Source organism: Vipera ursinii (assembly GCF_947247035.1).
Source record: "Vipera ursinii genome assembly, chromosome: 4".
Lineage (NCBI taxonomy): Eukaryota > Metazoa > Chordata > Lepidosauria > Squamata > Viperidae > Vipera > Vipera ursinii.
The window spans coordinates 4,344,591-4,415,142 of record NC_139514.1 but is presented as its reverse complement, the minus strand read 5'-3'; the positions used below and the strand labels follow the sequence as shown (position 1 = coordinate 4,415,142).

The window sequence follows — 70,552 nt, the reverse complement described above, 5'->3', positions numbered from 1 at the left end:
GTCCATTCTGGGCCTGGGCAACAAAAAATTAGCTACCACTGATGCCATTCCATTCCATATTTTCTATTCTATTCTATTCTATTCTATTCTATTCTATTCTATTCTATTCTATTCTATTCTATTCTATTCTATTCTGTTCTGTTCTGTTCTGTTCTGTTCTGTTCTGTTCTGTTCTGTTCTGTGCTGTTCCGTTCTATTGTATTCTATATTCTATTCTGTTCTGTTCTGTTCTGCTGTATTCTATATTCTATTCTATTCTATTCTTCTTGCTTAGCGGTGGAAACTTTAAGCTCAACTGTGGCATATCACGCTTATATATTATATATATTGACTCTCCAAAACTGCTGTGGGAACCATATACCCAGTTAATATAAGCACAAGCGTTGCGTAAACCTGATCAGGTCATTGTGTGCTTCAGTCTCTTTTAAAGAGAAGAGGGGGAATTTAAGTGTGGGGAAGAGGTGACGCGGTTAGCCAAATTGTGGTGTGGTTTTTTTTTACTTTTGCAATCAAATATACAACGTGGCACCTTCCTGTCAACATAACCCAGGTTGTTCCCACTTGACCGGGTTCAAAAGCCTCTTTGTGGCTGTGGCAAGAGGGCTAAAGAGGGCTTTTTTTAAAAAGAGAGATTGTTGAGGGGTCGTTTTCTCATGCAATTATCTTTCTTTGACGTGGTTCTTTGGCCTACAGCCAAACAGGTGTTGCAGGCTTTTGAAATACAACAAAGAGCTTTGTTTTAGGCCTGGGGTTTAAGGAGGAAGGTTGTACACACCAGGAAAAAAAAGCCCTATTTTTCTTTTTCATACTATCTGGAGAAAAGCAAAGTTTTACATTTAGTCAGGAAAAACCAAAGGCCCAAATACAGATTAGGCGAGATCTGGCTCAAAAACAGTAATGGTGAGAGGGACCTTGGAGTCCTAGTGGACGTGAGCCAGCCGTGAGCCAGCCGTGTGCAGCAGCAGCCAAAAAAGCTAATGCAATCCTGGGTTGTATAAACAGAGGCATAGAATCAAGATCAAGGGAAGTATTAGTACCACTTTATAAAACCCTAATAAGACCACACCTGGAATACTGCAGCCAGTTTTGGTCACCATATCACAAAAAAGATGTTGAGAGTTTGGAAAAAGTTCAGAGAAGAGCAACTAAGATGATCAAAGGCCCGGAGACTAAAACATATGAAGAACGGCTGCGGGATTTGAGTCTGGCTAGTCTAAAGAAAAGAAGACACAGGGGAGACATGATAGCAGTATTCTGGTATCTGAGGGGCTGCCACAAAGAAGAGGGGGTCAGGTTGTTCACCAGAGCACCCGAGGGAAGGACGAGAAACAACGGATGGAAACTAATCAAGGAGAGAAGCAATCTGGAATTAAGGAGAAACTTCCTGACAGTGAGGACAATCAACCAGTGGAACAGCTTGCCACCAGAAATCATGGTGCTCCATCACTGGAGGTTTTTAAAAAGAGGCTAGACAGTCTCTTGTCTGAGATGATATAGGTTCTCCTGCTTGAGCAGGGGGCTGGACTAGAAGACCTCCAAGGTCCCTTCCAGGTCTATTCTATTCTATTCTATTCTATTCTATTCTATTCTATTTTATTCTATTCTATTCTATTCTATTCTATTCTATTCTATTCTATTCTATTCTATTCTATTCTATTCTATTCTTAACAGCCGCAACAACAAAAGATGTAACATTGGTGACCACTGTACAACTTTACGACTTACGACTGCAACAGGCCAACTCCATTACAGTCATAAGCTGAGGATTTTTATTATAGGTCAGGTTTTGATGTCATAAATATCACAGCACTAGGACTAAGATAGATAGATAGATAGATAGATAGATAGATAGATAGATAGATAGATAGATAGATAGATACAGTGTTGGGATTCAAATATATGAACAACTGGTTCTCTGTGTGGATGCCGCTTCTGAAAGTCCATTCTGGGCAACAAAAAATTAGCTACCAGTTCTGCTGAAGTGGTGCGAACTGGCTGAATCCCACCATAGATAGATAAATAGATAGACAGACAGACAGACAGATAGACAGACATTCTCAAACTCATCCAATTTGCAGGTGACACCAAGCTGGTAGGAATAGCCAACACTCCAAAAGACAGGCTTAAGATACAGGAGGATCTGGACAGACTTGAACACTGGGCGCTATCTAACAAAATGAAATTCAATGGTGAAAAAAGTGAGGTTCTACATTTAGGCAAAAAAATCCAAATGTACAGGTATAGTATAGGGGGTACCTTGCTCAACAGTAGCAACTGTGAGAGGGATCTCGGAGTCCTAATGGACAGTCACTAATCAAAGAGAGAAGCAACCTAGAATTAAGGAGAAATGTCCTGACGGAACAATTAATCAATAGAACAATTTGCTTCCAGAAGTGGTGAATGCTCCAACACTGGAAATTTTTAAGAAGAGGCTGGACAGCCATTTGTCTGAAATGGCATAGGGTTTCCTGCCTGAGCAGGGGGTTGGACTAGATGACCTCCAAGGTCCATTCCAGCTTTTTTATTATATAAAACTTTTATTCATAAAACATGAAACTCAAGTCAACTGAACACTCAAATTGACTGGCACTAATGGTTGACACGGGCTGCTGCCAGCATCCTAGGTATCAACCAGGTATCTCCTTAAAATGTAAGATGTTCCAAGTAGCACAGTTTTTTGTAGCTTTGCTGGAGTTATTGCAGGAAGCTGCAATTTCTTGATGTATTTTGTAAAGTTTTGGGACATAGTTCCCAGTGCCCCGATGACAATGGGTATCTCTCTTACACGTTTCATCTATAATCACGCAGTTTCGATGGCCAGGTTGCGATATTTCATAATTTTTTCCAGTGCTTTTTCTTTGACTCTGGCATCTCCTGGTACAGCAATATCAATCACTATGCGCTTCGGTTCTCTACAACTGCGATATCTTCACCCTCTCATTCTCGACTTTTTCCACCCTATGTTCCCACGGCTTTTCGGACACAGGCAAGTCGTATTTTTTACACAATGCCCAGTGGATTAGTTTAGCAACTTGGTCATGTCTAGCTTTGTAATGGATTTGCGCAATTTTGCTGCACTCACATATTAAATGTGAAACAGTTTCAACTTTGTCATTGCAAAGTCGGCAATTTGGATTGTCAGTAGATTTCTGTATCTTCGCTTTCATGGCATTAGTTTGTAGTGCTTGTTCTTGAGAAGCCAGTATTAAGCCTTCCGTTTCTTTTCTCAGTGGTTCCCATCTTAAGCCATGCCCATGTCAAGTTGTTATCACATTTTCCTTCAATGTTTTTCAAATGTTGTCCATGCAAAGCTTTGGTTTTCCATCTATTTAATCTGTCATCCAGCCGTTTTTCCTATCATCATTATCATCATCATCATCATCATCATCATCATCATCATCATCATCATCCAATCCTTTCTTTTGCCACAGTTGTTCTATTATTATTATTGCCAATAATAGTTGATAAGAAAGAGTCCACGAGTCAAGCCAAGATTGCCTACCCTGCAATAGGCTTAGGAAAGCCAATAGAGGGAGCTTCTTTTTTTTTTTCCAAAAAAAAGATGCTGGAAGGCTGTTCTGAGCGTTCTATGAGAAAAAAAGCCCTGATTATTGCCAATAATAGTTGATAAGAAAGACAAAAAAGTCTGAACAGTGGACATGGCAGTACATGAAGAGAGCAGAATAGTAGAGAAAGAACTGGAGATCATATAACATCGGACCTGCAAAGAGAAGTAGAAACAACCAGTGCTTTTTTTGTAAAAGAAAAAGGTGCCGGAACTCACATATGTCATACAACCTGCCTTGCCTACCCTACAAGGTTCCATCCAAAAAAGGTGCCGGAACTCCGTTCTGAGCGTTCTATGAGAAAAAAAGCCCTGGAAACAACTGTGGCAAAAGCAAGCAAAGGTAGCACAAATAGTTATAGGAGCTTTGGGTGCAAGCCCAAAACATCTGGATCACCACTGGAACACCATCGGCATTGACAATATCCCCATCGGTCAATTGCAAAAGGCAGCTTGGTCTGGAACCGCTGACATCCTTCAACCAGACCTTTAACACCATTAAAGATCAACCTCTGCCTCTCTCAGGTCCTTGAGAAGGACCCAATAGGTAGATAAAATGCCAACTCTTGGCCGTGTGACCAATAATATAAATATCCTTTTTTGCTTCCTTCTAGTTTTTTGGGCACACAGCTTTCAAAAGCTTGTAATGTTCCCTTGTATTGTTATTCTTTTTATTAAAATGTCAAAATACGATGGGAAATTTTATGCAAGGCAATCCACCATGCTTTGCCAGAAGAGGATTTTCTGTGTGGGAATGAAATTAAGATGAGCGATTGGGCAATTTTGCTGATACGCCTACTGTCAAATTTTAAGCTCCATAAATCTTTTCCTTTCTCAAGTCTCCCACTGCCTGTCATCGAACTACCTCCTCAAAATGAAAATCTATACCATGATAAATCCTTTGGCTCTCAAGCTTGTAAGAAGTTGATGGTGCTAAGTGGTTCTTGTTCTACCTATCAGAGCAGAATTTGGGAAGAAGTCCAGAATCAATCATTTATTCTTTTAGGAAGGCAGATTCTCCTGGTCTAATTGTATCTAATCAATAATAAAAAAGGCATTAAATTAATTTAAAATACCCTGGATAACTTCTTTAACTGGGGTAAATTGTGCCAAAGAGGAATGCTGCTATGTGAACAAAATGAGATAGATAAATAGATAGGTAGATGATCGATAATAGATAGATAGATGAATTATAGACAGACACAGAGATAGATAGATAGATACAGTAGAGAAAGATGGAGAGATAGAGATAGATAGATGATAAGAGATATATGATAGAGAAATAGAGATAGATGATAGATATATAATAGAGAAATATAGATAGACAGACAGACAGACAGATAGAGAGAGAGAGAGATGGATGGAGAGAGATAGAGATAGATGGATAGATAAATAGATAGATAGATAGATAGATAGATAGAATATATGATAGAAAAATAGAGATAGAAAGATAAAGAGATAAACAGATAAACAGGTGAGAGAGAGACATAGATGGAAGAAAGAGAGAATGAGAGAGAGAGAGAGAGAGAGAGAGAGAGAGAGAATCGCATTTCTAAAGAATTAACTTTGTAAGGATAAATGGGGGAACATGATGTACCCAGCCGGGCCAGTTCATAGCCGTCAGCACCATAACAGCCTCATTCATCAGAAGGAACTGTGAAAGAAGCCCATTGCGAGTGGCTAGTAAACAGCTGGGATCTGCCTGATGCGCCTGGTGATCAATTAAATGCAGTGAGCAGAAGAAGCCTGGAAGTTTGGGGGGGGGGGAAAATATGGTACATTAGGTTATTTTATAGTGGGCTCAGATCAATGAGTGTGGCAGGGGAAAAAAAGGCAGCTGTGCTTTGAGAAACAAGGCGAAGGGTCATCTTAGCCTCATAGAATGAAAGAGTCAGAAGGGACCTTAGAGGTCATACAATCCAACCCAGTGTAACCCATCCTTTCAACCTCTTTCTTACAAAACAGAGCTGAGACAGCATAAGAGCCAGTTTGGTCTAGACCAGGGGTCAGCAACCTGAAACAGTGAAAGAGCCACTCGGAACCAGTTCCCTCACAAAAGGAAAAACTGGGAGCCGCAAAAAATGCGTTCGCATGCGCGTAGATGCGCGCATGTGCAGAACAGGGTTTGACTGAAGAGTGGAGACAAGGCGAGATATGCACCTACCCTGCATATTTGAATTGGTTGGTTGAACTTTTTTAGTCCCACTTTTTTTTTTTTTGGACTGCACATGGCAGAGGACTGGGAGCCGCAGGAGACGGCTGAAAGAGCCGCATGTGGCTCCGGAGCCGCGGGTTGCAGACCTGTGGTCTAGACTCTAGTGGTTAAGGCATCAGGCTAAAAAGCAGGAGATCAGGAGTTCTAGTCCCGCCTTAGGCACGAAAGCCGGCTGGGTACTTTAGGCCAATCACCAGGAGATGCTGAGTTCTAGTCCCGCCTTGGGCACGAAAGCTGGCTAGGTACTTTGAGCCAATCACCAGGAGACACTGAGTTCTAGTCCTGCCTTAGGCACGAAAGCCAGCTGGGTACTTTGGGCCAATCACCAGGAGACGCTGAGTTCTAGTCCTGCTTTGGCATGATAGCTGGCTGGGTATTTTGGGCCAATCAGCAGGAGACGCTGAGTTCTAGTCCCACCTTGGGCACGAAAGCCGGCTGGGTACTTTGAGCCAATCATCAGGAGACGCTGAGTTCTAGTCCAGCCTTAGGCATTGTTGAAAGAAAAATCTTCATCAGGGTCCAGTCCAAGTCAGGAATAAATAAAATGGAGGCTGCCTCTGACAGAAGGTTCTTGTTTATTGAATGTGGCTCAGGGGCAGCTGACCACATGTTGCTGGGAGTGGTGGGTTTTTATACCTTCTTGGGCTTTTCTGTTTGGACTCGTTCTTGTTCCTGTGGCATGAACTTTGACCTGAGGCCCAGTGTGCCCTTTTGGTATCCTGATGGTGGAGGGTTAATCCTATTAGGTCCTAAAGGTCATATCCTGCTTCCCTGGGGTTGTGGCTGACGGCTATGTCCTGTGTTGGATTTTGGGGTGAGGGGTTGCTGGTTCTAGGGGTCTTTTTCTAATCCCATCAGCTCCAAGCTTCCTGGCTCCAGTCTTTCTGAAAGGATTATCAAACCTGCATTTCTACAGAGCTGGTTTCTGCTTGGGGCAGAGAGACTTGTGGGGGAGTTGTTTCTGCCTAAGATTTTCTCCATTATTCCTTTGGGGAAATATAATATTCTGCCTTTTTAATATTCCCCAAAATATTTCTTTCTCTGGGGAGAAAGCTGGCTGGGTGACTTTGGTCCTCTCTCTTTTTTTCATCTTTCTCTCTCTTTCTCTCCCTCTTTCACTCTCTCTTTTTTCTCTTTCTCGCTCTTTCTCTCTCTTTCTCTCTCCCTTTCTTCTTTCTCTTTCTTTCCCTCTCTCTTTCTTTCTCTGTCTCCTTTCTCTCCCTCATTCTCTCTCTCTCTCTCTCTCTCTCTCTCTCTCTCTCTCTCTCTCTCTCTCAGCCCAACCTACCTTACAGGGTTGTTGTTGTGGGGAAAATAGGAGGAAAGTGGGTTGGATATGAGGATATTTTTTGCCAAAAATAATGGAATTGGATTGGATCGGATTGAACTGAATCATTTATTCAGCCAAATCTGTTTAGACACACAAGGAATTTGTCTCCGGTGAGGAAACACTTGTTGTGTCGGTAGTTAGTTGGGTGTGGTTTTCCATCGGCGGGAAAACCTGGAGCTAGGATTGGATGCTGTACTCTCGGCGGGAGATTCCTAGCTGGGGATTGGTTAAGTTAATCAGCCATTGGGCATATATATAGTGAGCTCAAGGACAAGTTAGTTAGTTGACCGTTGTAATTAATAAACGTTACTATTGATTAAACCTCACTGTGTATGCTCGTCAATCCGAACATAACAAGTGGCGACGAAGGTGGGATTACGACGGAACAGTGAAGGAAGCGGCGGGAAGCTAGCATCGCGCGAAGCGGGAAATTTGAATCGCAGTCAACCAAAAGCAGCCAATCACCGTAACAACAAAACAGAATGGCACAAGTTGGATCCCTGAAGGAATTCGACCCGAACTACCCCGAAGATTGGGAGGAGTACGTCGGCCAGGTCGAAGGGTTCATGCTGGTAAACGGCATAACCGACAATCGGAAAAAAGCGGCTGCACTCCTCACCATCAGCGGCACACCGGTTTACCGGGTTGCCGTCGGTCTGTGCCAACCGTTGCCAGTCTCCAGTGTTTCCTATGCCGACCTGCTGGCCAAGCTAAAGGTCCATTTCACACCGAAGAGGTCAGAATTATATTGGAGGCGAATATTTGAAAAACAGAGCCAAAAACCCGGCGAGTCAATAACGCAGTTCGTGGCGGCAGTCAGAGAAGTGGCCCTGCGTTGCAAGTACGACAACCTTGAAATTAGAATCCGCGACAGAGTGGTCTTGGGGCTGCGAGACAAACAGTTAGAAAACAGGATAATCGCAAAGCCCACAGGAAATCTACAGGAAGTCTTAGACGAACTGCTCACTTACGAGTCAACCGGTAGACGAGACCCCCCCCACAACAGCATGGGCACCTCAGCAGAAATTAACCTAGAGAGCCATGTGGATGGTGGGGAGGTGGATTACCAGTGGGAAGCCGATGTTGATGAAATCGCCCGACGGGCGAGACCCCCGCGCACAGACGGCTCTGACCTCGTAAAAAGACAACAACCTCCACCGCAACAAAGATCCCAGAGGGACAACCAGACCAGACCGCGAGACCTAGAAGCAAGATGCGGTAGTTGTGGTGGCAACCACCCCCAAGCAACCTGCCGATTCCGCAATGCTAAATGCAGGAATTGCAAGCCACTAACGAAAGGGATGTTCAAACACACAACAACATGAACAGACAAGACCAGAGTATCGCAGCACCAGGTGGGGAGGGGGTAGGAACACAAACAAGAGTGGAGGAGCCATCCCCTCAGAGGAACAATACATCAATGTCTGCGGCACTCATAGTAACACAACAACCCACAGGTGCTTCAACAATAGATACACCTATACAAATAGCAAGGCCAGAAGGGGAAACGAACAATGGAGTGGGTAGTACATCTGGCAGATACCCAGCCAGGGTTCATAAGCCACCTGATTACTTAAAGGACTATGTCAAATAATAACATTTATCTGGGGGGGAAGGGGTGTTGTGTCGGTAGTTAGTTGGGTGTGGTTTTCCATCGGCGGGAAAACCTGGAGCTAGGATTGGATGCTGTACTCTCGGCGGGAGATTCCTAGCCGGGGATTGGTTAAGTTAATCAGCCATTGGGCATATATATAGTGAGCTCAAGGACAAGTTAGTTAGTTGACCATTGTAATTAATAAACGTTACTATTGATTAAACCTCACTGTGTATGCTCGTCAATCCGAACATAACAACACTCAGAGTACATGCAAAGCAACAGAATCCTTATCATCATCATCATCATCCCACCGATAAAAGGGGGAGGGGAAGTAATTAAGGCTGGATATAAAAAAAATAAAAAAAATAAAAAAAATAAGAAATGGAAGAAGTATCCTAAATGTCTTTGGTCTTCCAGCTGGTGAAGACGGCAGATTTGGATCCATCCAAGAACTACATCTTTGGCCTTCACCCTCACGGCGTCTTGACGATTGGCATCTTTAATTTCTGCACCGAAGCCACCGGTTTTTCCAAGCAGTTCCCAGGCCTGAAGCCTCACCCGATGACATTGAATATATTATTCCGAGCCCCCTTTTTCCGGGATTACGTGATGAGTACAGGTAAGCCAACTTGGAAGGGGTTTCTGATTCATCAGGAAACTTTTGGAAGAGCAAAATCAATCAATCAATCAATCAATCAATCAATCAATCAATCAGAATAGAGCTGGAAGGGACCTTGGAGGTCTTCTAGTCCAACCCCCTGCTCAAACAGGAGACCCTATACCATTTCAGACAAATGGCTGTCCAGTCTCTTCTTAAAAACCTCCAGTGATGAAGCACCCACAATTTCTGGAGGCAAGTAGTTCCACTGGCTAATTGTCCTCACTGTCAGGAAGTTTCTCCTTAGTTCCAGGTTGCTTCTCTCCTTTAGTTTCCATCTGTTGCTTTTTGTCTTGTCTTCTGGTGCTTTGGAAAATAAATTGACCCCCTCCTCTTCTTTGTGGCAGCCCCTCAGATACTCCATCTCTGCTATCATATCTCTCTTATTTCTTCTTTTCCTTAGACTAGCCAAACCCAAATTCTGCCACTGTTCTTCATATGCTTTAACCTCCAGGCCTTCAGTCATTTTAGTTGCTCTTCTCTGCACTTTTTCCAAAGTCTCAACATCTTGAGACTGAAATAGTAGGGTCTCCCGCTTGAGCAGGGGGTTGGACTAGAAGACCTCCAAGGTCCCTTCCAGCTCTGTTATTCTCTGTTAAGGCTATTTAGTGTGTGTGTGTGTGTGTGTGTGTGTGTGTGTGTGTGTTGTAAAGGGCTTTAATGTTCTTCTTTTTCCTGCTTTGCTTCACCCAGCTTGTATTGCCTCGGACAGGGAATCTGCTTCCTACGTCTTGAGGAAGAAGGAAGGTGGGAATGTCGTAATCATAGCCGTGGGAGGGGCCCAAGAAGCCCTAGATGCCCGTCCTGGAGCTTACACCCTCTTGTTAGAGAACCGCAAGGGCTTCGTTCGGCTGGCTATAGAGAATGGGTGAGTAGGAGAAGCTTCTGGGGGGTCCTGAACTTCTTGTACAATGTACATCACATGCAGTGGTGGGATTCAGCCGGTTTGCACCACTTCGGCAGAACCGATAGCTAATATTTTGTTGCCCAGGCCCAGAATGGACTTCCGGAAGCGGCATCCGCAGAGAGAACCAACCGGTGGTTCACAGATTTGAATCCCACCACTAGATAGATAGATAGATAGATAGATAGATAGATAGATAGATAGATAGACAGACAGACAGATAGATAGATAGATAGATAGATATGGTAGATAAGATAGGTAGATAGAAAGATAAATGTGATAGACAGACACACAGATAGATAGACAGACAGACAATAGACAGATAGAGTGGTGGGATTCAGCCGGTTCGCACCACTTCGGCAGAACCAGTAGCTAATTCTTTGTTGCCCAGGCCCAGAATGGATGTCTGGAAGCGGCATCCATGCAGAGAACCGGTTGGTCACAGATTTGAATCCCACCAAAGATCACACGAAGTATTAGCCTGTTTCCCTTAAACGTGCAAAAGTTGAGAAAGAGGGCTGGGATCCATTATTTGCAGCCACCCAGCCTTCCTCAGTTATCTCAACCGGTTTGGTTCCGTCTCTCCTTCTGCTTCCTCTCCGTTCCCAGCACCCCGCTTGTCCCTGTCTTCTCTTTTGGAGAGAACGAGCTGTATGATCAGGTGGAAAACCCCAAAGGATCCTGGCTGAGGTGGACACAAGAACGTTTGCAAAAGATCATGGGAATCTCGCTGCCTCTCTTCCATGCCAGAGGGATCTTCCAGTACACCTTTGGGTTGATTCCATACCGGAAGCCGATCTTCACTGTGGGTAAGTCCGTGTTTCTCCCATGGCATCCAGAAATGAGAGGCAAGTAAAACGAGGAGGGATCTGCTGGATGCGTTCTTCCTTCTTTGAGGATTGTTCGAGGTTTCCTCTTATTAGCCTTCCCAGGTAGGCGAGAGAGGAAACACAACCGGATCTGCTAAGGCGACATTACACAAAGTCCTTGACTTATAAACATTAAAGGTTAAATTGGAATATTGATGAGAAATTAAAAATTGAGTAAAAATTAATAACAGGATAGGGATTGTTTATGACGATTGAATGTAATTAAGATAAGGTAAAAATGTTGATAAATGTACTAATGATGTTTTCAATTGAGTTGATATAATTAGTAATGTGCTAACTCGAATACGAGACAGTAAATGTTAAGGGGAAAAAGAGAGGAAATATCTGATGTTGTAACCTGAGATTTGCACTAAGATTTTGCTATTGAACTATTTATTAGCCCAGTCACCACGTTGCTTTTTAAATATTCAAACGTAAAATTGGAAAATTAGTAAAATATTTAAAGAAAAAGAAAAAAAGAAGAAAAGAAAGTCCTCAATTTATGACAGTTGTGCCCGACTTTTCTGTGGCTGGGACATTTGTGAAATGAGCGATGTCCCATTTTATAACATTTCTTATCACGCTCTTTAAGTGGATCGCTGCAATTGCTAAGTTAAATCAAACGGTTGTTAAGTGGATCTGGCTTCCCTCTTGACTTTGCGTGTCACAAGGTCGCAAAAGGGGATTACATGTGACCCCAGGACGCTGCAACCGTCGTAGGTACACGCCAGTTGCCAATCCTCTGAAGTTTGACCACTTGACCCTGGGGAGGCTGCAACGGTCGTAAGTGTGAAAAGTGGTCATAAGTCACTTTTTTCAGTGCCGTTGTAACTTTGAACAGTCACTAAACGAACTGTTGTAAGTCAAGGACTATCTGTAGTGCATTTTAAACAATGTCTGTACATTGCCTATAGTTGCTTTTGGTGAAATGGGTGGCACACAAGTTTAAATAAAATAAAATAATAAAATGAAGTAATAAAATAAAATAAAAAAGTCATCAAATAAAATAAAGAATAGAGTAGAATAGAATAGAATAATAAAATAAAATCAAGTAAAATAAAGAATAGAATAGAAATAATAGAACAGAACAGAACAGAACAAAACAGAACAGAATAGAATAAATTACATTACATTAAATCCTGTTTGGTCCCTCCAGTGGGAAAACCCATTCAGGTGGGGAAGAAGCACAATCCCAGCCAAGACGAAGTTGATGAGCTGCATAAGAGATACTTGGAGGAGCTTTGCAAGCTCTTTGAGGAGCATAAATTGAAGTACAACGTGCCAGAAGACAAGCATCTCTCTTTCATATGAGGCACCAAAACCCACAAACTTTGGCACCGGCGACAACAATCTGAAAACATCGAAGCTGCAAGAGACAAGCGAATCTTCCATGGAAACCCAGAGATATATTCCTTTTGGGTCAACGGACAAATCGCTGGGGAAAAAATAACACCTCACGCAGATTTGTTTTTATTTAGGATAACAGTCGTGAGACTTTTGTGGGCATAACAGTGAAAACATTTCACACGACCCACAATGGAAGAAAGGATGGTGGAGTCAATGGAACCGGCAGAGATGGCAAAAATTGGCAGCTTTGGTTTTATTCAGGGTGATCAATGTGGCCTCTTTGCGACCTGTGGACTTCAACTCCCAGAATTCCCGAGCCAGCCAAGGAAATTCTGGCTCAGGCATTCTGGGAGTTGAAGTCCACCATTGGTAAAGGGGCTATATAGATGAGCCACCCCTGGATTAGAGAAAAGATTCATTTTAATGCCGATTGGAATCCCCTTTGGGATTTTCTGCGTGAAACAGGGAAAAAAATGAAATTACGAAATATGCATTCGATGATTAGATAGGATAGAAAACAAAAATGAAACCTATGTTGTCAATTTAAATTAAGAGGTTCCTGGAAGCTGATATTTACGTCTTGTGGGGAAAAAGTTGGAATTTTTTTGGTATATTTCTGCCTAATTCTGCATTTTTGGCTTTGTAATCTCTTTCACTCTTTGCTTCCCCCCTCCTTTTCTATCTTAATTATTGGTTCCTGATAATTTTTATCTCTCTCGTTTAAAACAGGGGTCTTCAAACTTGGCCCTTTTATGACTTGTGGACTTCAACTCCCAGAATTCCTCAGCCAGTGTCTGGCTGAGTTAAAGTCCATAAGTCATAAGACCTGAAAACCTGGCTTTTCGATCTATCTGGCCTGGACTGAGGGGGTTTTTAGTTTTAAGTTTTAACATCGTTTTATTGTTGGGCTATTATTAATTTAATTCTTTTTAATTCTATTTGTATCTTAATTTATATTGTCTTTTAAATATTGCCCTGTAAACTGCCCTGAGTCCTTCGGGAATAGGGCGGTATAGAAAACTAATTAAATAAAATAAATAAAATAAAATAAAAGGGCCAAGTTTGAAGACCCCTGGTTTAAAAGTTCTAACCAAGTTATTTAAGAAAAAGAATCTGCAAGCGACAGATCAAACAGGAAACAATTCTTCTTATCCCAGTGGCTGTCAGACTGTTTCTTTCTTCACCCCTGTTCTGCATTGGTCCTTTTTTTTTTATAGGGGTGGGGATTAAAAATAGGTTTTTGAGTTCACAAAAGGATTTATAGCCTGAACTGGACAAGAATTGGAAGAAAATGAGGAATGTATATCTTATTGTATTTCACATTATATCATATTAGCTGATCTCTTATCTTATACCTTTATCCGATATCTTCCTCTTATATCTATCTCTTATATAACTTATACTGTGTATCTTGTATATATCATATTAAATCCTATGAGATCCTTTATGTGTTATCATATTATTATTATTATTATTATTATTATTATTATTATTATTATTATCATTATTATTATTATTATTATTATTATCATTATCATTATCATTATCATTATCATTATCATCATTATCAATTATGATGCTCAGGATCTCCATAAAGAGGAAAGTCGGGGGAAATAATAGCCTGATCCTAGGAATCTGGGGGGGTTTCAGAGGTCCGGATCTCCCCTTCCCCCCTTCCACCCCGCGGGGAAGGAGCCCCGAAGAGAGGCTCCCCCCCGCCCTACCTCGCAGGACCCCCGCGTAGGCGGCGAGCAGCGTCTTCATGGCTTCAACGCCCATCCGTGCCGCGGCGGGCATCGGAGGAGGAGGCGAGGCAGGCCGAGGGGGAATCTCCGCCGCCCGGCTCGGCTCCGCCAGCCCAGCGTAGTGCCCGCCGCGCCGCCCTTTAGAGCAGCTGCCCGGGGCGGAGCTGGGCGGGCGGGAGGAGCCGGGGCCGTTGCGTGCCGCCCGGGCATTGTGAGGCTCCGCGACCCCCGCCCGTCCAATGAGGAGGGAGCTCGCAGGGAGGGGAGGCGGCGCCCCGACCAGGAATGCCCCGGGGGAGGGGAGCGCAGAAGGGGGGGACCCAGGGACAGGCAGAAAGAGGGGGATACACAGGGGAGGGGGTGGGTCACTTAAAAGAGGGGGGGACCCAGGACCAGAGAAAGACAGAATGAGGGGGTACACAGGGGAGGGGTCACCCAGAAAAGTGGTGAGACCCAGGTACAAGGATGTTATGTATTGGGCTCTGGTCCTGCAATTGGTCAGCCCCAAGCGGCAAGGGTTCAATCTTATTGGCTGCCACCATAGGGCTAGGGCACGGGTCAGCAACCCATGGCTCCAGAGCCGCATGCGGCTCTTTGAGCCATCTCCTGCGGCTCCCAGCCGCCCGGTGCATGCGCACCTCTTCGAACGGGCAGTGGTGCACGCACACCTCTCCAAATGGAGAGTGGCACCGCCTGTTCCGAGAGGTGCACACGCACCTCTCCGAACGAGCGGAGGTGCGCGCGCACCTCTCAGAACGGGCAGCGGCGCCGCTTGATGGGAAAGCTGCCACGGCCCGTTTGCAGAGCTGCCGCCTTCCTCTGAAGGCGGTAGCTTTGCAAACGGGCCGTCGCCGTCGCACAACCGGTTCCTTCATACATTAAAAAATGGCAACTGCGCGTGTCCACGCATGTGCAAGAAAAAACGTTTTGCACATGCGCAAAACGTTTTCTGCGCATGCGCGTGCATGGACGCACGCACGCGGCTCCCACTTTTTTTATGTGTGATGGAACCGGTTCCCAGTGGCTCTTTTCCTTTTTCAGGTTGCCGACCCCTGGGCTAGGGCCTAGGGCCTAGGCTATATATTGTGGCTGGGTGCGGCCCAAGCTCAAGTACAGTTCCAGCAAGAATAAAAGAATTGAGTTTCTCTGTACTCAGTCAGCCTTGTGTCTTCATTCCTGCTCACCAGAGCCCATGACTTAACAAACGACATGCAGAAAAAGGGGGACACACAGAAGAGGGTCATCCAGGTCAGCTGTGGGACCAAGGCTGCATTCGGATGGCTTGTTCCCACAGGCTGCTAAAACCGGGCAATCAGGTTGAATTCACCTGGCGCAGGTGATCCAGGAGGGCTCCTAGGGCAAACGTGGCTCTTTTATGACTGGTGGACTTCAACTCCCAGAATTCCTGAGCCAGCCAGGGTGAGGGGAAAGGGAGAGGTTTCCAAGCTGAGCCATGCTGGCTCAGGAATTCTGGGAGTTGAAGTCCACGAGTCATGAATGGCCCATAGTTCCCCCATGCTGGCTCAGGAATTCTGGGAGTTGAAGTCCACAAGTCATGAAGGAGCCATAGTTTCCCCCATGCTGGCTCAGGAATTCTGGGATTTGAAGTCCACGAGTCATAAAAGAGCCAAGGTTGCCTACATCTGCCTTATACCATTTCTATACCATTTGATTTACACCATTTGGTGATAAAAATGGAACACACGTTCTAATTCAAAAAAGATGTTGAGATCATGGGGGGGGGGGAAAGTGCAAAGAAGAGCAACTAAGATGATTAAAGGCCTGGAGGCTAAAACATATGAAGAACGGTTGCAGGAATTGGTTAGGTCATTTAATAAAAAAACCGACTATGTTTTATATTCTATGTTTTACAGCTAAGGAGGAATTTCCTGAGAATAATTAATCAGCGAAGCTCCAGATTTTCTGCAAACCTGGGACCTTTGACATGTTATTCTTCAAGCTACTTTACAAAAGCTACACAGGAGAGACCTTGTTTGTTCTGGGGTCCCTGGTGCTCTCTGAGCTTGGTTGTCTTCTGACAGATGTTTCATGATCCAACTAGGTCACATCATCAGTGGTAATATGTAGTGGGGCTGGAGGAGGAGGAGGAAGAAGAAGAATGAGGAGGAGGAGGAGGAGTAGTGATAGAGAAGATCTGTGGGGTCCCTGGTGCTCTCTGAGCTTGGGTGTCTTCTGGCAGACGTTTCATGACCCAAGTAGGTCACATCATCAGTGCACTGTTGAGTGTTGGGACATGAAACATCTACCAGAAAACAACCAAGCTCAAGAGAGCACCAAGGACCCCACAGTTCAACCTGGAGCCACAATTATTCTCTTCTCTTGAGACCTTGTTCTCCAAAAGAGGCACCCGAGAATCTGTTCAGTTCCGGGGGTGGGCAAAGCAGAGAGCTGGCAGAAGGACAACGCTCCAGAAAGTGTCGCCTCTAACCAGGAATCCACACCTAGATTTGCTCCCCTGCCCTACCCCAAATTCATTCGTCTTGCATTTGCGACGTGATTTTTGTGGCTTCCTCTTGACGGCCTGCGTTATGCCAGCTTGCTCTGTTTTTACACATGGCTCCATATGTGGCTTTGGCAATGGGTGCATTTGTGTGTTTGGCTGACAAACGCCTCTTTCTTCGCTTCGCTGCAGTTACCTGGTGGGAGACGAGCTGTGGGTGGTCATGGAGTATTTGGCTGGTGGTTCGTTGACAGACATAACAGAGACCTGCATGGATGAAGGACAGATAGCGGCCGTGTGCCGTGAGATAAGACTTAATGAAGACTGGACAGCCTGTGTCCCTTTGCGTCAGGGGTCAGAGACATTTCCTTCCCAGATTGCCCGATGGCCCCAACAGCGCCAGAGCTTCGAATGTACTGGAAAAGTTGGTTAAAAATTCAGTAAAAGTAGCCCAGTTGAACTGTATAGACTCTTCCTTCCTTCCTTCCCACTGTCTGTTACTCCTTTCTTCCTTCCACCCACCCATCCATCCATTCTACCCTTCCTTCCTTCCTTCCTACTCTACTTTACTTCCTTCCTCCTTTCCTCCTTCCTTCCATCTATCCATCCATCCATTCTGCCCTTCATTCCTCTCTCCCTTCCTTCCTTCCTTGTCTTTTACTCCTTCCTTCCTTCCATCCATCCATTCTGCCCTTCCTTCCTTCCTTCCTTCCTTCCTTCCTTCCTTCCTTCCTTCCTTCCTTCCTTCCTGTCCTGGCTGTTCTCCTGATGGCGGACTCTTTGCTCTGTCCCCCAAGGTCATTCTCACATACCATTACCCCACCTCTGCCTTTCTGACACCAGCATCGTTAGGTGTGTCGGTACTGGGAAATGCGCAGACGCCCCACAGACGCCCACAGGCCTCCATCTCTGTTTCCCCACAGTGCCTTCAAGCGCTGGAATTCCTGCACTGCAACCAAGTCATCCATCGGGACATCAAAAGTGACAACATCCTGCTTGGAATGGACGGGTCTGTCAAGCTAAGTATGTGGTTGGATGGTCGGCGACAACTGTGGGTCTGGGGGATGCTTTGCCGGTGGGGAGATCCCCCTCCTAATGAAGGAATAATAGAAGCCTTTGATCCCAATGCTGGGATCTAATATTAATTTTCAATGGGCAAAAGGTGAAAAATTGTTCATTCTGTTCCTAGAGAGGCACCACATTAATTCTACGTTTTGGGAATCTATTTGCCTGCTCTTTGGACAGTAAATTCCTGTACTGCCTGTACTGTTTTGTTTCCCTTTTTGCACAACTGTAATATTTAACCCTGACCAGGTTTTTGCTTTCTAAGACAGACCGTCAAGCAGAAACATCCTAGAGATGGCGACATGTCAGTCACAGCCACACTGGAAGGAAAACTTGCTGTTACTTCATCCCTCCGGTGTCTTTTTCCCAAGGTGTGCGAGGGACAGGCCGGGCGACCCCACCCCCACCCCATTCTTCTCTTGCTTGGCAGTACATGCAGTCCACGACATAAGACCACAATTGAGCTCAAAATTCCTCTTGCTAAACGAGTCAAGTTGTTGAGTGAATTTTGCCCCATTTTATCACCTTTCTTGCCAGAACTGTTGTGAACCTTTGCAGTTGTTTACGTTAGTAACACGGTTCTTCATTGGTTTCCCCCTTGACTTTGCTTGTCAGAAGGTCACAAAATGGGGATCATGTGAACCCCGGCAACACTGCAACCATCATAAATATGAGTCGGTGGCCAAGTGTCCGAATTTGGATCACGTGACCACGTGGGATGCTGAAACTATTGTCATGTGTGGAAAACGGTCATCAGTCACTTGGGTGCCGTTTTAACTTTGGACGGTCAGTAAATGAACGGTTGTAAGTACAGGACATTAATTTTTCTAATCTTCTGGATCTCTGTCGGGCAGAAGAACGTTCTTTTGCAAGGTAAAGAAGGAAATAAACGTGGCAAAGGTTTCATGTGGGTTGTGGGTTTTTTTGCCCTGTGGCTCCAGGGCAAGTCGTGGGATTACCTATTCCCACGACGTTAGGGAATGGCAGCAGGTGTAGGAACAGAGGGCCGTATCAATCTCAGGGAAGGCCTCTCCGCTGCTTGCAAGCGGTGAGGCACTCCGACCCTCTTGTTCCGCCCCGGGGCTCTGGGAGTGAGGATGTGCAGCCTCCTGAGCTCCGGCTGGTGTATCTGAATGCCAGGTCTGTTGCTAACAAAGCTCCTCTCGTCCGTGATTTGGTCGAGTGTGAGCAGGCGGACCTGGCTTGCATCACGGAGACTTGGTTGGGCCCAGAGGGCGGTATTCCTCTGGTTGATCTTTGCCCACCAGGTTTCCGGGTGCTACACCGGCCTCGGGCTCAGGGTAGGGGTGGGGGAGTGTCTGTTGTTATGAGGGAGACCTTGTGCCCACGGGAGGCCACCGTTCCTCAGATAGTCGGGTGTGAGTCTCTCTTTTTGAGATGCGGCCTTGGTGCACAGTTGGGCTTGCTGCTGGTGTACCTTTCGCCTAGTCACGCAGCAGCAGCCCTGCCCGAGCTTCTCGATGTCCTCTCTGGGTTGGTGATTGAGTTCCCGAAACTTATAGTTTTGGGGGACTTCAATCTACCATCTCTGGGAGGATCATCTGAGGCCACACCCTTGACCTAGTTTTCTTATCTGGACGGTGGTTAGATGATCTTGGTGGGGGCTCTCCAATTTTTATGCCCCTGTCATGGACCGATCATCATCTCCTGCGGCTGGTCTTCCGTTTTGCCACCCCCCGCCGTGGGTGTATGGAACCAATTAAATGGTACCGCCCCAGACGCTTAATGGATCCCCAGAGGTTCCAGGCGGCGCTGGGGTCCCCACCTGCCTCCCTTGCTCACAGCTCGGCAGATGCCTTAGTGGAAGCCTGGGAAAGGACGGCCACTGAGGCTCTTGACCGAGTTGTACCCCTGCGGCCCCTGACCCGGTGCAGATCCCGTCAAGCTCCATGGTTCTCTGCGGAGCTCCGGAAGATGAAGCGTCGGAGACGGGGCCTAGAGAGCGGTTGGAGATCCAGCCGATCCGAATCCGACCGATTGCAACTAAGAGCCCACATTAGGCCTTATCTCACTGCGATAAGGGAGGCGAGGTCTAACCACTTCACCACCCTTATCGCGTCCGCAGATAATCGCCCGGCCGCCCTGTTTAGGGTGACTCGCTCCCTCCTAAATCAGGAGTTGAGGGAGGATCCCTTGCAGGGTCGTGCCGAGGAGTTTAACCAGCATCTGTCGGACAAAATCGCTCGGATTCGGACCGGTCTGGACTCTGACTGGGCAGAGTCTGGCGATCAAGACACGGGCAGTCTTGTCGATACCACCTGGGATGAGTTTGATTCTGTGACTCCGGAGGCAGTGGACAGGATCATGGGGAGGCTGAGCACCACCACATGTTTATTGGACCCGTACCCTTCCTGGCTGGTTTATGCAGCCCGGGAGAGGACACGCAGCTGGTTCCAGGCAGTTATATCGGCTTCTTTGAACGAGGGTAGCTTCCCCGCCGTCTTGAAAGAGGCGGTGGTGAGGCCCCTCCTCAAGAAGCCTGCCTTGGACCCAGCTGTATTGAATAACTTCTGTCCTGTCTCCAACCTTCGCTTTCTTGCGAAGGTTGTTGAGAGTGTGGTGGGACATCAGCTCCCTCTGGTCCTGGATGAAGCGGATTATCTAGACCCGTACCAATCGGGTTTCAGGCCCGGGCACAGCACGGAGACGGCATTGGTCGCGCTGGTGAATGATCTCTGGAGGGCTCGGGACAGGGGGCATTCCTCTGTTCTGGTCCTGTTAGACCTCTCAGCGGCTTTCGATACCATCGACCATGGTATCTTGCTGCGGCGTCTCAGGGGATTGGGAGTGGGAGGCATGGTCTTACAGTGGTTCTCCTCCTATCTCCAGGGACGTTCGCAGTCGGTGTTGGCAGGAGGGCAGAGGTCGACCGCGAGGTCTCTCGTTTGTGGAGTTCCTCAGGGGTCGGTCCTCTCGCCTCTCCTGTTCAACATCTACATGAAACCGCTGGGTGAGATCATTCGTGGTTTTGGAGTTGGGTATCTTCAGTATGCTGATGATACCAAACTTTTCCTTTCGACCCCAAACCACCCCAGTGATGCCCTCAACATGATGTCCCGTTGCCTGGAGGCGGTCCGGGTCTGGATGGGGAGGAACAGACTTCAATTCAACCCCGACAAGACTGAGTGGCTTTGCATACCTTCATCCCGGGTTTATTCGGACATTCCACCTCTTGCTATGGGGGGTGAACTATTACCCCCCGTAGATAGGGCTCGCAACTTGGGAGTCCTCCTAGATTCACGGCTCACCCTGGAAGACCACATAGGAGCTGTGACTAGGGGGGCTTTTGCCCAGGTTCGCCTGGTGTGCCAGTTGCGGCCCTATCTAAGCCGGGATGATTTATGCACGGTCACTCATGCGCTCATGGCCTCTCGTCTGGACTACTGCAACACTCTCTACATGGGGCTGCCCTTGAGGACCACCCGGAAGCTCCAACTGGTACAGAATGCAGCCGCGAGAGTTGTGTTGGGAGTCTCCCGATACTCCCACGTTACACCTTTGCTCCGTGAGCTGCATTGGTTGCCAGTTGCCTTCCGGGTGAGATTCAAGGTACTAGTAATGGTGTTCAAAGCTCTCTATGGCATGGGGCCGGAGTACCTCAGGGAACATCTGCTGCCGGCATCAAGCTCCCTGCGCCCTGTGCGTTCCCACAGAGAGGGCCTCCTCAGGGTGCCACCGATCAGAGAATGTTGATTGGTGGCCCCCAGGGGGAGATCCTTCTCTGTGGGCGCTCCGGAGCTGTGGAATCAGTTACCGGTAGAGCTCCGGATGGCGCCCGATCTTCGCTCCTTTCGTCGCGATCTCAAGACGTTTTTGTTTGTACAAGCCGGCCTAGCCTGATGGGGATTGGTGGGGTTTTTTATTTTTTGTATTCTTAATTTTATCTTGGGGTTTTATAATTGAATAGTAATTGTTTTAAACTTGGGCAATTATTTAATCTCTTTTTAAAGTTTGTATTTTGTATTCTACTTTTGCCCTGTGAACCGCCCTGAGTCCTCAGGGAGAAGGGCGGTATAGAAATATTATTAAATTAAATTAAATTAAAAAAATTTAGTTAGGACTAAGTGGTGTCTGGGTGTGTAAATGTCCCGCCTCTCCTTGCACAATTCTCTCTATATTCCTCTGCAGAGTGCAAGACATGGCATTTCACCCACCACCGCTGGACGTCTTCGGATTGGGACACCAGGCAACCTGGAACATTCCCTTGGGACAGAAGGACATGCTGGATGGAAAAAAAATCAGCTTCAACATTTCTGCTGTCTCCATAACAAGGCAGGCTCTAAAACCTGCATTCCAATATTTTAAATATTTGAGGATTCTGACCGTGGGAAGAAGCATTGGAAAAACGGGAGAGCTGGTTCAGCAGAAGACTCCAACCCAGGAGCGGCTCCTTAAAGGTGCTTTAGGCATAGGAGTCTGGTCTAGTGGTTAAGGTGCTGGCCTAGAAACTGGGAGATGGTGAGTTCTAGTCCTGCCTTAGGAGATATGAAAGCCAATTGGGAGACTTTGAGCTAGTCCCTCTGTCTCCCAGCCTATCCCACCTCACAGGGTTGTTGTTCTGGGGTTGGCAGGGAAGAAGGAATATTATGCATGTTTGCCCTTTTGTATTACTTATAAACTAATAAAGCCGGGTTAAAAAGAATCTAATAAATCCATGAAGAGGGGTGCAGCGTGCTTTCCAATGCGCCGTTGGCGTCTTTGCAAAAAGGAGAAGGTGCACCAGAATGAAGATGGGTCCCTTCCAAAAGTTCTCGTGAACTTTTCTGCTGCTTTTGGGTGAGGTGGTTGAGACACAACAGAGAAGCAAGAATTTATGACCCAGCCCTACACACCTAACCGGTCCAGTGTGCCAAAAAATGGGCCGGGTTTCTTCCAGATTTCCACATTAATTACTGTAATTGCACCCAGCACCCTGTTCCTCCTGGACGGACAGAGGCCACAGACTTTGTCCCTTCCTCCCGTGACCAGCGCCACAACACTGGGTCAGCGTCTTTAGTCCGAAGACAGTGGAACGGGTTCGGCTGCTAGGATGAAGATTGAATTCGCTTCTCGCCACATCCCGTGGGAGAGACGGCTTCAGACGGCTGCCGTGTTTCAATGGCTCTTCTGTGCTTTGTGCATGGGTAAAAAAAGAGATGGTTACTCCTAATTAAGGGGACCTTTTTAAGGATATGGAGGTTACCAAGGGGGGGGCAGGAGGAAAGGGGGGGGCTGTCTTAAGGCAGAGGACCCCAACCTTTTGGGCACCAGGGACTGGTTACGTGGGGAGAGGTTTTTCCGCGGACCGGAGGGTGTGTGGTTTTGTGTGCTGCCAGCATCCCACGGATGGGGCTTGGCTTGTTTGTGCGGACCGGTTGCTGGCATGCCACAGCCATATACCGGTCCACAGACCAGGAGTTGGGGGTTGCCAGAAAAATCTCCACCGGTGGCTGCATTGCGCATCAAAACCGAGGGGTAGATTTTGCAGAAATAAGGCTCTTGAGATGGACAGGGATCCGTTTTGCAAGCTCCCTCAGGCAGGCATCTGGTTTTCTTTCCTGTTGGCCTCAACTTACAATTCATTTAGTGACCGATATCGCAACGGCACTGGAAAAAGTGTCTTATGACAGTATTTTTCAGGCTGAAAACCGTCGCAGCAGCCCCTCAGTCAGGTGATCAAAATTGCAAACACTTGGCAGCCGATTCATATTTATGACGGTCGCAGTGTCCCCGGGGGGGGGCGTCAGGTGATCCCCTTTTGTGACCTTCTGACAAAGTCAACGGGGAAACCCAGATCCACTTAACAACTGTGTGTCTAACTTAACTGCATTGTTTCATTTGTGGCAAGAAAGGGGTAAAACAGGGCAAAATTCACTTCACAGCTCTCTCGCTTCATTTTGAGTTCAATAAGGGTCGTAAGTCGAGGACTACCTTTATAACATATCCTGGATGAAGCGAATGAAGGAGAGACGCAATCTGGAACGAAGGAGAAATTTCCTGACAGTGAGAACAGTGAATCAGCAGAGTGACTTTTCTCCGGAAATTGTGAGGGGTCCTTCCGTGGAAGTTTTTAAGGAGAGATTGGACAGTGTTTAACTGGAATGGTATAAGATCTCCTGCTTGAGTAGGGGGTTGGACTAGAAGACCTACAAGGTCCCTTCCACCTCTCTGTTATTCTGTATTCTAAATTGCATCATGGGAGGCAGGGGGGAAAAATCTGCATTTCTACTCACCACCAGCACTTATTTGATTTACCAAGAGAAATTCCGTGCAAAAAAGGTTTTCAGGGGGTAGGACAGAGGTAGGCAACCTTGGCCCCTTCATGATTTGCGGATCTCAACTCCCAGAATTCCTCAGCCAGCATGGGGGAACTATGGCCCCTTCATGACTTGTGGACTTCAATTTACCATGAAGTGTTTATTTTGAAATAGAGCACTGAAATGTTTTTCCATCGGAAAAATGAACAGGGGTCAGTTTGGAAGCGTAGATCAAGGGGGCACTTCTTGTCCCCAAATATTTGGCATCTGTTGCCGCATCTCCATCCTCAAAGGTCATAACTGTCCCAAAGGTGATTTTTCAAGAGGCAACTACAAGACTTTCTTGTTTTTCCTTTGAAGATGTTTCACTTCTCATCCGAGAAGCTTCCTCAGGTTCTGACTGGATGTTGGGGAATGGAAGGATTTATACCCCTTGCAGTAAACACTGGTCACTTGCCTGCTTTTAGCAAGTTGTTGAGGCCACTTGGAGGTTTATCTGTGTCCTCAGGGTCACCTGAGTGGTGCAAATGGGGGTGGAGCCTTCTTGGAACTGCTGAAAGGACTGTGTTGTAGACTGGAGATACAATCCCACCCCTGGTTCTCCTGCTTGAGCAGGGGGCTGGACTAGAAGACCTCCAAGGTCCCTTCCAGCTCTATTCTATTCTATCCAGAAGGTGTGCACACTGATCTGTTCTTCAGATTGTATTTATTTGGTGCCTGGTTGTGTGTTGCTTTTAGTTGCTAATTAGAGTGTTTGTGGCCAGCTATTAAGTTGTTAATTGCCACGCCCTTGGCTCCTAAGTACCTGGTAGGCAGTAATAAATCAGCACGCCTATTGGCTGACAAAGTTCCCGTTTCTCAGGCTTCAATAATTTCTCTGGCTGTTTTTCCCCCTGCTTGGCCGACAATCTTAATAGATGTGAAATTGAATGCATGTCCTTTTTCACCGCAGTGTGAGATTTCCAATGAGTCTGGGTCTCTTCATTTAACCCACGGGTAGGCAACCTTGGCTCTTTTATGACTTGGGGATTTCAACACCCAGATTTCCCGAGCAACTACATTCAAAGTTTCACCCACCTCCAAATAATCTTTGTAGTTCACTAACATTTGATCTAGGTTTGGGAGAGACCAACACAGAATTGCATAACTGTCCAATATCTTAAAAAACCACCTTTCCACACTTCAGTTACAGACTAGGTGAATCTTGGCTTAACAGCAGTAACTGCAAAACGGATCTCAGAGTCTTAGTGGACCATCCCTTAAATATGAGCCAGCCATGTGTTGCAGCTGCCAAAAAGGCCAACACCTTCCTACAGTACATTAACACAGGGATAGAATCAAAATTACGTGAAGTGTTAATACCATTTTTAATGCCTTGGTAAGGCCACTCTTGGAATATGGCATCCAGTTTTGGTCACCACGATGTAAAAAAGATGTTGAGACTCTAGAAAGAGGGCAGAGAAGAGCAACAAAGATGATCGGGGGACTGGAGGCTAAAACATATAGGGAGCGGTTGCTGGAATTGGGGATGTCCAGTTTAATGAAGAGAAGGGCGAGGGGAGACAGGATAGCCAATGTTCCAATAGCTCAGGGGCTGCCCCAAAGAAGAGGGAGTCAAGCTGTTCTCCAAAGCACCAGAAGGCAGGACAAGAAGCAACGGATGGAAATTGCACAAAGAGAGAAGCAACCTCGAACTAAGGAGAAATTTCCTGATAGTGAGAACAATTAACCAGTGGAACAGCTTCCCTCCAGAAGTTGCAGGACATCCATCACTGGAGGCTTTTAAGAAGAGACTGGACAGTTACTTGTCTGACATGGAGTAGGGTTTCCTGCTGGAGCAGGGGGCTGGACTAGAAGACCTTCAAGGTCCCTTCCAGCTCTGTTATTCTGTTATTCCCGATTAGGGAACCAAACGTGTTAATGTGAAAGACCCCTAACAGTTCTCCCTTCTTTTCCTCCAGGTCCGTGCTCCGTTGCCGTCTTCATCCTCCTCCTCTTCACCCGCTTCTGGCTGATCTGCGCCCTCTATGCTGCCTGGTGGGCGTTCGACTGGGACACCCCAAGAAAAGGGGGGCGGCGCGCCCACTGGATGCGGAACAGCGTCGTCTGGCGATACATGAAAGACTATTTCCCGATCACGGTACGTGTCCCCCTAGTGAGAAGGAGTATAATGGCACGGGAGAAAGACCTTGGGAGACTGACGGACAAAGAGATGCTGCGTAGGGGACAAGCGGAGAAGAGGCAGCACAGCCTCCAGCTGCATAATGGGGTGGAGAAAGAGGCTGTCAAGATGACGGGAGATTGATACAAGGAGTCCTTGACTTACAACCGTTCATTTAGTGACCGCTTGAGGTTACAACGGCCCTGAAAAAAGTGAGCACTTTACACAGTGCTCATTGTGCTGTGGCTACTAAACAGCTGGGATCTGCTTGATGCACCTGATGATCAATTAAATGCAGTGAGCAGAAGGAGCCTGGAAGTTCAGGAGGGGAAAAAAACTTTAGGTTATTTATAAAATAAATAATGTGCTCAGATCAATGAGTGTGGCAGGGGGGAAAAAGGCAGCTGTGCTTTGAGAAACAAGGTGAAGGGTCATCTTAGCCTCATAGAATGAAAGAGTCAGAAGGGACCTTAGAGGCCATACAATCCAACCCAGTATAACCCATCCTTTCAACCTCTTTCTTACAAAGCAGAGCCGAGACAGCATAAAAGAGCCAGTTTGGTCTGGACTCTAGTGGTTAAGGCATCAGGCTAGAAAGCAGGAGATCAGGAGTTCTAGTCCCGCCTTGGGCATGAAAGCTGGCTGGGTACTTTGGGCCAATCACCAAGAGATGCTGAGTTCTAGTCCTGCCTTAGGCATTGTTGAAAGAAAAATCTTCATCAGGGTCCAGTCCAAGCCAGGAAAAAATAAAATGGAGGCTGACAGAAGGTTCTTGTTTATTGAATGTGGCTCTGGAGCAGCTGACCACATGTTGCTGGGAGTGGTGGGTTTTTATACCTTCTTGGGCTTTTGTGTTTGGACTCGTTCTTGTTCCTGTGGCATGAACTTTGACCTGAGGTCCAGTGTGCCCTTTTGGTATCCTGATGGTGGAGGGTTAATCTTATTATGTCCTAAAGGTCATATCCTGCTTCCCTGGGGTTGTGGCTGACAGCTATCTCCTGTGTTGGAGTTTGGGGTGAGGGGTTGCTGGTTCTAGGGGTCTTTTTCTAATCCCATCAGCTCCAAGCTTCCTGGCTCCAGTCTTTCTGAAAGGATTATCAAACCTGCATTTCTACAGAGCTGGTTTCTGCTTGGGGCAGAGAGACCTGTGGGGGAGTTGTTTCTGCCTAAGATTTTCTCCATTATTCCTTTGGGGAAATATAATATTCTGCCTTTTTAATAGTCCCCAAAATATTTCTTTCTCTGGGGAGAAAGCTGGCTGGGTGACTTTGGTCCTCTCTCTCTCTCTTTCTCTCTGTCTCTTTCTCTCTCTCTCTCTTTGTCTCTCTCCTTTCTCTTTCTCTCCCTCTTTCTTTCTCTTTCTCGCTTTCTTTTTCTCTCTTTTTCTTTCTCTCCCTCTTTCACCCCCTCTCTCTCTCTCTCCCTCTTTCTCTCTCTCTCTCTCTCTCTCAGCCCAACCTACCTTACAGGGTTGTTGTTGTGGGGAAAATAGAAGGAGGAAAGTGGGCTGGATATGTGGATATTTTTTTGCCCAAAATAATGGAATTGGATTGGATCGGATTGAACTAAATTCTTTATTCGGCCAAGTGTGATTAGACACACAAGGAATTTGTCTCCGGTGAGGAAACACATGCAAAGCAACAGAATCCTTATCATCATCATCATCCCACTAATAAAAGGAGGAGGGGAAGTAATTGAGGCTGGATATAAATAAAATAAATAAATAAGAAATGGAACAAGTATCCTAAATGTCTTTCTTTTCCAGCTGATGAAGACGGCAGATTTGGATCCATCCAAGAACTACATCTTCGGCCTTCACCCTCACGGTATCGTGGGGATTGCCGTCTTTAATTTCTGCACCGAAGCCACCGGTTTTTCCAAGCAGTTCCTAGGGCTGAAGCCTCACCAGATGGCGTTGAATACTTTTTTCCGCGTCCCCGTTTTCCGGGATTACTTGATGAGTATAGGTAAACCGACTTTAAAGGGGTTTCTGATTCATTGGGACACTTTTGGAAGAGCAAAATCAATCAATCAACCAGAACAGAGCTGGAAGGGACCTTGGAGGTCTTCTAGTCCAACCCCCTGCTCAAGCAGGAGACCCTATGCCATTTCAGACAAATGGCTGCCCAGTCCATTCTTAAAAACCTCCAGTGATGGAGCACCCACAATTTCTGGAGGCAGGTTGTTCCACTGGTTGATTGATCTCACTGTTAGGAAGTTTCTCCTTAATTCCAGGTTGCTTCTCTCCTTGATTAGTTTGTCCTGCCTTTAGGCGCTTTGGAGAATAGCTTTACTCCCTCTTCTTCTTTGTGGCAGCCCCTCTGATGCTGGAGCTCTGCTATCATGTCTCCCTTATTTCTAACCTAAATTCTGCAACCGTTCTTCATGTTGTGTATGGTTTTGGGGGACAACATAGCAACAGTGCTACTTATACCACCAGGTGGCGCTGTACCGGGACTGATGCGGATTGGGCTATTTCTCGGTGGGAATACCAGGTTCAAATGGATTGACCAGGTGGATACCTGGCCAGGTATATATAAGGACTCAGGTAACCCCAAATCCTCAGTATAGTTCTACCCAGTGCTTTTTTTGTAAAAGAAAAAGGTGCCAGAACTCACACGTCATACAACCCGCCTTGCCTACCCTACAAGGTTCCATCCAAAAAAGGTGCCGGAACTCCATTCTGAGCGTTCTATGAGAAAAAAAGCCCTGGTTCTACCATCAATAAAGAGCTGCTATGCTGTACTCATCGGTCTGGTGTCATTCCATGCGGTCTAAAACCCACTACACAATACTTGAGCAGGGGGCTGGACTAGAAGACCTCTAAGGTCCCTTCCAGCTCTGTTATTCTCTGTTAAGGCTATTTAGTGTGTTTGTGTGTGTGTGTGTGTGTGTGTTGTAAAGGGCTTTAATGTTCTTCTTTTTCCTGCTTTGCTTCACCCAGCTTGTATTGCCTCGGACAGGGAATCTGTTTCCTACGTCTTGAGGAAGAAGGAAGGTGGGAATGTTGTAATCATAGCTGTGGGAGGGGCCCAAGAAGCCCTAGACGCCCGTCCTGGAGCTTACACCCTCTTGTTAGAGAACCGCAAGGGCTTCGTTCGGCTGGCTATAGAGAATGGGTGAGTAGGAGCAGCTTCTGGGGGGTCCGCACCACTTCAGCAGCACCGGTAGCTAATTCATTGTTGCCCAGGCCCAGAATGGACGTCTGGAAGTGGCATCTACGCAGAGAACTGGTTGGTCACAGATTTGAATCCCACCACCGATCTCACAAAGTATTACCGTGTTTCCCTTAAACGTGCAAAGGTTGAGAAAGAGGGCTGGGATCCATTATTTGCAGCCACCCAGCCTTCCTCAGTTATCTCAACCGGTTTGGTTCCGTCTCTCCTTCTGCTTCCTCTCCGTTCCCAGCACTCCGCTTGTCCCCGTCTTCTCTTTCGGAGAGAACGAGCTGTATGATCAGGTCGAAAACCCCAAAGGATCCTGGCTGAGGTGGACACAAGAACGTTTGCAGAAGATCATGGGAATCTCGCTGCCTCTCTTCTATGCCAGAGGGATCTTCCAGTACACCTTTGGGTTGATTCCATACCGAAAGCCGATCTTCACTGTGGGTAAGTCCGTGTTTCTCCCATGGCATCCAGAAATGAGAGGCAAGTAAAACGAGGAGGGATCTGCTGGACGCGTTCTTCCTTCTTTGAGGATTGTTCGAGGTTTCCTCTTATTAGCCTTCCCAGGTAGGCGAGAGAGGAAACACAACCGGATCTGCTAAGGCGACATTACACAAAGTCCTTGACTTATAAACATTAAAGGTTAAATTGGAATATCAATGAGAAATTAAACATTGAGTAAACATTAATAACAGGATAGGGATTGTTTATGACGATTGAATGTAATTAAGATAAGGTAAAAATGTTGATAAATGTACTAATGATGTTTTTAATTGAGTTGATATAATTAGAAATGTGCTAACATGAATACAAGACAGTAAATGTTAAGGGGAAAAAGAGGAGAAATATCTGATGTTGTAACCTAGACTAAGATTTTTCTATTGAACTATTTATTAACCGTCACTGCATTGCTTTTTAAATATTCAGATGTAAAATTGGAAAATTAATAAAATATTTAAAGAAAAAGAAAAAGAAAAAAAGAAAGTCGTCAACTTATGACAGTTGTGCCCGACTTTTCTGTGGCTGGGACATTTGTGAAGTGAGCGATGTTCCATTTTACAACATTTCTTATTACGCTCTTTAAGTGGATCACTGCAATTGCTAAGTTAAATCAAACGGTCGTTAAGTGGATCTGGCTTCCCTCTTGACTTTGCGTGTCACAAGGTTGCAAAAGGGGATCACCCGTGACCCCAGGACTCTGCAACCGTCGTAAGTACACGCCAGTTGCCAAGCCTCTGATGTTTGACCATGTGACCATGGGGAGGCTGCAACGGTCGTAAGAGTGAAAAGTGGTCATAAGTCACTTTTTTCAGTGCCGTTGTAACTTTGAACAGTCACTAAACGAACTGTTGTAAGTCAAGGACTATCTGTAGTGCATTTTAAACAATGTCTGTACATTGCCTATAGTCCCTTTTGGTGAAAAGGGTGGCACACAAGTTTAAATAAAATAAAATAACAAAATGAAGTAATAAAATAAAATAAAAAGGTCGTCAAATAAAATAAAGAATGGAGTAGAATAGAATAATAAAATAAAATCAAGTCAAATAAAGAATAGAATAGAAATAATAGAACAGAACAGAACAGCTCAAAACAGAACAGAACAGAATAGAATAAATTAAATTAAATTACATTAAATTAAATCCTGTTTGGTCCCCCCAGTGGGAAAACCCATCCAGATGGGGAAGAAGCACAATCCCAGCCAAGACGAAGTTGATGAGCTGCATAAGAGATACTTGGAGGAGCTTTGCAAGCTCTTTGAGGAACATAAATTGAAGTACAACGTGCCGGAAGACACACATCTCTCTTTCATATGAGAAACCAAAACCCACAAACTTTGGCACCGGCGACAAGGATCTGAAAACATCGAAGCCGCAAGAGAAAAGCGAATCTTCCATGGAAACCCAGAGATATATTCCTTTTGGGTCAACGGACAAATCGCTGGGAAAAAATAAAACCTCACGCAGATTTGCTTTTATTTAGGATAACAGTTGTGAGACATTTGTGGGCATAACAGTGAAAAGATTTCACACGGCCCACAATGGAAGAAAGGATGGTGGAGTCAATGTAACCGGCAGAGATGGCAAAAATTGGCAGCTTTGGTTTTATTCAGTGTGATCAATTGAAGTCCCCTTTAGACCTGTGGACTTCAACTCCCAGAATTCCCGAGCCAGCCAAGGAAATTCTGGCTCAGGCATTCTGGGAGTTGAAGTCCACCGTTGGTAAAGGGGCTATATAGATGAGCCACCCGTGGATTAGAGAAAAGATTCATTTTAATGCCGATTGGAATCCACTTTGGGACTTTCTGCGTGAAACTGGAAAAAAATGAAATTACGAAATATGCATTCGATGATTAGATAGGATAGAAAACAAAAATGAAACCTATGTTGTCAATTTAGATTAAGAGGTTCCTGGAAGCTGATATTTACGTCTTGTGGGGAAAAAGTTGGAATTTTTTTTGGTATATTTCTGCTTAATTCTGCACTTTTGACTTTGTAACCTCTTTCACTCTTTGCTTCCCCTCTCCCCCTTTTCTATCTTAATTATTGGTTCCTGATAATTTTTATCTTGCTCGTTTCCAAGCTGTTTAAGAAAAAGAATCTGCAAGTGACAGATCAAACAGGAAACAATTCTTCCTATCCCAGTGGCTGCCAGACTGTTTCCTTTTATTATAGGGGTGGGGATTAAAAATAGGTTTTTGAGTTTACAAGAGCATTTAGAGCCTGAACTGGACAAGAATTGGAAGAAAATGAAGAATGTATATCTTATATTGTATTTCACATTATATCATATTAACTGATCTCTTATCTTATACCTTTATCTGATATCTTCCTCTTATATCTATTTCTTATATAACTTATACTGTGCATCTTGTATATATCATATTAAATCCTATGAGATCCTATATCTGTTGTCATCATGATCATCCTTATATTATTATTATTATTATTATTATTATTATTATTATTATTATTATTATTATTATTATTATTATTATCATCATCATTATTATTCCTCTTTCGAGGTGTCCCAACGAGCAGCCCCCTCCCATCCAGGGCTCTTTAACGCTCAAGATCTTCATAAAGAGGAAAGTCGGGCGAAATAATAGCCTGATCCTAGGAATCTGGGGGGCAGGGGGCGGTTTCAGAGGTCCAGATCCTTCGCCCCCCGATCTCCCCTTCCCACCTTACACCGGCGCCGGTCCCGCCACGGGAAGCCACGTGGGGAAGGAGCCCCCAAAGAGATGTGCTGCATCCTCCGCGCCCCCCCAGCCCCCCACCCTACCACGCAGGACCCCCGCGTAGGCGGCGAGGAGCGTCTTCCTGGCTTCAGCGCCCATCCATGCCGCAGCCGGCAGCGGAGGAGGAAAGGCAGGCCGAGGGGGAAGCACGGCGCTCCGATCTCCGCCGCCCGGCTCGGCTCGGCCAGCCCACCGCAGCGCCCACCGTGCCGCCCGTTAGAGCAGCTGCCCGGGGCGGAGCTGGGTGGGCGGGAGGAGCCGGAGCCGGGCATCGTGAGTGTTAGATGTTTTTGTGCCAGCCATGGCAGTTCCCCAAAAAGGTCATCAGATGGGAGCAAAGAGGCATCTTTGCTCCCACTGGTGGGTCAGGGGTCCCCGGCCCCTGCAGCCCCATTGGCGAGAGTTAATTGGTAAGGGAGGGGCTGAGGACCCCCATAAAAACCTCTGTTCAGGGGCTGCTCTCTGTCTAACACACTCTCACACTGTCACGCTATGCTTGCTGAGCTCAATCCAGGCATGGATGCCTCCATGCCAGGGAACTCTTTCTCTCTACTCTATCAGTAAATAAAGCTATATCTGATTGCATCCCTGCGTGCTGCCTTTTTTACTTGGAAGCACCTTAACGAACCATCGGTCTCGTGAGGCCATCTCACAATTTGGTAGCAGAGGATGGTTTCAATGAAACACATGGCTGCTCTGAAAAGGGTTATATGGCCTCAAGCAGTCGGGGAAACTATGGTACGACTGCCTTAGAAAAAGTTTAGAACGAGTTGGTTTCAGTGTATCCCATGCAGATGAATGTGTTTTCACACGCAACTCCAAGGGTACCACAGAACGGGTGTTAGTTTATGTGGACGACCTCCTATATGTAGGGCCTGACAAGGAAGGGTGTGATAAATTTGCCAAGGCCCTGGGGGAAAAGTTTACCCTGAAGTCTTTGGGGCGGGTTGACAGGTACTTGGGTGTGCACATCTTGGCCACTAAGGAGGGGTTTGCCCTATCTCAGAAAGAAAAGATTGAGGAGTTATTGGCCAAATGCAAAATGGCAGAATCTAACCCAACGCGTAGCCCGATACAAAGTGACTATTACAATCACACTCACAAGGACGGTCCTGAGTTCACAAAGGTGTAATTGGCGTAGTGCACCGCCTCTGCCCAGTATGATTCTGCGACCCCAGCGAGGACACACCGACCATGACATCACCTGAGACGACCACATACCCTGCCACCGACGAAAGTGAGGAACAAGACGAAGATGTCATCCTACCTGGTTCAGATAGGGAGGATGAGCCATCCAGTCCCAGCACCTGGGACCGAGGGTCCACACGTCCTAATGATGAAATGCCAGTGGACGTGGAACCCGCAGAAGAAAAGGGCGGTGAGTGGCAGAAGGTCAGGAGATCAAAGCGGTCCAACAAAGGGATCCCGCCAAAGAGAATCGACATTGGGCACATCGCGTCCGTCAACAGTGTTGTGGTCACCCCAAAATCCTTCTCTGACATCCAGGAGCTGCCCATCGAAGAACAGGAGAAATGGCAGCTCGCGATGGAGCAGGAGATGGCGAGCCTGAAAAAGCTCAAGGTCTTCACCCCCCAGCAACCACCAAAGGAGAGGAAAGTCATTGGCACAAGGTGGGTTTTCAAGGCCAAACCACTTGCCAATGGCCTCTACCTGTATAAGGCCCGTTTGGTAGCTCAGGGGTTCTCCCAGTGCTACATGGAGGACTACGGGGAGACCTACTCTCCAACCGTCCGGGCAGAGAGCGTCAAGGCCGCCCTCGTAACTGCAGCCGCTCTGGGGGAGGAAGTCTTCCAATTTGACATCCAGACGGCTTACCTCCACGCCAAATTGGACCGGCAGATCTACGTGAGGGCCCCTCCTGGCTACCAGCAGGAAGGGGGAAACACATGGCTGCTCCGAAAAGGGTTATATAGCCTCAAGCAGTCGGGGAAACTATGGTACGACTGCCTTAGAAAAAGTTTAGAACGAGTTGGTTTCAGTGCATCCCATCCAGATGAATGTGTTTTCACACGCAACTCCAAGGGTACCACAGAACGGGTGTTAGTTTATGTGGACGACCTCCTATATGTAGGGCCTGACAAGGAAGGGTGTGATAAATTTGCCAAGGCCCTGGGGGAAAAGTTTACCCTGAAGTCTTTGGGGCGGGTTGACAGGTACTTGGGTGTGCACATCTTGGCCACTAAGGAGGGGTTCGCCCTATCTCAGAAAGAAAAGATTGAGGAGTTATTGGCCAAATGCAAAATGGCAGAATATTACAATCACACTCACAAGGACGGTCCTGAGTTCACAGATAATACGCTTTACAGATCTGTGATTGGCTCCTTGCTATATATCAGCAATTGGAGCAGGCCTGCCATAGCTTTAGCTGTGAATCTACTGTCCAGGCATGTGGAACACCCAAAGGAATTCCACTGGACTGCTGTTAAGAGGGTACTTAGGTACCTCAAGGGCACGACCGATGCTCTCCTTGTGCTGGAAGCAGAGAAGGGGAAGACGGCCCAGCTCTCCGCTTACTCGGACGCAGACTGGGCTGGTGACACCAAGAGTAGACGGAGCTCCTCTGGTTTCCTCATATTGCTAAATGGCTGTCCTATCCATTGGCATGTTAGGCAGCAAAAATTTGTTTCTTGCTCCACGGCCGAGGCTGAATATGCCAGCCTGTCGGACACGGCCAATGATTTGATTTGGTTCGATACTCTGATAACGAGCATCTGGGCAACTCCTCCTCTGCCCATCCAAATTCAAGAGGATAATAAGGCTGCAATTGCAATCTCGGGGGCATATGCAGTGGGCTCTAGGTCCCACCACATAGACGTACGCTATAAAAATGTCAGGCAGCTTGCCAAAATGGGGTTTATACATGTTGAGCATTGTAATACAACTGACCAGATAGCTGACCTGTTCACCAAACCTGTTCCCATTGACTGGCACAACCTTCTGTGTAAGCGTTTGTGTTTGGTCTTCTGAACGTGTATATGCATGTCTATGACACCTGCTCGCCCCCTCACATACATTCACTGGTCTCTGTCATTGGCTGGCAAGAAGGGGAATTGTTAGATGTTTAGTGCCAGCCATGGCAGTTCCCCAAAAAGGTCATCAGATGGGAGCAAAGAGGCATCTTTTCTCCCACTGATGGGTCAGTGGTCCCCGGCCCCTGCAGCCCCATTGGCGAGAGTTAATTGGTAAGGGCGGGGCTGAGGACCCCCATAAAAACTTCTGTTCAGGGGCTGCTCTCTCTCTAACACACTCTCACACTCTCACGCTATGCTTGCTGAGCTTAATCCAGGCATGGATGCCTCCATGCCAGGGAACTCTTTCTCTCTACTCTATCGTTAAATAAAGCTATATCTGATTGCATCCCTGCGTGCTGCCTTTTTTACTTGGAAGCACCTTAACGAACCATCGGTCTCGTGAGGCCATCTCACAGTGAGGCTGCACGACCCCCCCGCCCGTCTGGTGGGGAGGGGGCACGGAGGGAGGGGAGGGGGCGCCAGAGGCCATGAATGCCCCAGGGGGAACCCAGAAGAGGGGGGGACGCAGGACCAGGGGCAGGCATTAAGAGGGGCATTCACAGGACAAGGGTCACTTAAAAGAGGGGGGGAACCCAGGACCAGAGAAAGACAGAATGAGGGGTACACAGGACCAGGGACAGGCAGAAAGAGGGGGATACACATGGGAGGGGATCACTTAAAAGAGGGGGAGAGCCCAGACCAGATACAGGGAGAATGAGGGGGTACATAGGGGAGGAGTCACCTAGAAGAGGGGGGGACACAGGACCAGACAAAGACAGAATGAGGGGGTACATAGGACGAGGGACACCCAGGAAGAGGGGGACCACCAGAAGAGGCTCATCCAGGTCAGCTCCAGGACCAAGGCTGCATTCGGATGGCTTTGTTCCCACAGGCTGCTAAAACCGGACAATCAGGATGAATCCACCTGGCGCAGGTGATCCAGGAGGGCTCCTAGGGCAGGTTTTGGGCAACCGTGGCTCTTTTATGACTGGTGGACTTCAACTCCCAGAATTCCTGAGACAGCCATGCTGAGGAGAAAGGGAGAGTTTCCAAGCTGAGCCACGCTGGCTCAGGAATTCTGGGAGTTGAAGTCCACCAGTCATGAAAACAGCCAAGGTTGCCTACCTCTGCCTTATACCATTTGGTATAAGGCATGGGTCCAGATTACTTACGGGAGCACCTGCTGCCGGCATCAACTTCCCTTCGTCCAGTGCGCTACCACAGAGAGGGCCTCCTTAGTGTGCCGTCGGTCAAAGAGTGTCGACTGGTGGCCCCCAGGCGTTCTCTGTGGGCGCGCCAGACCTTTGGAACCGGATGGCCCCCAACCTTCACTCCTTCCGCCGTGACCTAAAAACATACTTATTTGAACAAGCCGGCATGGTCTGATGGGTCTGGGGTATTTTAATATTAATTGGATTAATTTTTATTGTAATTGGGCTACATTATTTAATTCTTTAACTTTAGTACATTGTATTTTTATTGTATTTGCCCTGTACACCGCCCTGAGTCCTTCGGGAGAAGGGCGGTATAGAAATTAAATTATTATTATTATTATTATTTCTATACCATTTGATGTACACCGTTTGGTGATAAAAATGGAACACACGTTCTAATTCAAAAAAAGATGTTGAAACCATGGGGGGGGGGGAAGTGCAAAGAAGAGCAACTAAGATGATTAAAGGCCTGGAGGCTAAAACATATGAAGAACGGTTGCAGGAATTGGTTAGGTCTAGTTTAATAAAAAAAAGGACTATGTTTTTTATTCTATGTTCTATAACTAAGGAGGAATTTCCTGAGAATAAGAATAATTAATCAGCGAAGCTCCAGATTTTCTGCAAACGTGGGACCTTTGACATTTTGTTCTTCAATCTGCTTTAGAAAAGCTACACAGGAGAGACCTTGTTTGTTCTGGGGTCCTTGGAGCTCTTTGAGCTTGGTTGTCTTCTGGCAGACGTTTCATGAATCAGCTAGTTAACATCATCAGTGCACTGTTGAGTGTTGGGACATGAAACATCTACCAGAAAACAACCAAGCTCAAGAGAGCACCAAGGACTCCACAGTTCAACCTGGAGCCACAATTATTCTCTTCTCTTGAGACCTTGTTCTCCAAAAGAGGCACCCGAGAATCTGTTCAGTTCCGGGGGTGGGCAAAGCAGAGAGCTGGCTGAAGGACAACGCTCCAGAAAGTGTCGCCTCTAACCAGGAATCCAAACCTAGATTTGCTCCCCTGCCCTACCCCAAATTCATTCATCTTGCGTTTGCGACGTGATTTGTGTGGCTTCATCTTGACAGCCTGCGTTATGCCAGCTTGCTCTATTTTTACACATGGCTCCATATGTGGCTTTGGCAATGGGTGCCAAAATATTCATTGTGTTCCTAGAGAGGCACCACATTAATTCTAGATTGTTGGAAATCTTTTTGCCCCCTTTTTGGGCAGTAAATTCTGATTTTTTTGTTTTTTCCTTTAGACTTTTAATCCATTTTTATTACTTTGTAAATAACTCAAGGCACTGGGTATACATAATACTTCTTCCTCCTTTTTCCCCACAACAACATCCCTGCGAAGTGGGCTGGGCTGGGAGAGAGGAACCAGCCCAAAGTCACCTAGTTGGCTTTCCTGCCTAAGGCGGGACTAGAACTCATAATCTCTTGGCGATTGGTCCAAAGTCAACCCAGTTGGTTTTCCTGCTTGGCAGCTGGCATGTACTTAGGACGGTTGCAGCGTCCCGGGGTCACGTGATCCCTTTTTGCGACCCTCGGACAAGCAAAGTCAATGGGGGAAGCCAGTTTCACTGAACGACCGTCTTAATAATTTAACAGCTGCCGTGATTCACTTAACAGCAGTGGCAAGGAGGGTTGTAAAATGGGGCCAAACTCACAACATCTGGAAAACTGGGGTTCAGCTGAGGTCGTAAGTCGAGGATTGCCTGCACTGTCTGTTTCCCTTTTTGCACAATTGTGATATGTAACCCTGACCAGGTTTTTGCTTCCTAAGACAGACCGTCAAGCAGAAACTTCCTAGGGATTGCGACATGTCAGTCACAGCCACACTGGAAGACTTGCTTTTTTGTTGTTTTTTCCAAGGTGTGCGAGGGACAGGTTGGGCGACCCCACCCCAGCCTCATTCAAACCGATTGGTTGGTTGAGTAGCTGGCCAGGTGCTGGCCAGGTATATATAAGAGTGCAGGTAGCCCCTATTCCCCAGTACAATTGTGATATTTAATTTAATTTAATTTAATTTAATTTAATTTAATTAATACAATTGTGATATTTAACCCTGACCAGGTTTTTGCTTCCTAACACAGACCGTCAAGCAGAAACTTCCTAAGGATGGTGACATGTCAATCACAGCCACACTGGATGGAAGACTTGCTGGCTGTTACTTCGTGCCTCCGGTGTCTTTTTTCCAAGGTGTGCGAGGGACAGGCTGGGCGACCCCACCCCCACCCCATTCTTCTCTTGCTTGGCAGTACATGCAGTCCACGACATAAGACCACAATTGAGCTCAAAATTCCTCTTGCTAAACGAGTCAAGTTGTTGAGTGAATTTTGCCCCATTTTATCACCCTTCTTGCCAGAAATATTGTGAACCTTTACAGTTATTTAAAACTGTAGTACAGTTTATAACTGTATTAAACAGTTACAGTTAGTAACACGGTTCTTCATAGGTTTCCCCCTTGACTTTGCTTGTCAGAAGGTCGCAAAATGGGGACACTGAAACCGTCATAAATATGAGTCAGTGGCCAAGTGTCCGAATTTTGATCACGTGACCACGGGAGATGCTGCATCTATTGTCATGTGTGGAAAATGGTCATCAGTCGCTTGGGTGCTGTTGTAACTTTGGACGGTCAGTAAACGAACGGTTGTAAGTCCAGGACATTAATTTTTCTAATCTTCTGGATCTCTGTCGGGCAGAAGAATGTTCTCCTGCAAGGTAAAGAAGGAAATAAACGTGGCAAAGGTTTCGTGTGGGTTGTGTTGGTTTTTTTTTTAGTTAGGACAAAGTGGTGTCTGGGTGTGTAAATGCCCCGCCTCTCCTTGCACAATTCTCTCTGTAGCCCTCTGGAGAGTGCAAGGCATGGCTTTTCACCCATCACCGCTGGACGTCTTCGGATTGGGACACCAGGCAACCTGGAACGTTTCCTCGGGAGAGGATACGCCTGATGGAAAAAGAAATCAGCTTCAACGTTTCTGCCGTCTCCATAACAAGGCAGGCTCTAAAACCAGCAATCCAATATTTCAAATATTTGAGGATTCTGACCGTGGGAAGAAGCATTGGAAAAACGGGAGAGCTGGCTCAGCAGAAGACTCCGACCCAGGAGTGGCTCCTTAAAGGTGCTTTGGGTATAGGAGTCTGGTCTAGTGGTTAAGGTGCTCGTCTATCAATTGGGAGTCTGTGAGTTCTAGTCCTGCCTTAGGCATGGAAGCTGGTTGGGTGACATCATTATTATTATTATTATTATTATTATTATTATTATTATTATTATTATTATTATTATTATTATTATTATTATTATTTCAGTTTATATACTGCCCTATTCCCGAAGGACTCAGGGCGGTTTGCAGGGTAGAATTTAAAAACAATACAATATAAAATTAAAATATAATTTTATATTTTGGCAGTTAATTCCATAGGCCAGGCGCGCCCACAGAGAACCCCCTCCCCCTGGGGATCACCCACCGGCAATCCTTGACTTTGGGCCAATCACCAGGAGACGGTGAGTTCTAGTTCTGCCTTAGGAGATATGAAAGCCAATTGGGAGACTTTGAGCTAGTCCCTCTGTCTCCCAGCCCAGGAGTGGCTCCTTAAAGGTGCTTTGGGCATAGGAGTCTGGTCTAGTGGTTAAGGTGCTGGCCTAGAAACTGGGAGACTGTGAGTTCTAGCCCCGCCTTAGGCATGGAAGCCTGCTGGGTGACTTTGGGCCAGTCACCAGGAGAAGGTGAGTTCTAGTCCTGCCTTAGGAGATATGAAAGCCAATTGGGAGACTTTGAGCTAGTCTGTCTGTCTCCCAGCCTATCCCACCTCACAGGGTTGTTGTTCTGGGGTTCGCAGGGAAGAAGGAATATTATGTATGTTTGCCCCTTTGTATTACTTATAAACTAATAAAGCCAGGTTAAAAAGAAACTAATAAATCCATGAAGAGGGGTGCAGCGTGCTTTCCAATGTGCCGTTGGCGTCTTTGCGAAGAGGAGAAGGCGTACCAGAAGGAAGATGGGTCCCTTCCAAACGTTCTCGTGAACTTTTCTGCTGCTTTTGGGTGAGGTGGCTGAGACACAACAGAGAAACAAGAATTTATGACCCAGCCCTACACACTTAACCGGTCCAGTGTGCCAAAAAAGGGGCCGGGTTTCCTCCAGATTTCCACATTAATTACTGTAATTGCACCCAGCACCCTGTTCCTCCTGGACAGGCAGAGGCCACAGACTTTGCCCCTTCCTCCCGCGACCAGCGCCACAACACTGGGTCAGCGTCTTCAGTCCGAAGACAGTGGAATGGGCTTGGCTGCTAGGATGAAGATTGAATTCGCTCCTCGCCAAATCCCGTGGGAGAGACGGCTTCAGACGGCTGCCATGTTTCAATGGGTCTTCTGTGCTTTGTGCATGGGTAAAAAAAGAGATGTTATTCCTAATTAAAGGGACCTTTTTAAGGATATGGAGGTTGCCAAGGGGGGGGCAGGAGGAAGGTGGGGGCTGTCTTAAGGCAGAGGTCCCCAATCTTTTGGGCACCAGGGAACAGTTCCATGGAGAGGGGTTTTTCTGCGGACCGGAGGGTGTGTGGTTTTGTGTGCTGCCAGCATCCCGCGGATGGGGCTTTGCTTGTTTGTGCGGACCGGTTGCTGGCACGCCACAGCCATATGCCGGTCCACACACTCGGGAGTTGGGGACCCCTGTTTCAAGGGGTTGCCAGAAAAATCTCCACCGGTGGCTGCATTGTGCATCAAAAGCGAGGTGTACATTTTGCAGAAATAAGATTCTTGAGATGGAGAGGGATCAGTTTTGCAAGCTCCCTCAGGCAGGGATCTGACTTTCTTTTTTGTTGGCCTCGACTTACAATTCATTTAGTGACCGATATTGCAACGGGGCTGGGAAAAAAGTGTCTTATAACTGTTTTTTTCAAGCTGACAACTGTCACAGCAGTCCCTCGGTCAGGTGATCAAAATTGCAAACACTTGGCAACCGACTCATATTTATGACGGTCGCAGTGTCCCCGGGGGGGTGTCTGGTGATCCCCTTTTGTGACCTTCTGACAAAGTCAACGGGGAAAGCCAGATCCACTGACCAACTGTGTGTCTACCTTAACTACAGTGTTTCAATTGTGGCAAGAAAGGAGTAAAACAGGGCAAAATTCACTTCACAGCTCTCTCGCTTCATTTTGAGTTCAATAAGGGTCGTAAGTCGAGGACTACCTTTATAACATATCCTGGTTGAAGCTAATCAAGGAGACACACAATCTGGGATGAAGGAGAAATTTCCTGACAGTGAGAACAATGAATCAGCAGAGTGACTTTTCTCCGGAAATTGTGGGGGGTCCTTCCGTTGAAGTTTTTAAGGAGAGATTGGACAGTGTTTATCTGGAATGGTATAACATCTCCTGCTTGAGTAGGGGGTTGGACTAGAAGACCTCCAAGGTCCCTTCCACCTCTCTGTTATTCTGTATTCTAAATTGCGTCATGGGAGGCAGGGGGAAAAAAATCTGCATTTCTACTCACCACCAGCACTTATTTGATTTACCAAGAGAAAGTCCGTGCAAAAAAGGTTTTCATGGGGTAGGACAGAGGTAGGCAACCTTGGCTCTTTGACTCGTGGACTTCAACTCCCAGAATTCCTGAGCCAGCATGGAGGAAACTTTGGCCCCTTCATGACTTGTGGACATCAACTAGCCATGCTGCTTTTATTTTGAAATAGAGCACTGAAATGTTTTTCCATTGAAAAAACGAACAGGAGTCAGTTGGGAAGCGTAAATCAAGGGGGCGGTTCTTGTCCCCAAATATCTGGCATCTGCGTGTCTGTCCTCAAAGGTCATAACTGTCCCAAAGGTGATTTTTCAAGAGGCAACTACAAGACTTTCTTGTTTTTCCTTTGAACATGTTTCACTTCTCATCCGAGAAGCTTCCTCAGGTTCTGACTGGATGGTGGGGAATGGAAGGATTTATACTCTTTGCAGTAAACACTGGTCATTTGCATCCTTTTAGAGAATTGCTGAGGCCACTTGGAGGTTTATCTGTGTCCTCAGGGTCACCTGAGTGGTGCAAATGGGGGTGGAGCCTTCTTGGAACTGCTGAAAGGACTGTGTTGTAGACTGGAGATACAATCCCACCCCTGGTTCTCCTGCTTGAGCAGGGGGCTGGACTAGAAGACCTCCAAGGTCCCTTCCAGCTCTATTCTATTCTATCCAGAAGGTGTGCACACTGATCTGTTCTTCAGGTTGTATTTATTTGGTGCCTGGTTGTGTGTTGCTTTTAGTTGCTAATTAGGGTGTTTGTGGCCAGCTATTAAGTTGTTAATTGCCACGCCCTTGGCTCCTAAGTACCTGGTAGGCAGTAATAAATCAGCATGCCTATTGGTCCCGTTTCTCAGGCTTCAATAATTTCTCTGGCTGTTTTTCCCCGTTTGGCCGACAATCTTAATAGATGTGAAATTGAATGCATGTCCTTTTTCACCGCAGTGTGAGATTTCCAATGAGTCTGAGTCTCTGCATTTAACCCACGGGTAGGCAACCTTGGCTCTTTTATGACTTGGGGATTTCAACACCCAGAATTCCCGAGCAACTACATTCAAAGTTTCACCCACCTCCAAATAATCTTTGTAGTTCACTAACATTTGATCTAGGTTTGGGAGAGACCAACACAGGATTGCATAACTGTCCAATATCTTAAAAAACCACCTTTCCACACTTCAGTTACAGACTAGGTGAATCTTGGCTTAACAGCAGTAACTGCAAAACGGATCTCAGAGTCTTAGTGGACCATCCCTTAAATATGAGCCAGCCATGTGTTGCAGCTGCCAAAAAGGCCAACACCTTCCTACAGTACATTAACACAGGGATAGAATCAAAATTACGTGAAGTGTTAATACCACTTTTTAATGCCTTGGTAAGGCCACTCTTGGAATATGGCATCCAGTTTTGGTCACCATGATGTAAAAAAGATGTTGAGACTCTAGAAAGAGGGCAGAGAAGAGCAACAAAGATGATCGGGGGACTGGAGGCTAAAACATATAGGGAGCGGTTGCTGGAATTGGGGATGTCCAGTTTAATGAAGAGAAGGGCGAGGGGAGACAGGATAGCCGATCTTCCAATATCTCAGGGGCTGCCCCAAAGAAGAGGGAGTCAAGCTGTTCTCCAAAGCACCAGAAGGCAGGACAAGAAGCAACGGATGGAAATTGCACAAAGAGAGAAGCAACCTCGAACTAAGGAGAAATTTCCTGATAGTGAGAACAATTAACCAGTGGAACGGCTTCCCTCCAGAAGTTGCAGGACATCCATCACTGGAGGCTTTTAAGAAGAGACTGGACAGTTGCTTGTCTGACATGGAGTAGGGTTTCCTGCTGGAGCAGGGGGCTGGACTAGAAGACCTTCAAGGTCCCTTCCAGCTCTGTTATTCTGTTATTCCCGATTAGGGAACCAAACGTGTTAATGTGAAAGACCCCTAACAGTTCTCCCTTCTTTTCCTCCAGGTCCGTGCTCTGTTGCCGTCTTCATCCTCCTCCTCTTCACGCGCTTCTGGCTGATCAGCACCCTCTATGCTGCCTGGTGGGCATTCGACTGGGACACCCCAAGAAAAGGGGGGCGGCGCTCCCAGTGGATACGGAACAGCGTCGTCTGGCGATACATGAAAGACTATTTCCCGATCACGGTACGTGTCCCCCTAGTGAGAAGGAGTATAATGGCACGGGAGAAAGACCTTGGGAGACTGGGACAAAGAGATGCTGCGTAGGGGACAAGCGGAGAAGAGGCAGCACAGCCTCCAGCTGCATAATGGGGTGGAGAAAGAGGCTGTCAAGGAGATGACGGGAGATTGATACAAGGAGTCCTTGACTTACAACCGTTCATTTAGTGACCGCTTGAGGTTACAACGGGCCTGAAAAAAAGTGAGCACTTTACACAGTGTTCATTGCGCTGTGGCTAGTAAACAGCTGGGATCTGCTTGATGCGCCTGATGATCAATTAAATTCAGTGAGCAGAAGGAGCCTGGAAGTTCAGGAGGGGGAAAAAACTAGGTTATTTATAAAATAAATAATGTGCTCAGATCAATGAGTGTGGCAGGGGGGGAAAAGGCAGCTGTGCTTTGAGAAACAAGGCGAAGGGTCATCTTAGCCTCATAGAATGAAAGAGTCAGAAGGGACCTTAGAGGCCATACAATCCAACCCAGTATAACCCATCCTTTCAACCTCTTTCTTACAAAGCAGAGCTGAGACAGCATAAAAGAGCCAGTTTGGTCTAGACTCTAGTGATTAAGGCATCAGGCTAGAAAGCAGGAGATCAGGAGTTCTAGTCCCGCCTTGGGCATGAAAGCTGGCTGGGTACTTTGGGCCAATCACCAGGAGATGCTGAGTTCTAGTCCTGCTTAGGCATTGTTGAAAGAAAAATCTTCATCAGGGTCCAGTCCAAGCCAGGAAAAAATAAAATGGAGGCTGACAGAAGGTACTTGTTTATTGAAGAGCAGAACCACAACAGTATATGGCTCTGGGGCAGCTGACCACTTGTTGGGAGTGGTGGGTTTTTATACCTTCTTGGGCTTTTGTGTTTGGACTCGTTCTTCTTCCTGTGGCATGAACTTTGACCTGAGGTCCAGTGTGCCATTTTGATATCCTGACGGTGGCGGGTTAATATTATGTCCTGAAGGTCATATCCTGCTTCCCTGGGGTTGTGGCTGACGGCTATGTCCTGTGTTGGATTTTGGGGTGAGGGGTTGCTGGTTCTAGGGGTCTTTTTCTAATCCATCAGCTCCAAGCTTCCTGGCTCCAGTCTTTCTGAAAGGATTATCAAACCTGCATTTCTACAGAGCTGGTTTCTGCTTTGGGGCAGAGAGACTTCTGGGGGAATTGTTTCTGCCTAAGATTTTCTCCATTATTCCTTTGGGGAAATAAAATATTCTGCCTTTTTAATAGTCCCCAAAATATTTCTTTCTCTGGGGAGAAAGCTGGCTGGGTGACTTTGGGCATCTCTCTTTCTCTCTCTCTCTCTCTCTCTCTCTCTCTCTCTCTCTCTCTCTCTCTTTGTCTCTCTCCTTTCTCTTTCTCTCCCTCTTTCTTTCTCTTTCTCGCTTTCTTTCTCTCTCTCTTTCTCTCCCTCTCTTTCTCCCTCTCTCTCTCTCTCTCCCTCTTTCTTTCTCTCTCTCTCTCCCTCTTTCTTTTTCTCTCTCTCTCTCTCAGCCCAACCTACCTTACAGGGTTGTTGTTGTGGGGAAAATAGAAGGAGGAAAGTGGGCTGTATATGTGGATATTTTTTTGCCCAAAATAATGGAATTGGATTGGATCGGATTGAACTGAATCCTTTATTCGGCCAAGTGTGATTAGACACAAGGCATTTGTCTCTGGTGAGGAAACACATGCAAAGCAACAGAATCCTTATCCTCATCATCATCCTACTAATAAAAAAAAAGAGGGGAAGTAATTAAGGCTGGATATAAATAAAATAAATAAATAAGAAATGGAACAAGTATCCTAAATGTCTTTGGTCTTCCAGCTAGTGAAGACGGCAGATTTGGATCCATCCAAGAACTACATCTTCGGCTTTCACCCTCACGGCATATTGGGGACTGGCGCCTTTACTTTCTGCACCGAAGCCACCGGTTTTTCCAAGCAGTTCCCAGGCCTGAAGCCTCACGGGATGACATTGAATATTTTTTTACGCATCCCTGTTTTCCGGGATTACTTGATGAGTATAGGTAAGCCGACTTTAAAGGTGTTTCTGATTCATTGGGAAACTTTTGGAAGAGCAAAATGAATCAATCAATCAGAATAATAATAATAATAGAGCTGGAAGGGACCTTGGAGGTCTTCTAGTCCAGCCCCCTGCTCAAGCAGGAGACTCTGTATCATTTCAGACAAATGGATGTTCAGTCCATTCTTAAAAACCTCCAGTGATGGAGCACCCACAATTTCTGGAGGCAGGTAGTTCCATTGGTTGATTGTTCTCACTGTTAGGAAGTTTCTCCTTAATTCCAGGTTGCTTCTCTCCTTGATTAGTTTGTCCTGCCTTTAGGCGCTTTGGAGAATAGCTTGACTCCCTCTTCTTCTTTGTGGCAGCCCCTCTGATGCTGGAGCTCTGCTATCATGTCTCTCTTATTTCTTCTTTTCCTTAAACTAGCCAAACCTAAATTCTGCAACCGTTCTTCATGTTGTGTATGGTTTTGGGGGACAACATAGCAACAGTGCTACTTATACCACCAGGTGGCGCTGTACTGGGACTGATGCGGATTGGGCTATTCTCGGCGGGAATACGAGGTTCAAATGGATTGGCCAGGTGGATACCTGGCCAGGTATATATAAGGACTCAGGTAACCCCAAATCCTCAGTATAGTTCTACCATCAATAAAGAGCTGCTATGCTGTACTCATCGGTCTGGCGTCATTCCATGCGGTCTAAAACCCACTACACAATACTTCATACGCTTTAACCTCCAGGCCTTCAATCGTCTTAGTTGCTCTTCTCTGCACTTTTTCCAAAGTCTCAACATCTTGAGACTGAAATAGTAGGGTTTCCCGCTTGAGCAGGGGGCTGGATTAGAAGACCTCCAAGGTCCCTTCCAGCTCTGTTATTCTCTGTTAAGGCTATTTAGTGTGTGTGTGTGTGTGTGTGTGTGTGTGTTGGACAGGGCTTTAATGTTCTTCTTTTTCCTGCTTTGCTTCACCCAGGTTTAATTCCTTCGGACAGGGAATCTGCTTCCTACGTCTTGAGGAAGAAGGAAGGTGGGAATGTCGTAATCATAGCCGTGGGAGGGGCACAAGAAGCCCTAGATGCCCGTCCTGGAGCTTACACCCTCTTGTTAGAGAACCGCAAGGGCTTCGTTCGGCTGGCCATAGAGAATGGGTGAGTAGGAGAAGCTTCTGGGGGGTCCTGAACTTCTTGTACAATGTACATCACATGCAGTGGTGGGATTCAGCCGGTTTGCACCACTTCGGCAGAACCGATAGCTAATATTTTGTTGCCCAGGCCCAGAATGGACTTCCGGAAGCGGCATCCACAGAGAGAACCAACCGGTGGTTCACAGATTTGAATCCCACCACTAGATAGATAGATAGATAGATAGATAGATAGATAGATAGATAGATAGATAGATGATAGATAGATAGATAGATAGATAGATAGATAGATAGATAGACAGACAGATAGATAGATAGATATGGTAGATAAGATAGGTAGATAGATAGATAAATGTGATAGACAGACACACAGATAGATAGACAGACAGACGATAGACAGATAGAGTGGTGGAATTCAGCCGGTTCACACCACTTCGGCAGAACCAGTAGCTAATTCTTTGTTGCCCAGGCCCAGAATGGATGTCTGGAAGCGGCATCCATGCAGAGAACCGGTTGGTCACAGATTTGAATCCCACCAAAGATCACACGAAGTATTAGCCTGTTTCCCTTAAACATGCAAAAGTTGAGAAAGAGGGCTGGGATCCATTATTTGCAGCCACCCAGCCTTCCTCAGTTATCTCAACCGGTTTGGTTTCGTCTCTCCTTCTGCTTCCTCTCCGTTCCCAGCACCCCGCTTGTCCCTGTCTTCTCTTTTGGAGAGAACGAGCTGTATGATCAGGTCGAAAACCCCAAAGGATCCTGGCTGAGGTGGACACAAGAACGTTTGCAGAAGATCATGGGAATCTCGCTGCCTCTCTTCCATGCCAGAGGGATCTTCCAGTACACCTTTGGGTTGATTCCATACCGGAAGCCGATCTTCACTGTGGGTAAGTCCGTGTTTCTCCCATGGCATCCAGAAATGAGAGGCAAGTAAAACGAGGAGGGATTTGCTGGATGCGTCTTCCTTCTTTGAGGATTGTTTGAGGTTTCCTCTTATTAGCCTTCCCAGGTAGGCGAGAGAGGAAGCACAACCGGATCTGCTAAGGCGACATTACACGAAGTCCTCGACTTATAAACATTAAAGGTTAAATTGGAATATAGATGAGAAATTAAAAATTGAGTAAAAATTAATAACAGGATAGGGATTGTTTATGACGATTGAATGTAATTAAGATAAGGTAAAAATGTTGATAAATGTACTAATGATGTTTTTAATTGAGTTGATATAATTAGTAATGTGCTAACTCGAATACGAGACAGTAAATGTTAAGGGGAAAAAGAGAGGAAATATCTGATGTTGTAACCTGAGATTTGCACTAAGATTTTGCTATTGAACTATTTATTAGCCCAGTCACCACGTTGCTTTTTAAATATTCAAACGTAAAATTGGAAAATTAGTAAAATATTTAAAGAAAAAGAAAAAAAAGAAGAAAAGAAAGTCCTCAATTTATGACAGTTGTGCCTGACTTTTCTGTGGCTGGGACATTTGTGAAATGAGCGATGTCCCATTTTATAACATTTCTTATCACGCTCTTTAAGTGGATCGCTGCAATTGCTAAGTTAAATCAAACGGTTGTTAAGTGGATCTGGCTTCCCTCTTGACTGCGTGTCACAAGGTCGCAAAAGGGGATTACATGTGACCCCAGGACGCTGCAACCGTCGTAGGTACACGCCAGTTGCCAATCCTCTGAAGTTTGACCACTTGACCCTGGGGAGGCTGCAACGGTCGTAAGTGTGAAAAGTGGTCATAAGTCACTTTTTTCAGTGCCGTTGTAACTTTGAACAGTCACTAAACGAACTGTTGTAAGTCAAGGACTATCTGTAGTGCATTTTAAACAATGTGTGTACATTGCCTATAGTTGCTTTTGGTGAAATGGGTGGAACACAAGTTTAAATAAAATAAAATAACAAAATGAAGTAATAAAATAAAATAAAAAGGTTGTCAAATAAAATAAAGAATAGAGTAGAATAGAATAGAATAATAAAATAAAGAATAGAATAGAAATAATAGAATAGAACAGAACAGAACAGGTCAAAACAGAACAGAACAGAATAAATTAAATTAAATTACATTAAATTAAATCCTTTTTGGTCCCTCCAGTGGGAAAACCCATTCAGGTGGGGAAGCACAATCCCAGCCAAGACGAAGTTGATGAGCTGCATAAGAGATACTTGGAGGAGCTTTGCAAGCTCTTTGAGGAGCATAAATTGAAGTACAACGTGCCAGAAGACAAGCATCTCTCTTTCATATGAGGCACCAAAACCCACAAACTTTGGCACCGGCGACAATGATCTGAAAACATCGAAGCCGCAAGAGACAAGCGAATCTTCCATGGAAACCCAGAGATATATTCCTTTTGGGCCAACGGACAAATCGTTGGGAAAAAATAAAACCTCACGCAGATTTGTTTTTATTTAGGATAACAGTCGTGAGACTTTTGTGGGCATAACAGTGAAAAGATTTCACACAACCCACAATGGAAGAAAGGATGGTGGAGTCAATGGAACAGGCAGAGATGGCAAAAATTGGCAGCTTTGGTTTTATTCAGGGTGATCAATGTGGCCCCTTTAGACCTGTGGACTTCCACTCCTAGAATTCCTGAGCCAGCCAAGGAAATTCTGGCTCAGGCATTCTGGGAGTTGAAGTCCACCGTTGGTAAAGGGGCTATATAGATGAGCCACCCGTGGATTAGAGAAAAGATTCATTTTAATGCCGATTGGAATCCCCTTTGGGACTTTCTGCGTGAAACTGGAAAAAAAATGAAATTACGAAATATGCATTCGATGATTAGATAGGATAGAAAACAAAAATGAAACCTATGTTGTCAATTTAGATTAAGAGGTTCCTGGAAGCTGATATTTACGTCTTGTGGGAAAAAAGTTGGAATTTTTTTTGGTATATTTCTGCTTAATTCTGCACTTTTGACTTTGTAACCTCTTTCACTCTTTGCTTCCCCTCTCCCCCTTTTCTATCTTAATTATTGGTTCCTGTTAATTTTTATCTTGCTCGTTAAGTTCTAATCAAGTTGTTTAAGAAAAAGAATCTGCAAGTGACAGATCAATCAGGAAACAATTCTTCCTATCCCAGTGGTTGCCAGACTGTTTCCTTTTATTATAGGGGTGGGGATTAAAAATAGGTTTTTGAGTTTACAAGAGCATTTATAGTCTGAACTGGACAAGAATTGGAAGAAAATGAAGAATGCATATCTTATATTGTATTTCACATTATGTCATATTAGCTGATCTCTTATCTTATACCTTTATCTGATATCTTCCTCTTATATCTATTTCTTATATAACTTATACTGTGCATCTTGTATATATCATATTAAATCCTATGAGATCCTATATCTGTTGTCATCATGATCATCCTTATATTATTATTATTATTATTATTATTATTATTATTATTATTATTATTATTATTATTATTATTATCATCATCATCATCATCATTATTATTCCTCTTTCGAGGTGTCCCAACGAGCAGCCCCCTCCCATCCAGGGCTCTTTAACGCTCAAGATCTTCATAAAGAGGAAAGTCGGGCGAAATAATAGCCTGATCCTAGGAATCTGGGGGGCAGGGGGCGGTTTCAGAGGTCCGGATCCTTCGCCCCCCGATCTCCCCTTCCCACCTTACACCGGCGCCGGTCCCGCCACGGGAATCCACGTGGGGAAGGAGCCCCCAAAGAGATGCGCCGCATCCTCCGTGCCCCCCCAGCCCCCCGCCCTACCACGCAGGACCCCCGCGTAGGCGGCGAGGAGCGTCTTCCTGGCTTCAGCGCCCATCCATGCCGCAGCCGGCAGCGGAGGAGGAAAGGCAGGCCGATGGGGAAGCGCGGCGCTCTGATCTCCGCCGCCCGGCTCGGCTCGGCCAGCCCACCGCAGCGCCCACCGTGCCGCCCTTTAGAGCAGCTGCCCGGGGCGGAGCTGGGTGGGCGGGAGGAGCCGGAGCCGGGCATCGTGAGTGTTAGGTGTTTTTGTGCCAGCCATGGCAGTTCCCCAAAAAGGTCATCAGATGGGAGCAAAGAGGCATCTTTGCTCCCACTGATGGGTCAGTGGTCCCCGGCCCCTGCAGCCCCATTGGTGAGAGTTAATTGGTAAGGGCGGGACTGAGGACCCCCATAAAAACTTCTGTTCAGGGGCTGCTCTCTCTCTATCACACTCTCACACTCTCACGCTATGCTTGCTGAGCTCAATCCAGGCATGGATGCCTCCATGCCAGGGAACTCTTTCTCTCTACTCTATCGGTAAATAAAGCTATATCTGATTGCATCCCTGCGTGCTGCCTTTTTTACTTGGAAGCACCTTAACGAACCATCGGTCTCGTGAGGCCATCTCACAATTTGGTAGCAGAGGATGGTTTCAATGAAACACATGGCTGCTCTGAAAAGGGTTATATGGCCTCAAGCAGTCGGGGAAACTATGGTACGACTGCCTTAGAAAAAGTTTAGAACGAGTTGGTTTCAGTGTATCCCATGCAGATGAATGTGTTTTCACACGCAACTCCAAGGGTACCACAGAACGGGTGTTAGTTTATGTGGACGACCTCCTATATGTAGGGCCTGACAAGGAAGGGTGTGATAAATTTGCCAAGGCCCTGGGGGAAAAGTTTACCCTGAAGTCTTTGGGGCGGGTTGACAGGTACTTGGGTGTGCACATCTTGGCCACTAAGGAGGGGTTCGCCCTATCTCAGAAAGAAAAGATTGAGGAGTTATTGGCCAAATGCAAAATGGCAGAATCTAACCCAACGCATAGCCCGATACAAAGTGACTATTACAATCACACTCACAAGGACGGTCCTGAGTTCACAAAGGTGTAATTGGCGTAGTGCACCGCCTCTGCCCAGTATGATTCTGCGACCCCAGCGAGGACACACCGACCATGACATCACCTGAGACGACCACATACCCTGCCACCGACGAAAGTGAGGAACAAGACGAAGATGTCATCCTACCTGGTTCAGATAGGGAGGATGAGCCATCCAGTCCCAGCACCTGGGACCGAGGGTCCACACGTCCTAATGATGAAATGCCAGTGGACGTGGAACCCGCAGAAGAAAAGGGCGGTGAGTGGCAGAAGGTCAGGAGATCAAAGCGGTCCAACAAAGGGATCCCGCCAAAGAGAATCGACATTGGGCACATCGCGTCCGTCAACAGTGTTGTGGTCACCCCAAAATCCTTCTCTGACATCCAGGAGCTGCCCATCGAAGAACAGGAGAAATGGCAGCTCGCGATGGAGCAGGAGATGGCGAGCCTGAAAAAGCTCAAGGTCTTCACCCCCCAGCAACCACCAAAGGAGAGGAAAGTCATTGGCACACGGTGGGTTTTCAAGGCCAAACCACTTGCCAATGGCCTCTACCTGTATAAGGCCCGTTTGGTAGCTCAGGGGTTCTCCCAGCGCTACATGGAGGACTACGGGGAGACCTACTCTCCAACCGTCCGGGCAGATAGCGTCAAGGCCGCCCTCGTAACTGCAGCCGCCCTGTGGGAGGAAGTCTTCCAATTCGACATCCAGACGGCTTACCTCCACGCCAAATTGGACCGGCAGATCTACGTGAGGGCCCCTCCTGGCTACCAGCAGGAAGGGGGAAACACATGGCTGCTCTGAAAAGGGTTATATAGCCTCAAGCAGTCGGGGAAACTATGGTACGACTGCCTTAGAAAAAGTTTAGAACGAGTTGGTTTCAGTGCATCCCATCCAGATGAATGTGTTTTCACACGCAACTCCAAGGGTACCACAGAACGGGTGTTAGTTTATGTGGACGACCTCCTATATGTAGGGCCTGACAAGGAAGGGTGTGATAAATTTGCCAAGGCCCTGGGGGAAATGTTTACCCTGAAGTCTTTGGGGCGGGTTGACAGGTACTTGGGTGTGCACATCTTGGCCACTAAGGAGGGGTTCGCCCTATCTCAGAAAGAAAAGATTGAGGAGTTATTGGCCAAATGCAAAATGGCAGAATCTAACCCAACGCATAGCCCGATACAAAGTGATTATTACAATCACACTCACAAGGACGGTCCTGAGTTCACAGATAATACGCTTTACAGATCTGTGATTGGCTCCTTGCTATATATCAGCAATTGGAGCAGGCCTGCCATAGCTTTAGCTGTGAATCTACTGTCCAGGCATGTGGAACACCCAAAGGAATTCCACTGGACTGCTGTTAAGAGGGTACTTAGGTACCTCAGGGGCACGACCGATGCTCTCCTTGTGCTGGAACCAGAGAAGGGGAAGACAGCCCAGCTCTCCGCTTACTCGGACGCAGACTGGGCTGGTGACACCAAGAGTAGACGGAGCTCCTCTGGTTTCCTCATATTGCTAAATGGCTGTCCTATCCATTGGCATGTTAGGCAGCAAAAATTTGTTTCTTGCTCCACGGCCGAGGCGGAATATGCCAGCCTGTCGGACACGGCCAATGATTTGATTTGGTTCGATACTCTGATAACGAGCATCTGGGCAACTCCTCCTCTGCCCATCCAAATTCAAGAGGATAATACGGCTGCAATTGCAATCTCGGGGGCATATGCAGTGGGCTCTAGGTCCCACCACATAGACATACGCTATAAAAATGTCAGGCAGCTTGCCAAAATGGGGTTTATACATGTTGAGCATTGTAATACAACTGACCAGATAGCTGACCTGTTCACCAAACCTGTTCCCATTGACTGGCACAACCTTCTGTGTAAGCGTTTGTGTTTGGTCTTCTGAACGTGTATATGCATGTCTATGACACCTGCTCGTCCCCTCACATACATTCACTGGTCTCTGTCATTGGCTGGCAAGAAGGGGAATTGTTAGATGTTTAGTGCCAGCCATGGCAGTTCCCCAAAAAGGTCATCAGATGGGAGCAAAGAGGCATCTTTGCTCCCACTGATGGGTCAGTGGTCCCCGGCCCCTGCAGCCCCATTGGCGAGAGTTAATTGGTAAGGGCGGGGCTGAGGACCCCCATAAAAACTTCTGTTCAGGGGCTGCTCTCTCTCTAACACACTCTCACACTCTCACGCTATGCTTGCTGAGCTTAATCCAGGCATGGATGCCTCCATGCCAGGGAACTCTTTCTCTCTACTCTATCGTTAAATAAAGCTATATCTGATTGCATCCCTGCGTGCTGCCTTTTTTACTTGGAAGCACCTTAACGAACCATCGGTCTCGTGAGGCCATCTCACAGTGAGGCTGCACGACCCCCCCGCCCGTCTGGTGGGGAGGGGGCACGGAGGGAGGGGAGGGGGCGCCAGAGGCCATGAATGCCCCAGGGGGAACCCAGAAGAGGGGGGGACCCAGGACCAGGGGCAGGCATTAAGAGGGGCATTCACAGGACAAGGGTCACTTAAAAGAGGGGGGGAACCCAGGACCAGAGAAAGACAGAATGAGGGGTACACAGGACCAGGGACAGGCAGAAAGAGGGGGATACACATGGGAGGGGGTCACTTAAAAGAGGGGGAGAGCCCAGACCAGATACAGGGAGAATGAGGGGGTACATAGGGGAGGAGTCACCTAGAAGAGGGGGGACACAGGACCAGACAAAGACAGAATGAGGGGGTACATAGGACGAGGGACACCCAGGAAGAGGGGGACCCCCAGAAGAGGCTCATCCAGGTCAGCTCCAGGACCAAGGCTGCATTCGGATGGCTTTGTTCCCACAGGCTGCTAAAACCGGACAATCAGGATGAATCCACCTGGCGCAGGTGATCCAGGAGGGCTCCTAGGGCAGGTTTTGGGCAACCGTGGCTCTTTTATGACTGGTGGACTTCAACTCCCAGAATTCCTGAGACAGCCATGCTGAGGAGAAAGGGAGAGTTTCCAAGCTGAGCCACGCTGGCTCAGGAATTCTGGGAGTTGAAGTCCACCAGTCATGAAAACAGCCAAGGTTGCCTACCTCTGCCTTATACCATTTGGTATAAGGCATGGGTCCAGATTACTTACGGGAGCACCTGCTGCCGGCATCAACTTCCCTTCGTCCAGTGCGCTACCACAGAGAGGGCCTCCTTAGTGTGCCGTCGGTCAAAGAGTGTCGACTGGTGGCCCCCAGGCGTTCTCTGTGGGCACGCCAGACCTTTGGAACCGGATGGCCCCCAACCCTCACTCCTTCCGCCGTGACCTAAAAACATACTTATTTGAACAAGCCGGCATGGTCTGATGGGTCTGGGGTATTTTAATATTAATTGGATTAATTTTTATTGTAATTGGGCTACATTATTTAATTCTTTAACTTTAGTACATTGTATTTTTATTGTATTTGCCCTGTACACCGCCCTGAGTCCTTCGGGAGAAGGGCGGTATAGAAATTAAATTATTATTATTATTATTTCTATACCATTTGATGTACACCGTTTGGTGATAAAAATGGAACACACGTTCTAATTCAAAAAAAGATGTTGAAACCATGGGGGGGGGAGTGCAAAGAACAGCAACTAAGATGATTAAAGGCCTGGAGGCTAAAACATATGAAGAACGGTTGCAGGAATTGGTTAGGTCTAGTTTAATAAAAAAAAAGGACTATGTTTTTTATTCTATGTTCTATAACTAAGGAGGAATTTCCTGAGAATAAGAATAATTAATCAGCGAAGCTCCAGATTTTCTGCAAACGTGGGACCTTTGACATTTTGTTCTTCAATCTGCTTTAGAAAAGCTACACAGGAGAGACCTTGTTTGTTCTGGGGTCCTTGGAGCTCTTTGAGCTTGGTTGTCTTCTGGCAGACGTTTCATGAATCAGCTAGTTAACATCATCAGTGCACTGTTGAGTGTTGGGACATGAAACATCTACCAGAAAACAACCAAGCTCAAGAGAGCACCAAGGACTCCACAGTTCAACCTGGAGCCACAATTATTCTCTTCTCTTGAGACCTTGTTCTCCAAAAGAGGCACCCGAGAATCTGTTCAGTTCCGGGGGTGGGCAAAGCAGAGAGCTGGCTGAAGGACAACGCTCCAGAAAGTGTCGCCTCTAACCAGGAATCCAAACCTAGATTTGCTCCCCTGCCCTACCCCAAATTCATTCATCTTGCGTTTGCGACGTGATTTGTGTGGCTTCATCTTGACAGCCTGCGTTATGCCAGCTTGCTCTATTTTTACACATGGCTCCATATGTGGCTTTGGCAATGGGTGCCAAAATATTCATTGTGTTCCTAGAGAGGCACCACATTAATTCTAGATTGTTGGAAATCTTTTTGCCCCCTTTTTGGGCAGTAAATTCTGATTTTTTTGTTTTTTCCTTTAGACTTTTAATCCATTTTTATTACTTTGTAAATAACTCAAGGCACTGGGTATACATAATACTTCTTCCTCCTTTTTCCCCACAACAACATCCCTGCGAAGTGGGCTGGGCTGGGAGAGAGGAACCAGCCCAAAGTCACCTAGTTGGCTTTCCTGCCTAAGGCGGGACTAGAACTCATAATCTCTTGGCGATTGGTCCAAAGTCAACCCAGTTGGTTTTCCTGCTTGGCAGCTGGCATGTACTTAGGACGGTTGCAGCGTCCCGGGGTCACGTGATCCCTTTTTGCGACCCTCGGACAAGCAAAGTCAATGGGGGAAGCCAGTTTCACTGAACGACCGTCTTAATAATTTAACAGCTGCCGTGATTCACTTAACAGCAGTGGCAAGGAGGGTTGTAAAATGGGGCCAAACTCACAACATCTGGAAAACTGGGGTTCAGCTGAGGTCGTAAGTCGAGGATTGCCTGCACTGTCTGTTTCCCTTTTTGCACAATTGTGATATGTAACCCTGACCAGGTTTTTGCTTCCTAAGACAGACCGTCAAGCAGAAACTTCCTAGGGATTGCGACATGTCAGTCACAGCCACACTGGAAGACTTGCTTTTTTGTTGTTTTTTCCAAGGTGTGCGAGGGACAGGTTGGGCGACCCCACCCCAGCCTCATTCAAACCGATTGGTTGGTTGAGTAGCTGGCCAGGTGCTGGCCAGGTATATATAAGAGTGCAGGTAGCCCCTATTCCCCAGTACAATTGTGATATTTAATTTAATTTAATTTAATTTAATTTAATTTAATTAATACAATTGTGATATTTAACCCTGACCAGGTTTTTGCTTCCTAACACAGACCGTCAAGCAGAAACTTCCTAAGGATGGTGACATGTCAATCACAGCCACACTGGATGGAAGACTTGCTGGCTGTTACTTCGTGCCTCCGGTGTCTTTTTTCCAAGGTGTGCGAGGGACAGGCTGGGCGACCCCACCCCCACCCCATTCTTCTCTTGCTTGGCAGTACATGCAGTCCACGACATAAGACCACAATTGAGCTCAAAATTCCTCTTGCTAAACGAGTCAAGTTGTTGAGTGAATTTTGCCCCATTTTATCACCCTTCTTGCCAGAAATATTGTGAACCTTTACAGTTATTTAAAACTGTAGTACAGTTTATAACTGTATTAAACAGTTACAGTTAGTAACACGGTTCTTCATAGGTTTCCCCCTTGACTTTGCTTGTCAGAAGGTCGCAAAATGGGGACACTGAAACCGTCATAAATATGAGTCAGTGGCCAAGTGTCCGAATTTTGATCACGTGACCACGGGAGATGCTGCATCTATTGTCATGTGTGGAAAATGGTCATCAGTCGCTTGGGTGCTGTTGTAACTTTGGACGGTCAGTAAACGAACGGTTGTAAGTCCAGGACATTAATTTTTCTAATCTTCTGGATCTCTGTCGGGCAGAAGAATGTTCTCCTGCAAGGTAAAGAAGGAAATAAACGTGGCAAAGGTTTCGTGTGGGTTGTGTTGGTTTTTTTTTTAGTTAGGACAAAGTGGTGTCTGGGTGTGTAAATGCCCCGCCTCTCCTTGCACAATTCTCTCTGTAGCCCTCTGGAGAGTGCAAGGCATGGCTTTTCACCCATCACCGCTGGACGTCTTCGGATTGGGACACCAGGCAACCTGGAACGTTTCCTCGGGAGAGGATACGCCTGATGGAAAAAGAAATCAGCTTCAACGTTTCTGCCGTCTCCATAACAAGGCAGGCTCTAAAACCAGCAATCCAATATTTCAAATATTTGAGGATTCTGACCGTGGGAAGAAGCATTGGAAAAACGGGAGAGCTGGCTCAGCAGAAGACTCCGACCCAGGAGTGGCTCCTTAAAGGTGCTTTGGGTATAGGAGTCTGGTCTAGTGGTTAAGGTGCTCGTCTATCAATTGGGAGTCTGTGAGTTCTAGTCCTGCCTTAGGCATGGAAGCTGGTTGGGTGACATCATTATTATTATTATTATTATTATTATTATTATTATTATTATTATTATTATTATTATTTCAGTTTATATACTGCCCTATTCCCGAAGGACTCAGGGCGGTTTGCAGGGTAGAATTTAAAAACAATACAATATAAAATTAAAATATAATTTTATATTTTGGCAGTTAATTCCATAGGCCAGGCGCGCCCACAGAGAACCCCCTCCCCCTGGGGATCACCCACCGGCAATCCTTGACTTTGGGCCAATCACCAGGAGACGGTGAGTTCTAGTTCTGCCTTAGGAGATATGAAAGCCAATTGGGAGACTTTGAGCTAGTCCCTCTGTCTCCCAGCCCAGGAGTGGCTCCTTAAAGGTGCTTTGGGCATAGGAGTCTGGTCTAGTGGTTAAGGTGCTGGCCTAGAAACTGGGAGACTGTGAGTTCTAGCCCCGCCTTAGGCATGGAAGCCTGCTGGGTGACTTTGGGCCAGTCACCAGGAGAAGGTGAGTTCTAGTCCTGCCTTAGGAGATATGAAAGCCAATTGGGAGACTTTGAGCTAGTCTGTCTGTCTCCCAGCCTATCCCACCTCACAGGGTTGTTGTTCTGGGGTTCGCAGGGAAGAAGGAATATTATGTATGTTTGCCCCTTTGTATTACTTATAAACTAATAAAGCCAGGTTAAAAAGAAACTAATAAATCCATGAAGAGGGGTGCAGCGTGCTTTCCAATGTGCCGTTGGCGTCTTTGCGAAGAGGAGAAGGCGTACCAGAAGGAAGATGGGTCCCTTCCAAACGTTCTCGTGAACTTTTCTGCTGCTTTTGGGTGAGGTGGCTGAGACACAACAGAGAAACAAGAATTTATGACCCAGCCCTACACACTTAACCGGTCCAGTGTGCCAAAAAAGGGGCCGGGTTTCCTCCAGATTTCCACATTAATTACTGTAATTGCACCCAGCACCCTGTTCCTCCTGGACAGGCAGAGGCCACAGACTTTGCCCCTTCCTCCCGCGACCAGCGCCACAACACTGGGTCAGCGTCTTCAGTCCGAAGACAGTGGAATGGGCTTGGCTGCTAGGATGAAGATTGAATTCGCTCCTCGCCAAATCCCGTGGGAGAGACGGCTTCAGACGGCTGCCATGTTTCAATGGGTCTTCTGTGCTTTGTGCATGGGTAAAAAAAGAGATGTTATTCCTAATTAAAGGGACCTTTTTAAGGATATGGAGGTTGCCAAGGGGGGGGCAGGAGGAAGGTGGGGGCTGTCTTAAGGCAGAGGTCCCCAATCTTTTGGGCACCAGGGAACAGTTCCATGGAGAGGGGTTTTTCTGCGGACCGGAGGGTGTGTGGTTTTGTGTGCTGCCAGCATCCCGCGGATGGGGCTTTGCTTGTTTGTGCGGACCGGTTGCTGGCACGCCACAGCCATATGCCGGTCCACACACTCGGGAGTTGGGGACCCCTGTTTCAAGGGGTTGCCAGAAAAATCTCCACCGGTGGCTGCATTGTGCATCAAAAGCGAGGTGTACATTTTGCAGAAATAAGATTCTTGAGATGGAGAGGGATCAGTTTTGCAAGCTCCCTCAGGCAGGGATCTGACTTTCTTTTTTGTTGGCCTCGACTTACAATTCATTTAGTGACCGATATTGCAACGGGGCTGGGAAAAAAGTGTCTTATAACTGTTTTTTTCAAGCTGACAACTGTCACAGCAGTCCCTCGGTCAGGTGATCAAAATTGCAAACACTTGGCAACCGACTCATATTTATGACGGTCGCAGTGTCCCCGGGGGGGTGTCTGGTGATCCCCTTTTGTGACCTTCTGACAAAGTCAACGGGGAAAGCCAGATCCACTGACCAACTGTGTGTCTACCTTAACTACAGTGTTTCAATTGTGGCAAGAAAGGAGTAAAACAGGGCAAAATTCACTTCACAGCTCTCTCGCTTCATTTTGAGTTCAATAAGGGTCGTAAGTCGAGGACTACCTTTATAACATATCCTGGTTGAAGCTAATCAAGGAGACACACAATCTGGGATGAAGGAGAAATTTCCTGACAGTGAGAACAATGAATCAGCAGAGTGACTTTTCTCCGGAAATTGTGGGGGGTCCTTCCGTTGAAGTTTTTAAGGAGAGATTGGACAGTGTTTATCTGGAATGGTATAACATCTCCTGCTTGAGTAGGGGGTTGGACTAGAAGACCTCCAAGGTCCCTTCCACCTCTCTGTTATTCTGTATTCTAAATTGCGTCATGGGAGGCAGGGGGAAAAAAATCTGCATTTCTACTCACCACCAGCACTTATTTGATTTACCAAGAGAAAGTCCGTGCAAAAAAGGTTTTCATGGGGTAGGACAGAGGTAGGCAACCTTGGCTCTTTGACTCGTGGACTTCAACTCCCAGAATTCCTGAGCCAGCATGGAGGAAACTTTGGCCCCTTCATGACTTGTGGACATCAACTAGCCATGCTGCTTTTATTTTGAAATAGAGCACTGAAATGTTTTTCCATTGAAAAAACGAACAGGAGTCAGTTGGGAAGCGTAAATCAAGGGGGCGGTTCTTGTCCCCAAATATCTGGCATCTGCGTGTCTGTCCTCAAAGGTCATAACTGTCCCAAAGGTGATTTTTCAAGAGGCAACTACAAGACTTTCTTGTTTTTCCTTTGAACATGTTTCACTTCTCATCCGAGAAGCTTCCTCAGGTTCTGACTGGATGGTGGGGAATGGAAGGATTTATACTCTTTGCAGTAAACACTGGTCATTTGCATCCTTTTAGAGAATTGCTGAGGCCACTTGGAGGTTTATCTGTGTCCTCAGGGTCACCTGAGTGGTGCAAATGGGGGTGGAGCCTTCTTGGAACTGCTGAAAGGACTGTGTTGTAGACTGGAGATACAATCCCACCCCTGGTTCTCCTGCTTGAGCAGGGGGCTGGACTAGAAGACCTCCAAGGTCCCTTCCAGCTCTATTCTATTCTATCCAGAAGGTGTGCACACTGATCTGTTCTTCAGGTTGTATTTATTTGGTGCCTGGTTGTGTGTTGCTTTTAGTTGCTAATTAGGGTGTTTGTGGCCAGCTATTAAGTTGTTAATTGCCACGCCCTTGGCTCCTAAGTACCTGGTAGGCAGTAATAAATCAGCATGCCTATTGGTCCCGTTTCTCAGGCTTCAATAATTTCTCTGGCTGTTTTTCCCCGTTTGGCCGACAATCTTAATAGATGTGAAATTGAATGCATGTCCTTTTTCACCGCAGTGTGAGATTTCCAATGAGTCTGAGTCTCTGCATTTAACCCACGGGTAGGCAACCTTGGCTCTTTTATGACTTGGGGATTTCAACACCCAGAATTCCCGAGCAACTACATTCAAAGTTTCACCCACCTCCAAATAATCTTTGTAGTTCACTAACATTTGATCTAGGTTTGGGAGAGACCAACACAGGATTGCATAACTGTCCAATATCTTAAAAAACCACCTTTCCACACTTCAGTTACAGACTAGGTGAATCTTGGCTTAACAGCAGTAACTGCAAAACGGATCTCAGAGTCTTAGTGGACCATCCCTTAAATATGAGCCAGCCATGTGTTGCAGCTGCCAAAAAGGCCAACACCTTCCTACAGTACATTAACACAGGGATAGAATCAAAATTACGTGAAGTGTTAATACCACTTTTTAATGCCTTGGTAAGGCCACTCTTGGAATATGGCATCCAGTTTTGGTCACCATGATGTAAAAAAGATGTTGAGACTCTAGAAAGAGGGCAGAGAAGAGCAACAAAGATGATCGGGGGACTGGAGGCTAAAACATATAGGGAGCGGTTGCTGGAATTGGGGATGTCCAGTTTAATGAAGAGAAGGGCGAGGGGAGACAGGATAGCCGATCTTCCAATATCTCAGGGGCTGCCCCAAAGAAGAGGGAGTCAAGCTGTTCTCCAAAGCACCAGAAGGCAGGACAAGAAGCAACGGATGGAAATTGCACAAAGAGAGAAGCAACCTCGAACTAAGGAGAAATTTCCTGATAGTGAGAACAATTAACCAGTGGAACGGCTTCCCTCCAGAAGTTGCAGGACATCCATCACTGGAGGCTTTTAAGAAGAGACTGGACAGTTGCTTGTCTGACATGGAGTAGGGTTTCCTGCTGGAGCAGGGGGCTGGACTAGAAGACCTTCAAGGTCCCTTCCAGCTCTGTTATTCTGTTATTCCCGATTAGGGAACCAAACGTGTTAATGTGAAAGACCCCTAACAGTTCTCCCTTCTTTTCCTCCAGGTCCGTGCTCTGTTGCCGTCTTCATCCTCCTCCTCTTCACGCGCTTCTGGCTGATCAGCACCCTCTATGCTGCCTGGTGGGCATTCGACTGGGACACCCCAAGAAAAGGGGGGCGGCGCTCCCAGTGGATACGGAACAGCGTCGTCTGGCGATACATGAAAGACTATTTCCCGATCACGGTACGTGTCCCCCTAGTGAGAAGGAGTATAATGGCACGGGAGAAAGACCTTGGGAGACTGGGACAAAGAGATGCTGCGTAGGGGACAAGCGGAGAAGAGGCAGCACAGCCTCCAGCTGCATAATGGGGTGGAGAAAGAGGCTGTCAAGGAGATGACGGGAGATTGATACAAGGAGTCCTTGACTTACAACCGTTCATTTAGTGACCGCTTGAGGTTACAACGGGCCTGAAAAAAAGTGAGCACTTTACACAGTGTTCATTGCGCTGTGGCTAGTAAACAGCTGGGATCTGCTTGATGCGCCTGATGATCAATTAAATTCAGTGAGCAGAAGGAGCCTGGAAGTTCAGGAGGGGGAAAAAACTAGGTTATTTATAAAATAAATAATGTGCTCAGATCAATGAGTGTGGCAGGGGGGGAAAAGGCAGCTGTGCTTTGAGAAACAAGGCGAAGGGTCATCTTAGCCTCATAGAATGAAAGAGTCAGAAGGGACCTTAGAGGCCATACAATCCAACCCAGTATAACCCATCCTTTCAACCTCTTTCTTACAAAGCAGAGCTGAGACAGCATAAAAGAGCCAGTTTGGTCTAGACTCTAGTGATTAAGGCATCAGGCTAGAAAGCAGGAGATCAGGAGTTCTAGTCCCGCCTTGGGCATGAAAGCTGGCTGGGTACTTTGGGCCAATCACCAGGAGATGCTGAGTTCTAGTCCTGCTTAGGCATTGTTGAAAGAAAAATCTTCATCAGGGTCCAGTCCAAGCCAGGAAAAAATAAAATGGAGGCTGACAGAAGGTACTTGTTTATTGAAGAGCAGAACCACAACAGTATATGGCTCTGGGGCAGCTGACCACTTGTTGGGAGTGGTGGGTTTTTATACCTTCTTGGGCTTTTGTGTTTGGACTCGTTCTTCTTCCTGTGGCATGAACTTTGACCTGAGGTCCAGTGTGCCATTTTGATATCCTGACGGTGGCGGGTTAATATTATGTCCTGAAGGTCATATCCTGCTTCCCTGGGGTTGTGGCTGACGGCTATGTCCTGTGTTGGATTTTGGGGTGAGGGGTTGCTGGTTCTAGGGGTCTTTTTCTAATCCATCAGCTCCAAGCTTCCTGGCTCCAGTCTTTCTGAAAGGATTATCAAACCTGCATTTCTACAGAGCTGGTTTCTGCTTTGGGGCAGAGAGACTTCTGGGGGAATTGTTTCTGCCTAAGATTTTCTCCATTATTCCTTTGGGGAAATAAAATATTCTGCCTTTTTAATAGTCCCCAAAATATTTCTTTCTCTGGGGAGAAAGCTGGCTGGGTGACTTTGGGCATCTCTCTTTCTCTCTCTCTCTCTCTCTCTCTCTCTCTCTCTCTCTCTCTCTCTCTTTGTCTCTCTCCTTTCTCTTTCTCTCCCTCTTTCTTTCTCTTTCTCGCTTTCTTTCTCTCTCTCTTTCTCTCCCTCTCTTTCTCCCTCTCTCTCTCTCTCTCCCTCTTTCTTTCTCTCTCTCTCTCCCTCTTTCTTTTTCTCTCTCTCTCTCTCAGCCCAACCTACCTTACAGGGTTGTTGTTGTGGGGAAAATAGAAGGAGGAAAGTGGGCTGTATATGTGGATATTTTTTTGCCCAAAATAATGGAATTGGATTGGATCGGATTGAACTGAATCCTTTATTCGGCCAAGTGTGATTAGACACAAGGCATTTGTCTCTGGTGAGGAAACACATGCAAAGCAACAGAATCCTTATCCTCATCATCATCCTACTAATAAAAAAAAAGAGGGGAAGTAATTAAGGCTGGATATAAATAAAATAAATAAATAAGAAATGGAACAAGTATCCTAAATGTCTTTGGTCTTCCAGCTAGTGAAGACGGCAGATTTGGATCCATCCAAGAACTACATCTTCGGCTTTCACCCTCACGGCATATTGGGGACTGGCGCCTTTACTTTCTGCACCGAAGCCACCGGTTTTTCCAAGCAGTTCCCAGGCCTGAAGCCTCACGGGATGACATTGAATATTTTTTTACGCATCCCTGTTTTCCGGGATTACTTGATGAGTATAGGTAAGCCGACTTTAAAGGTGTTTCTGATTCATTGGGAAACTTTTGGAAGAGCAAAATGAATCAATCAATCAGAATAATAATAATAATAGAGCTGGAAGGGACCTTGGAGGTCTTCTAGTCCAGCCCCCTGCTCAAGCAGGAGACTCTGTATCATTTCAGACAAATGGATGTTCAGTCCATTCTTAAAAACCTCCAGTGATGGAGCACCCACAATTTCTGGAGGCAGGTAGTTCCATTGGTTGATTGTTCTCACTGTTAGGAAGTTTCTCCTTAATTCCAGGTTGCTTCTCTCCTTGATTAGTTTGTCCTGCCTTTAGGCGCTTTGGAGAATAGCTTGACTCCCTCTTCTTCTTTGTGGCAGCCCCTCTGATGCTGGAGCTCTGCTATCATGTCTCTCTTATTTCTTCTTTTCCTTAAACTAGCCAAACCTAAATTCTGCAACCGTTCTTCATGTTGTGTATGGTTTTGGGGGACAACATAGCAACAGTGCTACTTATACCACCAGGTGGTGCTGTACCCGGACTAATGCGGATTGGGCTATTTCTCGGTGGGAATACCAGGTTCAAATGGATTGGCCAGGTGGATACCTGGCCAGGTATATATAAGGACTCAGGTAACCCCAAATCCTCAGTATAGTTCTACCATCAATAAAGAGCTGCTATGCTGTACTCATCGGTCTGGCGTCATTCCATGCGGTCTAAAACCCACTACACAATACTTCATACGCTTTAACCTCCAGGCCTTCAATCGTCTTAGTTGCTCTTCTCTGCACTTTTTCCAAAGTCTCAACATCTTGAGACTGAAATAGTAGGGTTTCCCGCTTGAGCAGGGGGCTGGATTAGAAGACCTCCAAGGTCCCTTCCAGCTCTGTTATTCTCTGTTAAGGCTATTTAGTGTGTGTGTGTGTGTGTGTGTGTGTGTGTGTTGGACAGGGCTTTAATGTTCTTCTTTTTCCTGCTTTGCTTCACCCAGGTTTAATTCCTTCGGACAGGGAATCTGCTTCCTACGTCTTGAGGAAGAAGGAAGGTGGGAATGTCGTAATCATAGCCGTGGGAGGGGCACAAGAAGCCCTAGATGCCCGTCCTGGAGCTTACACCCTCTTGTTAGAGAACCGCAAGGGCTTCGTTCGGCTGGCCATAGAGAATGGGTGAGTAGGAGAAGCTTCTGGGGGGTCCTGAACTTCTTGTACAATGTACATCACATGCAGTGGTGGGATTCAGCCGGTTTGCACCACTTCGGCAGAACCGATAGCTAATATTTTGTTGCCCAGGCCCAGAATGGACTTCCGGAAGCGGCATCCACAGAGAGAACCAACCGGTGGTTCACAGATTTGAATCCCACCACTAGATAGATAGATAGATAGATAGATAGATAGATAGATAGATAGATAGATGATAGATAGATAGATAGATAGATAGATAGATAGATAGACAGACAGATAGATAGATAGATATGGTAGATAAGATAGGTAGATAGATAGATAAATGTGATAGACAGACACACAGATAGATAGACAGACAGACGATAGACAGATAGAGTGGTGGAATTCAGCCGGTTCACACCACTTCGGCAGAACCAGTAGCTAATTCTTTGTTGCCCAGGCCCAGAATGGATGTCTGGAAGCGGCATCCATGCAGAGAACCGGTTGGTCACAGATTTGAATCCCACCAAAGATCACACGAAGTATTAGCCTGTTTCCCTTAAACATGCAAAAGTTGAGAAAGAGGGCTGGGATCCATTATTTGCAGCCACCCAGCCTTCCTCAGTTATCTCAACCGGTTTGGTTCCGTCTCTCCTTCTGCTTCCGCTCCGTTCCCAGCACTCCGCTTGTCCCCGTCTTCTCTTTCGGAGAGAACGAGCTGTATGATCAGGTCAAAAACCCCAAAGGATCCTGGCTGAGGTGGACACAAGACGGTTTGCAGAAGATCATGGGAATCTCGCTGCCTCTCTTCCATGCCAGAGGGATCTTCCAGTACACCTTTGGGTTGATTCCATACCGGAAGCCGATCTTCACTGTGGGTAAGTCCGTGTTTCTCCCATGGCATCCAGAAATGAGAGGCAAGTAAAACGAGGAGGGATTTGCTGGATGCGTCTTCCTTCTTTGAGGATTGTTTGAGGTTTCCTCTTATTAGCCTTCCCAGGTAGGCGAGAGAGGAAACACAACCGGATCTGCTAAGGCGACATTACACGAAGTCCTCGACTTATAAACATTAAAGGTTAAATTGGAATATAGATGAGAAATTAAAAATTGAGTAAAAATTAATAACAGGATAGGGATTGTTTATGACGATTGAATGTAATTAAGATAAGCTAAAAATGTTGATAAATGTACTAATGATGTTTTTAATTGAGTTGATATAATTAGTAATGTGCTAACTCGAATACGAGACAGTAAATGTTAAGGGGAAAAACAGAGGAAATATCTGATGTTGTAACCTGAGATTTGCACTAAGATTTTGCTATTGAACTACTTATTAGCCCAGTCACCAGGTTGCTTTTTAAATATTCAAACGTAAAATTGGAAAATTAGTAAAATATTTAAAGAAAAAGAAAAAAAAAGAAGAAAAGAAAGTCCTCAATTTATGACAGTTGTGCCCGACTTTTCTGTTGCTGGGACATTTGTGAAATGAGCGATGTCCCATTTTATAACATTTCTTATCACGCTCTTTAAGTGGATCGCTGCAATTGCTAAGTTAAATCAAACGGTTGTTAAGTGGATCTGGCTTCCCTCTTGACTTTGCGTGTCACAAGGTCGCAAAAGGGGATTACATGTGACCCCAGGACGCTGCAACCGTCGTAGGTACACGCCAGTTGCCAATCCTCTGAAGTTTGACCACTTGACCCTGGGGAGGCTGCAACGGTCGTAAGTGTGAAAAGTGGTCATAAGTCACTTTTTTCAGTGCCGTTGTAACTTTGAACGGTCACTAAACGAACTGTTGTAAGTCAAGGACTATCTGTAGTGCATTTGAAACAATGTCTGTACATTGCCTATAGTTGCTTTTGGTGAAATGGGTGGAACACAAGTTTAAATAAAATAAAATAACAAAATGAAGTAATAAAATAAAATAAAAAGGTTGTCAAATAAAATAAAGAATAGAGTAGAATAGAATAGAATAATAAAATAAAGAATAGAATAGAAATAATAGAATAGAACAGAACAGAACAGGTCAAAACAGAACAGAACAGAATAAATTAAATTAAATTACATTAAATTAAATCCTGTTTGGTCCCTCCAGTGGGAAAACCCATTCAGGTGAGGAAGAAGCACAATCCCAGCCAAGACGAAGTTGATGAGCTGCATAAGAGATACTTGGAGGAGCTTTGCAAGCTCTTTGAGGACCATAAATTGAAGTACAACGTGCCGGAAGACAAGCATCTCTCTTTCATATGAGGCACCAAAACCCACAAACTTTGGCACCGGCGACAAGGATCTGAAAACATCGAAGCCACAAGAGACAAGCGAATCTTCCATGGAAACCCAGAGATATATTCCTTTTGGGTCAACGGACAAATCGTTGGGAAAAAATAAAACCTCACGCAGATTTGTCTTTAATTAGGATAACAGTCGTGAGACTTTTATGGGCATAACAGTGAAAACATTTCACACGACCCACAATGGAAGAAAGGATGGTGGAGTCAATGGAACCGGCAGAGATGGCAAAAATTGGCAGCTTTGGTTTTATTCAGGGTGATCAATATGGCCTCTTTAGACTTGTGGACTTCAACTCCCAGAATTCCTGAGCCAGCCGGGAAATTCTGGCTCCGGAATTCTGGGAGTTGAAGTCCACCGTTGGTAAAGGGGCTATATAGATGAGCCACCCCTGGATTAGAGAAAAGATTCATTTTAATGCCGATTGGAATCCCCTTTGGGACTTTCTGCGTGAAGCAGGGGAAAAAATGAAATTACAAAATATGCATTCGATGATTAGATAGGATAGAAAACAAAAATGAAAGCTATGTTGTCAATTTAGATTAAGAGGTTCCTGGAAGCTGATATTTACGTGTTGTGGGAAAAAAGTTGGAATTTTTTTTGGTATATTTCTGCTTAGTTCTGCACTTTTGACTTTGTAACCTTTTTCATTCTTTGCTTCCCCCCCTCCTTTTCTATCTTAATTATTGGTTCCTGATAATTTTTATCTCGCTCGTTTAAAACAGGGGTCTTCAAACTTGGCCCTTTTATGACTTTGCTTGTCAGAAGGTCACAAAAGGGGATCGCGTGGCCTCTGGGACACTGCAGCCATCATAAATGTGAGTCAGTTGCCAAGCGTCAAGTGTTCAAATGTAATTCACGTGACAGGTCACACACGTAAGGTGGTAAGTGTGAGCAGCACTTTTTTCAGTGCCGTTGTAACTTCAGACAGTCACTAAGTGAAGCGTAAGTTGAGAACTACCTTTATTCGGTGATGTGTCTGCCTCGGAAGTAGCCCAGCAGCCCAACACAGTCAAAAATCAGGAGTTGTTTTTTTTTAATGAAATCTTGTATTACGTCAGAATGGAATATTTTATTGGCCAAGTGGGATTAGACACACAAGGAATTTGTCTCCGGTGCAGAAGCTCGCAGTGTACGTGCAAAGCAACAGAGTAATAATAGTCAATAGTGCGCCTAGTGCGCCAGTTGCGCCCCTTTTTGGACCGAGATGACCTATGCACGGTTACCCACGCCCTCCTCGCCTGGATTACTGCAATGCTCTTTACATGGGGCTGCCCTTGAAGAGTACCCGGAAGAGTACTCCCATGTTACACCACTCCTGCGCGAGCTGCATTGGCTTCCGGTTGCCCTCCGGGTGCGATTCAAGGTGCTGGTAATAACCTTTAAAGCCCTACATGGCTTAGGCCCGGGGTACTTGCGAGACCACCTGCTGCCAATGTCAACCTCCCATCGCCCGGTTCGCTCCCACAGAGTCGGCCTCCTCAGAGTTCCGTCGGCCAGGCAGTGCCGGCTGGCGACCCCCAGGGGGAGAGCCTTCTCTGTGGGCGCGCCGACCCTCTGGAACGAACTGCCTCTGGAGCTGCAGATGGCCCCTTCCCTTTGGTCCTTCGGCCGTGACCTGAAGACGTAGTTGTTTCAACAAGTGGGCCTGGACTGACTACAATTTTTAATTAGGCTTTTTACTGGGTTAAATTGTATTTATTGTTTAATTCTCTTTTAAATTTTTTATTCTATGTTTTTTTAATTTTTATTGTTGTGAGCCGCCCTGAGTCCTTAGGGAGAAGGGCGGCATATAAATTTAATAAAATGAAATGAAAATGAAATAGGAACGGGTAGTAGAGAAGGGTAACAAGGATACTACACCCATACA

At 46.3% G+C, this 70,552-nt stretch overlaps 4 protein-coding genes across 4 annotated transcripts in view; all 4 read left to right on the top strand.

The window, feature by feature from the left end:
* The window catches only part of LOC310640071 (2-acylglycerol O-acyltransferase 2-A-like), a gene marked incomplete at its 5' end in the record, with an annotated part of 16,897 nt that extends 4,384 nt beyond the window's left edge, over positions 1 to 12,513 (top strand). The window contains 4 exons of the mRNA XM_083362171.1: positions 9,125 to 9,326; positions 10,059 to 10,233; positions 10,879 to 11,078; positions 12,295 to 12,513. Coding sequence (XP_083218297.1) covers positions 9,125 to 9,326; positions 10,059 to 10,233; positions 10,879 to 11,078; positions 12,295 to 12,449 — 732 coding nt within the window. The 3' untranslated portion in view covers positions 12,450 to 12,513. The remainder of the gene's footprint in view (positions 1 to 9,124; positions 9,327 to 10,058; positions 10,234 to 10,878; positions 11,079 to 12,294) is intronic.
* A 10,293-nt stretch (positions 12,514 to 22,806) lies between these two features.
* Positions 22,807 to 31,152, top strand: LOC310640311 (2-acylglycerol O-acyltransferase 2-A-like; the record flags this gene model as incomplete). The annotated part of the gene is made up of 6 exons (XM_083362526.1): positions 22,807 to 22,900; positions 25,975 to 26,153; positions 27,940 to 28,141; positions 29,119 to 29,293; positions 29,583 to 29,782; positions 30,998 to 31,152. 6 exons carry the CDS (start codon positions 22,807 to 22,809, stop codon positions 31,150 to 31,152), a joined length of 1,005 nt encoding a protein of 334 aa, XP_083218652.1.
* Positions 31,153 to 41,030: 9,878 nt separating this feature from the next.
* LOC310640510 (2-acylglycerol O-acyltransferase 2-A-like) lies at positions 41,031 to 50,179 on the top strand. Its single transcript, XM_083362809.1, has 6 exons — positions 41,031 to 41,212; positions 44,284 to 44,462; positions 46,295 to 46,496; positions 47,466 to 47,640; positions 48,321 to 48,520; positions 49,735 to 50,179. Exons 1-6 carry the CDS (start codon positions 41,101 to 41,103, stop codon positions 49,884 to 49,886), a joined length of 1,020 nt encoding a protein of 339 aa, XP_083218935.1. The 5' UTR covers positions 41,031 to 41,100; the 3' UTR covers positions 49,887 to 50,179.
* Positions 50,180 to 59,786: 9,607 nt separating this feature from the next.
* LOC310639833 (2-acylglycerol O-acyltransferase 2-A-like) lies at positions 59,787 to 68,707 on the top strand. Its single transcript, XM_083361764.1, has 6 exons — positions 59,787 to 59,968; positions 63,040 to 63,218; positions 65,051 to 65,252; positions 66,225 to 66,399; positions 67,072 to 67,271; positions 68,489 to 68,707. Exons 1-6 carry the CDS (start codon positions 59,857 to 59,859, stop codon positions 68,641 to 68,643), a joined length of 1,023 nt encoding a protein of 340 aa, XP_083217890.1. The 5' UTR covers positions 59,787 to 59,856; the 3' UTR covers positions 68,644 to 68,707.
* Positions 68,708 to 70,552: the final 1,845 nt, after the last annotated feature.

Coding starts and splice junctions, on each gene's coding strand:
- LOC310640510 (XM_083362809.1), top strand. CDS start 41,101: ATGGGCTTGGCTGCTAGGATGAAGATTGAATTCGCTCCTCGCCAAATC. Junction 46,497..47,465: donor GGATTACTTGATGAGTATAG/GTAAGCCGACTT, acceptor TGCTTCACCCAG/GTTTAATTCCTTCGGACAGG. Junction 48,521..49,734: donor GAAGCCGATCTTCACTGTGG/GTAAGTCCGTGT, acceptor TGGTCCCTCCAG/TGGGAAAACCCATTCAGGTG.
- LOC310639833 (XM_083361764.1), top strand. CDS start 59,857: ATGGGCTTGGCTGCTAGGATGAAGATTGAATTCGCTCCTCGCCAAATC. Junction 63,219..65,050: donor AAGACTATTTCCCGATCACG/GTACGTGTCCCC, acceptor TTGGTCTTCCAG/CTAGTGAAGACGGCAGATTT. Junction 67,272..68,488: donor GAAGCCGATCTTCACTGTGG/GTAAGTCCGTGT, acceptor TGGTCCCTCCAG/TGGGAAAACCCATTCAGGTG.